Here is a 61,481-nt window from a genome sequence, read left to right as displayed (position 1 = left end):
TTTTTTCACATAATTCATAAATAAAAAATGCATAAAAATGAAATGAAATACATGGAGGGGAGGAACAAACCCCTGCTTGCGAACTAATCTGGCTCACGTAAAAAAAATTTACCCATGAATTTCGAAACAAAATATTATAATTTGAGAAATTATGCATTACCAAGTGAGGTCGAATAATGTGTTCGGAACAGAATCATGTTATGCATTATACATTTTTTTGCGATTACAACAGTGAAGAATATAAGTCAGTACGACATCATCATAGGCGTAAAATAATAGGAAATGTCGGGAGGAGTAACTGACATAAAATGTGCGGAAAGCCATTGTTGAAACCAAGATAATAATAGTGGTTGGGGAGGGGTGTTCAAAACCCAGTATTTGTGTAGAAATTTAAGAATCACGGAGATGGAACAAATTTAGAAAGGGGCCGTGACAGGTGGTTTGGAGGGCTGCAGAGGGCTGAGAAGAAAAATTAAGGTGTGAAGAAATAATGCTTTTATATTGACTATACACTTGCAGAATCCAACAAAACCAGGGCCGTCTTAGAGCATGGACCCACCCGGGCCTCACCTCCTACATTTTGCAGCAGGTTCCCTAGGATGGGGTTTTTCGCAGGCCCCCGGCTAGATTTTTCACAGACCCCTCCTCTATATTAAATTTAGTGGGAAAAACAAAAAACTATGGGAACCATATCAGGCCCCGGGCTGCAGCTCTGTCAGTCCCACTCTTGCGAGGGGTCATGCCCGGGGGTCTCATGTCCACAAGTGACTTCACCTTATGATATTTTGTATAGTACGATAAATTTTTAAAATAAGTAGGAAATATGTAGGCTGTTTATTTCCGGCTAAGTATAGGACTACTATAGCATCATTTTGCCTGAGGGGCCCATGATGTTGAGACGGTCCTGAATAGAACTCGGATTAGTGGGCAGCTCAGTAGATTCTAGGCCAGTGGTCTGGAGGCCAATCTTATTTGCAAAAATTTTCATTCAGTATAAATTCACTGAAAAAATCAATTCAATACGTATAAAGGATCTTGTTTCTAGGTGAGGGTCGAAGACTCATGGGAGCCACGAGAAAAAAAATATGCTTCAAAGGGGGCCACGGGCAAAAAAAGGAAAAAGAAACGCTGCTTTATATAATAACATGCACACAAAAAGTGCGTAACCAGTAAGAGTTCTTTTGTGTAGCTTATAGAGTGTAGAAAGAGAGCCGAAGAGCTTTCATGTCGCTATCTTTGTTCCCACATAAGTAGTTAAATATACTGTCAGGTATCTCATCACAATAGTTAACAAATCCATGGGATCCTTTCATTAGTCTAGACCAGCGGTTCTCAACCTTTTCTGACTCGCGGAGCCCTATTCAGTGAATAATTTCTCTGGCGGAGACCTGTTTAACTCGAAGAGCCCTTTTTAGTATATCATTTATATGGTGGTACCCTTTAGGCCTCTTTTTTGTTTGTTTATCGAATTTATTGATTTATTTTATTATTCTCAAGTGGCCACGGAGCCCCTGGGATGTGCACACGGAGCACCGGTTGAGAACCACTGCTCTAGAATACTTTAAGACATTCATTTTTAAAAATATTGTTGGTAGTTTGAAAATCGGAAGTGCCTTATGTGGTGATGACGAAGCTCATGTATAAAAAACTAAATTCTTCACTCAGCTTTGTTCCCTATAAACTGACCTGAAAGATCAAACTTCCAGTTCATTAATAACAAAGGACTTCCACACAAGAAGGCGACAAGTAAGATCGTAAAAAATGAATTTTTCCCACACTCTACTTTATAGTAATGTGCTGCCATCTAATGTCAAATTTAAAAGTAACTCATGTGGTGATGATGAAGTTTAAATTAAAAAAACTATATTCTTTATTCCGCTCAGTTCCTTATAAACGAAGCTCATAAACTGAACTGGAAATTCAAACTGAAAGTTCGGTTATTTTATCTGAGCATAAGGAGACGTCCAAAACGAAGAACCTGTTAATGAGCAGACGACAGACAAGACGTCGGTTTGTTCGGTTCCCTACAAGCTAAGCTGACAAACAGAACTGGAAGTTTGAACTGCCAGTTCAGTAATTTTTTCAGGACACAAGGAGACGCCCAAAACAAGTAACTTGGAGAGAAGCAGACGACAGAGATTCCGAGGCTTGCATCGAGCTTATATTACTGGAGGGAGCTTTCAGCCGCCGCGACTGCAGCGACATCAAATGTGAGGCGTGACTCGACGAAAACAAAGTTCCCGCCTGGCAATTTGCACATAGAAATGTACAGTTCGGTCTCTAAATATTAGGATTTAAAGATTAAAAAAAATGATAAAGAACTCATCTAAAGGTGAAAAAAGATTAAGTTATTTATTTCATTAATACTGGAATCATTTCTTTCATCAATTCTGGATTTTCATTCATTAATTCTGGAATTGTTTCCTTTATTAATTATTATTTCTTTTATTACTTCTGGAGTAATTGCTTTCATTAATTCTGGATTTTTTTCCTTCATTAATGCTGAAATTATTTCTTTCATTAATGCTGGAATTATTTCTTTCATTAATGCTGGAATTATTTCTTTCATTGATTCTGAAATTATATCTCATTAATTCTGAAATTATATCTCATTAATTCTGAAATTATATCTCATTAATTCTGAAATTATATCTCATTAATTCTGGAATTGTCTCTTTCATTAAATTTGGAATTGTCCCTTTCATTAAATTTGGAATTATCTCTTTTTCATTAATTTTGGAATGATCTCTTTTTCATTAATTTTGGAATTATCTCTTTCCTTCATTTTGGAAGTATCTTTCATAAATTTTATTATTCATTAATTCTTTCATCGATTTTGGAATTATCACTTTTATCACTGCTGAAATTATCACTTTTATCACTGCTGAAATTATCACTTTTATCAATGCTGAAATTATCACTTTTATCAATGCTGAAATTATCACTTTTATCAATGCTGAAATTATCACTTTTATCAATGCTGAAATTATCACTTTTATCAATGCTGAAATTATCTCTTACATTAACTCTGGAATATTTTCTTTAATTAACGATGATATTATCTCTTTCATTAATGATGAAATTATCTCTTTCATTAATGATGAAATTATCTCTTTCATTAATGATGAAATTATCTCTTTCATTAATGATGAAATTATCTCTTTCATTAATGATGAAATTATCTCTTTCATTAATGATGAAATTATCTCTTTCATTAATGATGAAATTATCTCTTTCATTAATTTTGGAATTATCTCATCGATGCTGAAATTATTTTTTCATGATCTCAGCACTGCCAAGGCGGAGACCGCTGATGATTCATACTCTCTCCAGTAATATAGGCTCGATGGAGGCTTGATTTATATACTGTTGGTGCTGCCATCTAATCTCGAAATTTCAGGAAACTCGTGCGATGATGAAGAGAGAGAGAGAGAGAGAGAGAGAGAGAGAGAGAGAGAGAGAGAGAGAGAGAGAGAGAGAGAGAGAGAGAGAGAGAGAGAGAGAGAGAGAGAGAGTTCTTTTTGTTATTTTTTGGCATAAAATTTTTTTTTTATGAGACGAAAATTTCGATAACAAAATTCGTACCTTTACAATAATCGATTTCATGCAGAAAAAAATAATTATTTCTTTCCACAAGAACATTCGGACAATACGGATGATCGAACAAATAGGTGAAAATACGGATTATGTGGTCTTCAGATAGGGTCACCAGATTCAAAACTGAAAAAAGAGGACGCCTGGTGCGAACCTTAGGCAGTGCCGTCGTAACGCATGTTTCCCCCACCCTGGGCCGTGCCCGAAGGGCTTGAAGAGAATAGGTGCCTCAGGAAAACGAGACGTAGTTGAATTTTTCAGATAGGGCTTCGAAAAAATCCCTTCGCTCGGGGGCCCATGATGCTCCTAAGACGATCCTGCCTGTCAGCCACACCCTTGTGAGGGTCATGGAATTTCAGTACTTGATTCCTTTACTTCCATTAATTTACATTAATTAAACAAAAACAGCAATAAAAAATTCGAAAAATGATCAAAGTTATCGAATTGCAACGTATATTTGATAAAGAGATGATGAAGCGCTTTAAAAGTATGACAAAATTTATGCCTGTTCAATACGGTTCGAGCCACAATACGGCAGGTGGACCCCGCTAATTATTATTAATAATTTATGAATTTTGTAAAATTAATTTAAATGGCCTCCCAATGGATCGTGTTCGATTACGATCGAGACCAGCGGTTCTCAATTTTTTTTGACTCGCGGAGCCCTTTTCGATACATAATTTTTACATCGGAGCTCTATTTGACTCGAGGAGCCTTTTCTGTATATAATTTTTATGGCGGAACTCCGTAGGCCTCTTTTTTTATTTATCTGTCAAATTTACATATTTATTTTCCTTGAGTCGCCGTCCCTCAGTCGGCATTAAGCCAGTGGTTCTCTAAAACTTTTTTTCACCTTCGACTCCCTTAGACTCTATCCTTTAGTGTCTATCCGCGACTTCTCAAAGCAGTCTGAGAATCACTTCAAAGCACTTAACAAGCACACATCGATAGCACCTAGCTTTTCGCGGCGCCCACTTTGAGAACCACTGCCTTAAGCAAATGATTCGTTTTTCTTTCAGTCACCTGAAAAATCAAAAATAAGTGGCGCACATTACTCTTCCTTCCTTGGTAAGTTGGTACGATTGTCAATTGCGTCAGCATAGTCTCCCCACGTTTTTTCTTTTATCGCCCTCGTCTCAGAGAGAAAACTTTCCTCACAGAGCGAAATTCACTATTCGAAAAAATAATTCTATACAAATCCATTTTTTCGACCCACAATGCTTTACGTCTCATCGGTGTGCGCCCACGAACGCAAACTAAATATAAAAGCCCTGCAAGTGAGACAAAATAAAATCCTTCGACAGCTAACAAAAGAACTTTGGTTCCTTCGTTACATCAACACATGAACGGACTCTCCCATATTTGGTCATACGTACAAGAATTGAACCTCAATCAATTTGACAGAATGGGCAACTCACAACACCAACATATAAGAGACGTTGGGGACTACGACATGATGAGATTTGGAAATTTCGAAAGCAATACATTTTTAATCAAACAAAAACAATTCTTTTAATCACCAACCCTCTAACACAGAGGTTTTCAGCCTTTTTTGACTTGCGGAGCCCTTCTCAGTATATAATTTTTATTGCGGAACCCTTTATGCCTCTTTTTTTCATGTATCAATCTAATTTACTGATTTATTTTATTTTCTTTGAGTCACCGCGGAGCACCAGTTGAGAAACGCTGCTCTAACAAAAATTGGGTGGCCAACAAAAACAGCTGTCTACATATAAAAAGCCCCAACTGAAGGTATGAAATGTTTGAAAAAAAATCCATTTAAAGAAATAATAACGAAAATAGAACTAACAAAAAAGTAACGAACTTGCTGACAACAGGAGAATAGCACTTCGCTCGTTGTCAGCGGATCATCGCCCTTCCTCAACAAAGGGCGCGGATGATCGGATCGCAGAGACAAATTTATTATTATTTAGTTTACAATACAACATTATTTAGTTTACAATACAACATTATTTAGTTTACAATACAACATTATTTAGTTTACAATACAACATTATTTAGTTTACAATACAACATTATTTAGTTTACAATACAACATTATTTAGTTTACAATACAACATTATTTAGTTTACAATACAACATTATTTAGTTTACAATACAACATTATTATCGATGGCTTTCACTCGATGCACCAAAAAAAGGAAAAGTTGTAATGTTGTCATCCGTGGGTGGCTCTCCCACCGAGACCAACAATTCAAGCACTCTTCCGCGTCAGAGGGCGCTGCAGAATGAGAAACAGTTCTCTCCTATTGTAAATATATGCTTAATCAAGATTACTTTGCTCAACATGTATATAAAAATTTTTATTGTGTCAACAACAATATTGCCCTACAAGGCCGACATCATTGAACCATGATTTCATAAATTTCGGGTCTAGGTCAATTTGTCGCGCTCAACTTGTCGCGGGACAATTCGTCGCATTCAATTTGTCGCAGCGTCAACTCGTCGCGGTACAAATTTGTCGCAGACTCATTTCGTCGTGGTACAAATTTGTTGCAGGTTCATTTCGTCGCGGTACAAATTTGTCGCAGGTTCATTTCGTAGCTGTATCGTCAATTTGTCGCGAAAAATGTGAATTGCTTTAAAATTCATATGTTTTTTGTGATCTTATAAATAGTGTAGTTGCTTTAGACGTAAAAATATGGAACTAATTTTTTTTTCTCATTTATTGGAAAAAAATGTTCCCCTTTCCCATCTCTATTTTAATTTTTAACAAATGAAGGAAAGTATTCATTGAAGTCATCGAGGGACGTTGGAACGTACACCAAGATAATGAATTAGGATCCAATAAATTTTTAAAATTTAATTTTCACCATATAAGTCGCATTTCTGTCGGGATTTACATTTCCCGCAGTGAGGGGCGTTGGGGAGCTCACCCAAATAATAAATTGGGATCAAATAAATTTTGAAAATTTAGTTTCCATCGTATAGGCCGCGCTTCCCGCTTTCTGCAGGGATTTCCATTTCTTGCAGCGAGGGGCGTTAGGGGGGGGGGGGTGCACATCGAGACAATAAATTGCTATCAATGTGGCGTCCCAGCACGATTTCCGTTATTCACTATTGAATGTATCCATGCAGAGAATATATCTTTACGGAATTTTTTATGACAATGTATCTAAGTTTTATGTGTAACAGCTGCGAAAAGTCTAAATTATCACACCGAAATAATATTCAAACACTCCGACCATAGGCGCCAGAAACTGGGGGCTGATGCCATTTGAGCCCCCCCCCCCACTCCAATAACTCATGAATATACAATGCAATGCACCATTTCGCCTCCTGAGTACGGGTTCGAGTCCCTTATAAACGGAATGAATGGCGATTTTCAGCCCCCCCCCCCCCACCAATGTTCCCTTCATGTCGGCACCTTTGACTGGCCAAGGATGCCAGAAGTTTTGGAACTTTTGGGTTCTTGTCTTGATCTTGAAGTATGAAATTTTGATTTCTGGATCATTTCTCTGGGTGCTCATACCCATTCCATAAAGTACCCTGGACACCAACAGCATAACAGCATCTCTGTCTCTGACACCACTGCAAATGTCAATCGATTTTTGATTTTTTTTTTTCAACTCTAAAGTATCAACTCTCGAGTGAAAAGAATGAAATCAGACTTTTAATTAGTCCATTGTATGTAACTTCATGTACATGACACTCATACGGCTCCAGTCAACAATTAGTAAAAATTTCTTCTTACAATACAAGTGAATTAACATTAACAGACAATGTTAGATTATATTCAGAGGAATATTTCCTGGGTGGGGAAAGGGTGCGCGGGCTTTATCCCAAGATGACAAGTTGAAGTGAAAGGGCGTGACCAAAATTAAGTAATTGGTGATCAAGAACATGAATTAGAAAGGAAGAAAAAAAGGGAGGCAAGGTTTAAATAGCCCGCAGGTGGGAAAACTACAGTATAAATCCGCCTCTGATTATAGACTACATATATTAGGATAATTTTAATTTTAAAAACGATTCGTATCGTACATATAAACACTCCACACAATATCTAAACCTTTATTTATTTTCAGTGCCCTTTTTTAGTAACATTTTGTTTAAACACTTATCTAACGTGAATATCGCAAAAAAAGCCTGATTAATAGAATAACAAGTGATGCTATTTGAAACTATCATTTTTTTTCTTTTTTTTAACGATACGTAGGAGAGGGTTTCAATTTATTGCAACTTAAATTGAATTCAAACAAGTTTATTTAAAAAGTAACTACATTATTTTTTGTCATCCTTATAATCTGTATCTCTATTTTATGATACAACAAAAAACTCAAATATAGAAAATTAATAATAGGCTAATTCATTCAATTGCATTAAAAGTTTTTCTAATTTCGGAACATGAATTATGGGGGGAAAACTTTCAAACACACACGCAAACCAACATATAATTTACACGTTCGGGTTTGCAATATTCCATGTTTTTGCCAACAGAAATATGTAGACCAAGCACACCAACCTTGTACCAAAAGCTTAGGCGCTAATGAAAACTATGTGAAAATGGTCAAACAAGCCAGCCAAAGATATGCGACTGATTATAAACATAAGATTAATGGTTATATCTATGCGACTAACCCATAGTCGTCTTCCTTATTGGTGATTACATGGTCTTTGTCGGTACTCATCCTGTGGGCGATAAGAAAACTTCATCGAATCGTCATTCATAAGCAGTGTACATTTCTACCCTTGATCTACGCCCAACTCCCTTCGCTGTGAGAAATAGAAATCCCAACAAAAGCGGGAAGTGCGACTTATACGGTGGAAATTAAATATTAATTTAATTCAATTATTAATTAATTAAATATTTTAGGTTCTTATGGAGATACTGTAATGGTAAATGTTGGTGACTCTCGGAGGGGGGGGGGGAAGAAACACTCGAACTCATGGGGCAGATAGAAATTTACCGTTAAAGATAGGCTCACTGTAATTTGGGGAATATCATACAAACCGAAATTTTTCCACATGATATTGAAATTTTATCACAGCGAAAATGAATTATTTAACATTTCAAGTGTTTTTATGACTGAATTTTCAAATAATTAAATTTTTATATGCGTGTACACTTTTGTTCATTTTTTATTTTATTTCACGTGTAAAACTAAAACCTACATACAAGCTCGCGTGGAACATGTACAGTGAAGAATCGACGGTTCGACGCGCACGAATTGATTCTGCGCTGTAATAAAACTATATAAATTGACCTCACGACGAATTGACACGGCGGCAAACTTGTACAGCTACGAATTGGAGCTGCGATGAATTTGTATCGCGACGAATTTGTACAGCTACGAATTGGAGCTGCGATGAATTTGTACCGCGACGAATTTGTATCGCGACGAATTTGTACAGCTACGAATTGGAGCTGCGATGAATTTGTACCGCGACGAATTTGTATCGCGACGAATTTGTACAGCTACGAATTGGAGCTGCGATGAATTTGTACCGCGACGAATTTGTATCGCGACGAATTTGTACAGCTACGAATTGGAGCTGCGATGAATTTGTACCGCGACGAATTTGTATCGCGACGAATTGACACTACGACAAATTTGTTTTGGGATGAACTGACACTGCGACAAATTTGTATTGCGACAAATTTGTACTGCGACAAATTTGTACTGCGACAAACTTGTACTGTAACAAACTTGTACCGCGACAAATTGAGGCGCGACGAGTTGAGCGCGACAAGTTGAGCGCGACGAATTGACCGGCTACGATAAATTTCTACTTCATTAAATATTTTTGAATATTTTTGAAGCAAGAGCGCGTAATTTTTTGTTACTTTTGATTTGTCACTGGCAAAATTTCACCCCCTCCCCCCTCCCTCGACATCATCTTCCCCCACTAACAATAACTAACCAAATTTTCCTCCTATCCCCCCACCTCCCACTTTTTCTTCTATTTCCTGAAAATGACCAAAAAAAAAACTTGTCGAAGCTCGCATTTGTGAGTAAATGATGGGAACTGTCTCAATTGTTTCTCTTTTCGACAGCTTTTTTTCTCTATTCTCTTCCAAGAGTTAACATTTTTAACAGAAGGTTGTGGAGCGTTTTATCTGCAAAATTATGTTAAAAAGTGACAGTACCAGACAGTTACCCGGATTTGACAAAATTTTTCTCTTTTACACAACCGCACTCACATAATACACACACACACAAATACTCACTTGCCTTTCTCCTCACACGTAGTCTCCACGAGGCTACAATTTGTAAGCCCACAGTTGACCCGTAAGGGCCAGTACCGGGAGGCAAAATTTCATTCTGGTTAGGTCTGAAACGTTTGGAACGTCCCACAGAAAATGTTTTCCATCGCAGTTTTTTTCAACCTTTCTGAAAACAAGGACCAGTAAAATGTCCGAAACAAATTTACGGACCAATTTTGCCCCGTATTACGAGACATCTTTGTAATTCTCTTTGTTTCGATTTTTTGTTATACATTTGTCCCGTTTTTGTCAACGATATTAATTTGAATTTTTAATATTTACTAAAGTCGTGGACACACACACACACAGTGTTTTCATTATATAAACTACAGTATATTTCGATAATTATGGAAAAAATTTGTAAATATTTATCTGCCATATTTGTCAGGTTTATACATAAAAGGCCAGTATTACACTATAAAAGTTTTGTAAAAGTGCTTTTATAAAACTTGAAAAATACAACCAATAAACTGATCGATTGCATTTGCTCGAATGTAGGCCCGTGCGTAAGACTGCACTGGTGAATAGGCAAATTATAATAAGGAAAATGATTTTGTGTCCCCTCCAAGAGGCGCACCATATCCAAGGTAAAAGAGGGAATACTTAAAAAAAGAAAAAAAAAATGAAAATGATCTCTGTCTACTCTACGAGGGGCGCCGAAATCGTGAAGAAAGGACAAAAAAAAGTTTATTGACTGCAAAAAAAATTAGGGAAAATTGTTTCTGTCCGCTTAGGAGGGGCACCAAATCCGAGGTGCAAGGGTGCAATTTTAAAGAACGACGCAAAAAATTTGGGGAAATGATTTCTCTGTCCGCTGTAAGGGGGAGGGGGAGACAAAACCGAGGTGGAAGAATGGAAAAAAAATTAAAGAAACAGAAAAAATGAAGGAAAACGATTCTGTCTGTTCTTAGGAAGGGCATCAAATCCGAAGTGAAAAGTCTAAAAAAATTATGGAAATGATTTTTTGAGGGGCGAAGAATCCGTGATGAGAGATAGGGCAAAATAAAGAAAATCTTATTATTCAAAGAAAAGTTAGGGAAAATGAATTCACTCCGCTCTAGGAGAAAGGCCACATCCGAGGTGAGAAAACGAGAAAAAAAATTTAAAGAAAATTATTTCTATCCTTTCGAGGAGGGGCGCCAAATCTGAAGTGGAAGAGCTAAAAAAAATAATTAATATTGATCAAAAGGGAGAAAAATTGGGGAAAATGATTTCTATCAGCTCAAGGAGGGTAAAAAATCCGAGGTGTATGGCAGGGCCGTATTGACAGCAATCCTGGGACCCCCATCCCAATCCAGGGACGCAATTAGAACTTTTTGAGCCGGGTCAAGCTCGCATTTCTGCGCCCCCGTGTAATGTAGAAGAAGCAGTTAAAATGGTGCATCCGCCTCCCCCACTAGTCCAGCGCCCGATCACCAGACCCACCTCCTCCCCCCCCCGCCTAGTTGCAGCCCGGCTCTATCGCGCTAAAAATTCCGCAAAACTTTTGCAAATTTTATTATATCATTCTCACGAGGCCTCTACACCTGAGATCCTCCGGGGATCGCCCCATGCATAAGACTGCACTGGTTAACAATTAAAATAACAATAATAATAAGGAAAATAATTCCGTCCCTCTCCAACAGGTGCACCCAGTCCAAGGTGAAAGAGCAAAAAAAGAAAAACGTAAAAAAAGAAAAATGTAACAAGCAAAAGGGGGGGGGGGAGGAGAAAGAGTGGCCAACGCGTTCTTAGTTCTTAGAGGGGAAGGTGTGTTGTTTCAGGAAGAAACCAAAGTCCTGAGTTCTAAAGGCTAAAAGTTAAAGATTTCTGGCAGTACCTATCGTTTCTCGATATCAGCTGCTCTCTGAATAGGCTCGCGGGGAGCCAGTATGAAGGAGAAAGACAAGGGAGTATTTGTATGTGTTTTGTGAAAGTGCATGTACGTTTGTCAGAGTCCGGTAAATTACTAAATCGAGAGCCCACTGTTAATTAAGTAATAATTAACTATTACAGGAATTACAAACTCAACATGTCCTTCTGAAAAGTTAGTATTATTACTTATTAATAATTTCGGCAGGAAAAGTGAACTGCGTCATGTCTTGAGTTCTAACAATTACAGAAGGCCTTTTAACAAGACACAGCTCATTTGAATTTCCACGGTTCATTTGTAGCCAATAGGAGCAGGCAACACAGGCGAAAAAAGAAGCGATTCACGGATCATTTCTGACTAATTACAAGAAACGTTTCAACGGGAAACGGTTTACTTTCATTTCTGCGGCTCTCGGCTTGTCACGGTTCGTTTGTAGCCAATAGGAGTCGGCAATATGAGCAGTCACTTTGCGATGGAAGTGTAAGAGCCGCGGTTCTTTTTTCAAGAACCGTGGCTCACTCACTCTTTGAAAAGAGCCGCTCTTCTAGACGGTTCATGAGCGCATCGTCCATCTCTACACAAAATGCTGAATTACTACTATAATTCGGATGTGTTTTTATGGTGAAACTTTTCAGTGTCATTTATAGCTGATGCGCGTATTAGTATTTGCGGCTCATCTCTGAAGTTTTCTCATCCCTGTAAGTAATTTAGCATTTTATTTCTCAAATTAACGTGAAACCTTTTTTTTTTTCCCTTCTAAGTAATTAAGTGATGCTTTTTCAAAAAGTAACTTCTAGTTTCCTCATCTAAGTTTCGGAATAGTATAGTATAAAAGAAAAAAAAAGTCACGATAAAAGCAAATCTAGAAGCATTTAAACCAAATGCGTTGTATTTCTAGCATTTTGATCATAGTTATAATTATTTATTCAAATTACAGTCAAACAGAAAATGAAATGTGAGCTTTTTGTGGGGAAAAAAGTGGATCCCTGTTATATATTCAAATTTCCTTTATTTAAGATTTTTAAACGCAGTTACAAAACATTTAGGGGCTAAGCAAGCTTGCGAGCCCAATGTATATATGTGTGTATAGCGTTTTTTGAAAAAACTATGAAACGATGAAAAAAATTTGTTAGCGGGAAAACACGCTTTTAACGGGAACTCTGGGAACAGCTATAGTATAACAAAGGTTTTGGCAGCTATCTCATGTGAAGATAAATCTGATATGGCTGTGCATGTACGGCCCTGTTCAGCACACACAAGCTTTAAGGAAAGAAGATTCATTGGTTTTGTAGCCTAGGGCACTCATCTGGCAAGTGGGATACAAATACTATTACTGAAAAAGAGACGCCATTTGAATAGCTCGTGTTACTAGTGCCATCTTGGCAATCTGGATTATACTGCATCTGTACCGAATTTTCTGTCCTGGATTATCTTAGCATCAGCCAGCAGTCGAAATCGTAGTAAAAGCAGAGCAACATCCTCAGCTACAATACATGTATAATCCGACGATTCCTTTAGCTCCTTTTTTTTCCTGATGATAAGCTGACAAGGCATTGCCATTTCCTCTCGCATCTTTTGTTCAAACAAAAGTGACAAACCATTGTAATGGCATATGCATGACTGAAACGCATTGCTAGGGAACCACGGTTACTAAAGTAAATATTCCAAAAGTGATTGTTGAGGCCCAGGAACTGTTGTTGCCCGACAGTTTTTTGCCCTTTTCGAGCATTTACTCAGCTCTGAGGAACTTTTTAACTTTTTTATTAGACTGGTAGTCTGTTGTTCAAGTTGGGTCCTGTGTGGTATATGCAAAATTTGTGACGATCTGTCTAAAATAGTATATTTGTGTAGAGAACACGCACCGACAGGCATGTGCACAGAAAATTAATTTTGTCTATATAGATTTTGGCGGGCCGTCTTTAGTTTCTATGATGGTGAAGATGCTTGGTGATCAGAAAGATTCAGTCTATGAGGGAACAAAATCTTTGTGCAATCAGAAATTTCTAATTTGGCCTCAACCTTGCTTATGGAATCTTGGCCAAGAACTCGTGAAAATTTGATTTACGAAACTTATGGTATCCTTATACTTGTTAACCCTCCATCGGACAAATTTGATTTGACTGGCACCTTGTGGCGATTTTTTCACCTTGCAGTGTTAGCGCTCACAGTAGCTGCCTCTTGTGATGTGCTCTATGCCAGTGTTTCTGGCATAGAGCCAGGCCCTCACATCATTCATACCGGGCTGCAAGTGATTAGCCGTTTTCTTTTTCCTCATTCAAATTTTCTGTTGGTTATGTGTTTGACTGGGCTTTCAACTCACAAAAATGAATGAAACCGGGCCGCGGGCTTGCAAAGGTTGAGTCCCCGAGACATTTGGAGGAAATTTTCCTGAGGAGCGATTTCCCTGGACAAATGCCTATGTTACCCATGAGGAAATCGGGGCCCTGTAAATATAATAAAATCTCTGGGCTCGTCATTGTTCAAATGAAGAGGCATTTAAGAAGCTGATATATATCAGCATTGCCAAAACACTAAGCATCAAAATGTGAGGTATCACATGAATGCCAAAGAAATTGTTGTCTGTAATTTTAAAATTTTGTTTTTTTCCCTTGTAGGATCAGATGTCTGAAATCATTACACTTGACGATTCTCCTCTGCCAAAACCTCCTCAGGAAGTTAATCCTCCAAAGAGAAAGTCACAAGAACTAAACGATGATAAATCCGATCAGATGACGAAAGCTAAATGTGGCGAAGATGTGGCGATATCACCAGCATTCATAGCAAAAGTTCGCAGATTGGAAAGAAATACTTCAAGCAATGTGATCGGTAGTTTCTATGCCTTGACTGCTAGCGCTCAGAATCTTTTGCCTGGAAAACCAATCTCTTTGAGCAAAGAGAAATTGGTATGTATAATGTGGAAAGGACAGATAATATGTGTTTATATTTTCATGATCGTTGAATATATTCTTTCAGATTTTTGAAAGGTGTGAATAAGTGTGACTAAAAGGTAACATTGTCATGCATCCACAATTATTTCTCACTGTAAATGCATTCGATTTGGGCATTACATACAGTAGGACTTCAAATATCCGAACTTCAGTTAATTGAAGTTTCAGGTTATCCACTGTAGTTTTCATTAATAGATTTCAAACAGGTACAGTAAAATGATGAGAAATGCCTGTTCTGCGACAAACTGGTTTCAGTCTTCAAATGATTTTTTATATTGTATAATTAAAATAAGGTGAAAGCCTTAGGAATTGTCATAAACACTAATGTTTGTTTATTTTTCAGAAAAATATGGTTGCAAAACAAGATGAAGGAGCTAGAGAAGATCCCGAGTCAGCCAAAAGTAAAAATAAGTTACACTATCTCACGAAATGAATTAACCCCTTAACTGCCAACAAAATCTTACACGATTCGCTCCCCAGTGCCATCCTTTTTTGATCGCAAAGAGTAAAAACTTGTTAATATGCCCATGGCAGTTAATGCACAGACTGTCAGGGACATATACATATGCTCTTGGCAGTTAAGGGGCTAATATGTATCACAGTCAATGCTTGTTATAACGACTGTACATTATAGCGACCATTAAATTAAGAATAAGGCTATTAGGATAAGTCCCAAATGTCTCCATATGGTGACTATTCTTTTCATTTTCCTTTCAATATACCGATTACCGATCTCCCATTATAACATCTGTTTTCTGTGGAATGATGGCAGTTGCTATAACGAGCGCCAACTGTATATAGTGCTGCAAGAATAGAGAAATGGACTAAAAAGAAAGTATGATAGGATGATTCTATCTTCTTTTTTTTATAGCTGCAGACGTCTTAAGAAACCATACTTATGAAACAAAAAAAGAGACATCTGCTACTTTCCACATTCAACTCGGAAGAGAAATTGTAGCATTTCTAGAACATAACATGCATACCTCAGACATAAACATGTTAAAGACACAAAACATACAAACTTGTACTATCATCCACCAGTTTGCTAGAAATTACTGAGATATGTGTATGTTAGGTGTAATAGTGTTAAATAGGAGTTTTTAGCAACTGCACACCGTCTTCACTGCTATGTTGGAATTCTTTAATGACAACTGATTTATTCCACGATAGCAAAATTATTCATTGGCAAACCCATAGTTTTTGGTATTTCCCCCACTGTCTTTGCAAAAGGTGTTCCAAATGCCATTCTTTTCCTTGGAGAACGGTGATTCTCTAGTTATATTAAAAATATTATTCATGAACCCCTTTCTGTAATATACTTTATTGCTAGACTGGTCAAATTAAAAAAAATTAAGTTGCTTGCCAAATTTTGTAAAAGCCAAGGATAATGGAAAAGTTATACTCTTTATCAGTAATGGCAGATATACTAATGTCATTTCTGATAAAGAAAGGTGACCTTTTGGATTATAATATAAACACAGGTTGGATGACGTTCATAAGCTCAAAAATATGGATTGAAAAAAATGTATGTTTCTTGAAAAACCTTATGAAGTCTTGTAGAGAAAACGAAGTCTACATGACTGACCACAGCAGAAGAAGAAGGGAAGAGAAAATGTCAGAACTAATCACTGAATAAAAAAATGTGAAATCAGTGAAATAAATTTTTTTAATTATTGGTTTTGTCATTTTATTTTCCTCAAGTGGTTAGTCATTTTGATTTTGCCCTCAAGCAAGTAACCTCTGCAATATATAAGGCTGTTGTGCATTTTAATTTATTCCCCCTTTTTTTATGTACTTTTCTGCTGTAGGAGGAACTTGATGAGGTTCCAAAACCTTCACGGGACATTCTCAGGAAATTGGATAAAAAATGAAAAAATAATCAAAAATAAATGTCAACCAAAAAATCCAAAAGAATTCTTGACTGAAAGGCTAAACTGAAAGGGGCTGCCTGCAGCTTCCTAAGAAATTAGTTGTGACCTGGCTATAACTCTGATTCAACATACATCATTTACAAGAGCTTAAAATGTCATTTAATTAATGTAGGTTAGACTTGTCCTCCAATTTCTTTCATCTGATAAATTTTTGTCTGTCTATCACTTCTCATTTCAGAGCAAGATGAGCGAAGCAAGAAAAAAGGAGAAAGGTCTGCAAGAGAATGTGATCTAGATAGGGAAGACAATAATAACAAGGATGAATTCTACTGTGAGGTAAAAACTAATTGCTGTCAGTGCTTGATTTTAATACATTTTTTACAAATTGCTCCTCTGGTTAAGAGCAATATGACATTTCTTTGAGTATAATTTTCCATTTATGAACTAATTGTTTTGTTTGTTCCGTCTGAGTTTGTAAAAAACAACTGTCAACTTTATCAGATAAGGTCAACTGGCAAAACAACTGAACCTAGCCACATATATAATGTTCTCATGGCAGATTGTTTTCTCACAAAATTCCTATATGACTTCAGCAGTTTGAGTTGTAAACATCACCACCATCCTCTAGTTCAACCTGGTGAATCCTGGATAGTCATGGAAGAATTTCTGTATGGCGTTAAATTGTGCCAGATTAGCCCACTTTTCATCAAAATGGCAATGGTAAAAATTGTATGGTCATATAAATTGTATATATCAGTGGTGGCATACCATTTTATCAGTTTCCTCATTCAAGGCTTCTAGGTATCCCATATTATAAATAGTGACAGAAAAAAATAGTAGGGGCTTATAATTTGTAGATCCAATGTATAGCAGTCTACACTGTATTTGCATTAGAAGATAGTCTTCATTTGCAGCTAAAAAAATTTTCTTTTTTTAAGCTGCAAATTCACAGTTTTTTTCGAAGAAAAAACTGTGCAATAATTTCTGCATATCATTAAATATTTTCCCTTATTTAGAATATTTTTGTGACAATTTGAGTACCCTGTGGCATACTGCGTGGGTGGCCACCCTAGCCAGGAGCTATCTGTAACAGTTTTACTGATTGCTTTGTTTTTAATCTTGGGCTCATCAGACATCTAATAGCCTGTGAAACTATGTAAATATTCTGGTATATACCTTCCCAATTCACTCAAGAGAGACACTTTCTAATTCCCTCTCAATAAATCATTAAAAACTATTAATCAGCATACTAAGTCCATCAATTCCTGATGAAAATGTGGAAGCAGTTAGAGGGTTTATTTATTCGCATTCCCCGTGAGAATTTGTTGATTGTCCCATGCCACCAAGCATTGACTGAGGAAACAGGTTTTACATACTGTGTGGACAAATTATTCTGCTCTCAGTAGTAAAGTGTGCTCCAGTTAGGGAGACTACTTCTGGATGCAAAAGAATTGAATAAAATTTAAATTTACTTTTAAATTTACTTCTTTTCACTCGGATGTGTATGCAGCCTATTTAATGTTTCTAGAAGCACCAAGTTATTTTGTGTATATAAGAATGGGCTTGACAAATGCCAGGTGGTCATGGTAACTAAAAAATTATTATTAATGCCTAATTTTTTTTGCAAGTGTATTATTACTATAATAGAGTCCAATGTAATTTTTGTTTAGGTTTTATTTATATTTGCTCTGACTTAGTTGACCTGGAAAAAGGAATTGCTTATAAAAAACGATGTGGAAGATATTTCAGTGTCAAAACCATGTAAAACATATAAATGTACCCTGCCGGCTGTCTAAAATTGTTTGCGCAGTGGTTTTCACTGAAACCATTGACTTTAGAAACATATTTTACAAATACAACGCCACAACAGGCAAACTGCCCAACGAGGTGGCTGACTTAAGAACATCATGGATCCCCGAGCCATTTTTTGGAGGCCCTACCTACTACTGCTACACCACACATGCACCCCGCCCACACCCCCCCCCCCCCCGCGCGGAACCCCCAACGAATCGGTACATGCGGGAATGTGCGTGTACGTGTAGTGAAACCTGACGTGAAGTTTTTTTTGTTTCTCTGTAATGCTTGTTATGAGTAGTGCTGCCATCTGCCACCAGTTTTTCTAACTATGAGTGAAGTGTTATGATTGAATGATTTATCGTTGTAGGACTGTTGCTCTCTGTGGCGAGACTTTTTAACGGGGAAATCGGCTCGCATTTGCGCCTTGAAGTTGGGAACCACAGAAAACCAACTTCAGCCGACCACCACTGTGGGGTTCGAACCCGGATCCTTGCATCGCGAGTCCGTGACTATAACCACAATTTCAATAACAAAAAATTTTCAAATGTGTGGGTCACTCGAAACATCTTAAATTTCCCAATGGACCATATACAGGGTATGCAGAAAGGCTGTAGAAACTTTAAAAATTTATAAAAACTGAAAAATAACCAAAATAAAAAACTGTGCATTGCTAGGTCACTAGAATTTTTTTAAGAAAGGAAAAAAAACACTCAGAAAACAGCCGATAGGTGGTGCTGATGTACACAAGTCAAAGAAAAGATACACAAATAATGAACAGAATGCCTCCAAATCATTTATTACAGCAGTATGTGTTCCACATGATCACCACCACAGGGGAGAACATATTGCAGGTGAGTCACAAATCCAGCCACGGCAGAGTGCAGCAGGTCCGGATGTATGCATGACACGTCTCTGCAAATCACATCTTTTAATTCTGACAGATTGGATGAACCAGATCGATACACCCGGGACCATACCGCTCACACCAGCACCACCTATCGGCTGTTTTTTGAATTTTTCCCCCATCTTAAATTCCTGTGACCTATCTATACTAACCCTGCAAACCTTTTTTATTTCGGTTATCTTTCCTGTTTTTATCAATTTTTAAATTTTCTACAGATTATTTGCTCACCCTGTACATAAAAAAGTAAATTAACTTTTCATGTAGACCAGGGGCTGTCCAGGTGCCATTGGGAACTAAAAAATTGTAGTGGTGTCTAAAATTTTCTTTGTGTACTTACTAAATTGCTGACTGAAAGCAGCACAAAATGTTTGGAATTCATAGTAGTATATCTGCCAACATAAAAAAAAGTCACTATTCTCAGGAAAAATCAAAAGAGACAGTATTTTTTGACATTTTTCTTTGGGTAAAAATTTTTTTAGTGCCTCATAGAAAAATATTCTGGCCCTAGATTTTTTTGCAATTGCCCAGCCCTGTGTGCTAGAACCTCCAGTTAGTGAAAAGTGAATGCGGCCTTGACTAGTCATTTACAAAAAAAATTCATATATTTAATGCAATATTAACAGAGATATTTGACTTCAAAATTTTCAATCTCCAATGATTGAGGATGTAGTCCACAAGTTACGAAACATAAATTAAATTCAAAGTTTTTTAAAATTCCGCAATTGTTAAAATAATTGTCTAGAAATATAATTATTATTTATTGTGAATAAAAAAGTGATTTTTTTTTGCAAATGACCTTTCAGAGTGGGATCTACACTTTAATAATTAGAAATTTTAGCACATGGGAACTGCATAAAAAGTTAATTTTTTTTGTATGTAAATGACTCCGGCAACAAATTTTCAGATTTTAAGCAGCGGCACGTCATTTGAAAACTTATTGTAATTGAAAGTATGTTTCTAAAGTCAACGGTTGCAGAGGTATCTTCTGCGCTAACAATTTGGGTCATCCTGTACATATATACACTCATTGCCATAAAAATTTGTGCACTAAGATCACATAATTGAAGCAAAAGAATCATTTGTTACAGGAAAAACTACAAATGAATGAGGGTTCTAGTACCCTGTTGGGCCACCTCTATCTTGAATACAGGATGCAATACGGACGGCCATTGAGGCATACAGATCCCGTATGGTGTCCTGCGTCATCTCATTTTGTAGTTGCTATAAGCACTATTCTAGTTCAATCAAATTCCTAGACTGGCCAACTTGCCATCCCCAGTGATCCCAGATGTGCTAGATTGGTGACAAATCTGGGGATCGAGCAGGCCAAGGAAGGGTGTTAATGTAGCTGAGGCACTCCTGTGACACCTTTGCTGTGTGTGGTCGAGCATTGTCCTGTTGATAAATGCCTCCTGTGCACCCTACCATGAGTGGTAACACGTGGCTGAAGGATGGTACGAATGTTCCACTGGGCTGTCATATATTAGAGGTGTCCAGGTGTCATATGCGACAGCATAACCATACTAACACATCAGCTGTGCGAGCAGTGTGCCACTATAGTGAAGGCAGGATTGAAGCGTTCGCCATGGGGCCTCCACACACATGTACATCATCACTGCCCAAATTGAACCTCGATTTGTCGCTGAAGAGGACTAGGTTTTATTTGATAGCGGTCCAATCCTGTTGAGCTCAACACCACTCCAAACGGAGGTGACAGTAAGTGGGTGTAGTATACGTAGTAATTGGCAGCACACATAATGGGCACCGCAATGCCAAATATTTTTCAGAACGGCGGCTTGCAACGGCACGGACAGGTGTGGCCTGTAGTGAAGCTGCTGCCTGTGTCAGAGTAGCGGACAATGATGCAGTTGGCGCTGTAGGTGCTTGTCGAATGACGTAACAGTCTTCTTGGATATTTGTCTGCTGAGGGTGTCCTGATCCTGACTCCAGTGCATGTGACCCCCTCTCTCATGCTCGGGTTCCAACACTTCCTCATAGTAAAGTCAGATCAGCGTAATAAAAGGGTACTTGACGAGCTGACCACCTGACTTCCATCATCCAGATCAGTCTCCCAACTTTTTGTTCCATCACCTCCCCTCTTCAGAAATTTTTTTCTCTCATCGCCCCTGAACTCAAACCCATGGGATCCTATGTTAAATCAGTAGGTTTTTTTGCCTCCTTAGACCATTCCATCGCCCACTTTGGGAAACACTGATCCAGATCAGTTTCACAAACTTTTTGGTTCCATCGTCCCCTTAATCAGATTTTTTTTTCCTCTCATCGCCTCTGGTGGCATTACACATTGCGCAATCATGCTGTGTATCCAATCATTTGCATATTTGCCAGACATGTATCTTCATGTCAAATTACGTTCTGACAATTACTTCTTGGTGCACAAATTTTTATGGCAATGAGTGTATATTGTTCATGATCAAGAGTATCAGGTATCTTTTAAATCACAACCTCAGTTATAACAATACTATTTCATAGCAGAGTTTAAGCTAGATAAAAAATTCCTTTCACAAAAAAGTGAAAATAGGGAGAAAAGCTTTAGCAAAATGCTGCAATGCTAATGTTATGATTGATGGTTGGATGTCTACTCATTCCGTACCTCCTGTACGCATTTTTGCAAAAGTGGCTACCCCTTCTTTTGCATTCTAAGATTTTCTTTTGCATTTTGCGAAAAATGCGACCGTAGCTTAAACCCTGTTTCATAGTCTCTTGATTATCAGCAAAACAATTTGACTGTACATTGGTAATTTGGTATGAGAAGTAGGAATGAATTTACCCAAAACTAAAATTGCAATCACTTCCTTTATTCCAGCTCTGCGATGCTCAGGCGAATTCCCAACTATCATATGAGACTCATATTCAAGGCAAAAAACATCAGAAGGTAAGGTTAAGCATAAATAATTTTAATATTTAATTCAGTGTTTCTTCCATAATAAAAAAATCTATCTCCTAACTACAGATTCTATCACAGTTGCAGTTCTGACATATCAAATAGATATCAAAGATAAGTGAGACATTCAAAACATTTTTTAGTGGAGGAAATTTTTCAGGGATGTATAGAAGTTTAACGATTGAACTCTGTTAGATTATTAACTCTTTAACTGTTGCTCAATTATCTGAGCGATCAATGGATGTGTTGCATAAATTAAATTTCTAGTAAAACAAATGTGACTTTATAATTTTTTTTTCTCTTCTTAAATTATGTATATACTGTAATTTGAGATAACTGTAATAAAGTTATCTATGAGTAATAAAGTTATCTACAGTATATTAATATTAAATTAATATTAATAGACTGTAATAAGAGGGAGATGATTCCTCAATATATACGTTATGAACTAATTTTTCCTCAATTAAAGAAATAATAAGACTGGCCAACTGAACATTGGCCTAGTTAATATTACAGGGAGTAAAATAATGGGACAGAAAAACAGTGATAGAATTTTTTTAAAGTTAAAGGAGGTTAGAAGATTGAATCCCAATTAAGATCTTAAATCAAAAAATTAAGATCAAATAGAAATTGATATTTAATGAAAGATTTGACGTAAAAGTATGTTTCTGTTGTCAGCAGTGAAGTAAAATATTTTAATGAAAATGTAACAAATATCTGAATATCATACCCATACATCAATACTCATATTTCAAATATTTTTTTTCTTGCTTTAGAAATTAGCAGCTTCTCTTGGTGAAAGAGGAAGAACATTTGAAGAGGTCAGTAAAGTTTTCTGTCGATTTATTGAACTTTTTTGCAAACATCTTACTCTTAAAACTTTGAAGCGTCAAAGTTCTTTAAGAAGAACTTTTGCTTCTTGCTTATGCTGATATTTAACTTGTAAATCACTATTCATTACCAAGTCATCTATCTCCATCCTGCTAATTTTCTTTTAGATTCTAAAATAAAAAGGAATTGAAGCTGTTTTTAGTTTCATAGAAGCATCAAAATTTGAGTACCATATTCACTCAAATTTTACAGTCCGTCTCAAAAGTTTAGATAATGCACTTAAAATAACAAGAAAAATACGGCAAACAAAATTAGCACCTTTTAATGGGTAATATCTAAAGCATTTTTAAATTTATAGATGTTTTAATTTTTTTTCTATGAAAGAATATTTAGAATATTTATATTATTGAAAATAAAATAAATGGCTGTCTCAAAAGAAAATTCAGAATTGCAAAAATTATACAGGCTTTCAAATAGCTTTTAAATAGACTTTTAATTTTTTTTTTAGCAACATCAAGCACACTATCCTCCATAGATCTAGTTAAATTCTGTAGGGTTTGAACATCAAAACTGTACGACGCTTTCTCGATAGAGCTCTTGAAGTCATCAATAGTCGAATACACTGTATTTCATTTGTAAACACATTTATTGTAAGTATGTCCATACATTCCTAATAGGATTCAAGTCAGGACTCATCGATGACCAATCTAAACCAACATATTTTCACAATTAAAAAAAGCTTTTTGTGTGTTAGCAGATCTTTGAATAGGCACATCATAATGTTGAAATGGCTCACGTTTGGTCCTCTCAAATTTTCCCAATCAGTGGCAAATTGCTCTCAAGGATCTCCTTTTAAGCATCAGAGTTTTGACGGCCAATTTCAAAAGTTAAGGAAGCTTCACCATTAGAAGCAAGTGCTGCCCATACTATTATCAAAGCTGTAGTTTACTGTCTGCTGAAAACATCTATCTGGAACATTTGAGTTCATTTTTTGCACCACTAAACATGATACCAAGCTATTTGTTATCATAAAACATGATTTTGTGCCGTCTTTCTTCTCCACCTCTCTTTGGTGCTTCCTTGTGACAGATGATTTCCTAAACACTCTTTTATGAATCAAATACAAGTTTCTCTTATCTAGGAACTGTATCTGTTTAAATTTTCACTCCAAGGATCTTTCATAATTTCATGCAAGGTAATTTTTTGCATTGAAGCCAATTTTCCAACGGTTTTGTTTTCACCTAAACTTGTACTGTGTTGCCTACCACAACCAGCTTTTGGCTTTTGGGACATATGTTGGGTCAATACACGTCAAACACTTCACTTCGACCTGCTTAAAGCCATAGCAATGTTTTTTACAGCCTTTCTTTTTGCTTTCAAATGAAATATTAGTAGAATTTCATCATACAAAGTATGCAATGACTTCGAAAATTTTTCTTAAATGAAAACCAATCTGTGATAGCTTTCCACTTTTATACTATCATGTCTCTGATATGCCATATATGCAATCTTTGAAGTTTGCATATGATTTTTTAAAACGTTTGAGATGGTTATTTTTCAAAATTTTGAGTTTAAAAAATTCATAACTTATTTTCCATCAACAAGGACTAAAGTTAAAAGCAGGTTTTTTTGCATTCTGATCACAAGCAAAAAAAAAAATTTGAAACAGTATCCATGGTGCAATTAAAAGTCGTAAGTTTTGAGACAGATTGTATATGCATTCTTACATCTAAAATTTAGCGAGTTTGTCTCAGGGTTGTAAAAAAACCAGCCCGAGCGGATTTTTCTAAAAAATCTGTGTTTTTTGGACAAAATGGGGAAAATTGAATTTCCTATTTCCATAACCTCAAAAAAAATCTCATTTAAACATGTATATACATCCTTTCTGTGCATCTTACATTATGTCTACATATATATTTTTGATGCACATTAAGCTATGCATTTGATTAATAAAATTGACCATACAACAAGGGAATAATTATGAAATACGAAAGTCTGGATAACTAGACTTTCATACTGGGGGCTAACGTCATAAGAACTATTAGCTAGGAGGCTGTCCATGCACAGTCCTGTTCAGCATTCATACATATGCTCTAAGTAAGGAAAATGTCTGTCCTCCGTAGTTCAATGGTTAGAACACTCGCCCGGACAGTGAAAGATTGGTGGTTCGATTCCCCACAGAGGAATGTGAATTTTCTTCCGAACTACATCGCCACTCAAGTTATCCAGGCTTTCGTACTTCGTATGAACAATAGAGAGTGACATAGTTTCTCTCTATAAAGGGAATAATTGTTCACACACAAACACACCCACTGCTGCATATTTGTATCTGTACCTCGAGTTGTATGCAGAACCACATAAAGAAAATTGTCTATGGTAAAATAAATGAGTTTGGATAATGAAAATTCTGAGGTAATCATGATGGTGCCTGAATTTTTTTTCTCCAAATTTTTCAAACCCTGCAGAAAATATATTCAAAAGTGTTCTGATCCGTCAAAAATAAAACCTTAAGCTATGTAACCAGAACCATAGTTTTTTTTTTAATCGAACCCAAACTTTCAGGAGCTAGTCACGTTCTTCTCTTTTTCTTGAATTTCTCACTGTTGAAGAATATCCCTGCTTCATTAAATTACATTCTGAAATATTTTTCAAAGAGCAGTAATAATTAAAAAATGATCTGGTTAAGAGGAGATAGCAGTCAGTCATTCTGAGTATTCATTACGATTCTGGGGGTATTTTCCACTTGTCCAAATTAGTCATTTTTGGGAACTTAAAACTACAGAATAACTTGAATTATCATTAAACACAGATATCAATAACATTATTGTGTATATTACTATCACTTTATACAAGACAACCTGTCATGTATAGCAACAGAGCTGCAGAATATCTTCATCTGGCTGATGATTTTAACAGGCCAATTTTCGGGGTTGGGCTTATATTATGAGCATAAGAAAAATCAAGCTATGGCTTATTTTCTGGTTAGGTCTTATTTTCATAGAAAAACTATACTTTTTTTTCTGTTTCACTTGAAGGTGTTCGTTACCAATGTTCAATTCAAGAATCCCACAAAGTTATTTTCTTTTCGTTATAAGCTGTATTTTATTTTCAGTTTATTTATTATTTCTTGATATTTCAGTTATGAAAGTCTGATGAACCTGTATAAAAAAAGAAAGTAATGTAAATATTTTTTTTCGAATGAAAATTCAGTTTACATACTTTGGTTTACTTCTTCACAGAGGCTTCAATTTATTTATACAAGGATTTGTGTGTGTGTGAAAAATTATTATGTATTATAAATAAGCAATAATTTCTTTGGATATGTTTATCACATATTAGGTATAATGCATATCTAAGTTCATGGTTACATTTTGCTTGTGGTTTCTTGTAAGATTTTAATATGTAAATCTTGTACCTAAATGCTTACATAAAAAAGTGTGTTTGTGATTCAAGAAATTATTTATCACATTTTTAGTCCCAAAAAAATCTTTCAACAATAATTTAAAATATACATATTCTAAACACTGCCCTATGCAGCAATTTTTGGAATACATAAAAATTAACCTTAAAATAAAATTTTAACCTGAAAGCAACACATTTTCTTCGAAAACAAACAATTTTCCCCTAGAAAAACATATTTTCCCTAAAAAAACCCAGCCCGAGGAGCAAATTTGACAACCCTGGTTTGTCTAGGTGCTTATATTTTGTACTTGTCTAGATTTGGTGGAATCATTGTAAGTTTTCACATTAAGGATTTTAATTTGCAACTTTTCTTCCATTGAATATAGGATCGTTTCTCTCTACAAAGATTAGATCCGGGTAAGTTTAATTAACTATTTATATATCCCAGATTTGTTAATATATTTTATACATTAATTCAAGCTGTTCTTGTTATGTTCCTACTGAAATAGTAAAGGGGAGTTAATAAGAAAATGATGTTACCATTGTCATTTTAAAATTTCAAATTGAAAGCAAAAGAATTTGGAATGTACAAGTATATTGGCATTATGTAATGTATTCCTTATTCTCCTTATTCCTGAATAAGCCAAACTCTGTTATAAAAAAATTCAAGGGACCAGAAGTTTGGTTTACAATAGCTCAGTTCCCACTCTTTTTCAGCTTGTGCCTCACCAAAGGGTTAATGAAATCCTGGTGTCCCCAGCCAGGGTTGTAACTAGAATGTGTTTTTTTTTATGTGTGGGTACTCCCCCCCCCCCTCCCCCCACAGAACCTCATAATCCCATAACAAAGTTTTTTTAATGTGTAAAAACCATTATTTTTTACTTCGGATGTTAAAATTTTGCAACCCGGGTGCTCTGCTCCCCCCCAGTTCTGATTGTTTCCCCTGCTACTTATGTTTCTTTTATTCAAAAAAGTGAACCCTTGTTCACATTGACTGAGCCAAAAAGATTTACTTTGTCAAAAGTGGTTCTTAACCAGGGGTCCTTAGAGATTTCTGTTTGAGCTTGGATGGGAAAGCAATTAACTCATTGTTTTTACATTGCTGTGTACAGAATATTATTTTGTAGAAAGGTCTGTGAACTTTATTTTTCTTAATTTTACTGGTGGGGGGCGGTCCATGGACTTCATTTTACTGGCACAAATTGTCTGTGGAACAAAACATTTCGAACTTGTGGTTCCCACATTCTGCAGCAGAGCCACTAGGCTTGGATCATTGGCGGACTCCTGACAAAACTTTTTAAGGATCCCTCTATAGAGAATATATAGTGTAGAAAACAAAACATCATTAGCATTTTCTTAGGGCCCTGTCAACCCCACCTTTGTCAGGACCATGGTTAAACCCTTTCCAAAGAAAACACTGAAAGAAAAAAATGAAAGATGCCCTCAAGAAATTGCTTAAAAAGCATGAATTTGAACAGAAAAAACTGGTGAGAGTTCTGAAAAGTTCCACAAGCTTTTATAGAAAACCTCATTCTCAAATTGCCCCCATGTTGGGAATCACTGTTATATCTGATATGATGAGAGAAACAAGCATCTCTTATCGCCTCAGAGCATTCATTGCTCTACAATAGGTCAACCGTTGTGATTTTCTATATAATTCTTGACGTCCATTGGTCCATATGCTGGACTTAGTGAGGTGCCGCTTATTTTTTATCAATGTATCATGGTGGTGTCCTTGATGTTCCAAGATATCGTGATAGCAATAGATAAATTTGATGTTGATCAATGAATATAGCATCATCGCAGTTATACTTGATCAGAAATCACAGATAATCTGTGGTAAACATTATTTCATCTGTAAAGCATAATTTGGGGATAATCTGGAATCATTGCCAGATGAGTCAAAATCAACACAATTCTTTATACCCGAGTAAATCACACTTAATTTGTCTCATCTACAGGTGAACTTGCTTAGATTTCTTTTCACTGGCTACTTCTGTTAATGCCAATGTGGTCAGAGATCATATTTCCTAGTATTATCAATCATTGAAGCCCTTGTCTGCCTGAAGTCATCATCATTCCTACTGCGTAGACTCGCACTCTCAGTATGTATGCAGTTTAGGTTGTTATCTAGGAACAATATAATCCGCTGCATCCGAGCAAAGTTAATAGGGCTCTTCAAAACTCTTCTTTTGAAATATAGTCAACCGTTATTGAGAGAGGATAGCACCAAAATGAAGTTTTGTCATTATTGAACAAGATTTTAGGTAATGCCATAAAGATCCAATGTCACCACAAGCACACTTGGCCTTATCTGATTTCTTGAAATGTTATAAAGGGCGTCCATAATAGAAAAAACCCTATTTTAAAGTAGCCTATAGGCAAAACCAGGGATATGAAATGAAAGCAAGAAACGCTTGCTTTCATTTCATATTCCATTCTATTTGTGAGCAAGTAATACTTTTGAGATAGGTGACGTGCAAAAATATGACGTGCTCACAATTTTTTGACACATTCCGAAGTTTTGCACATGTCGGTAGGATCACCTCTGAACAAAGCTATCCATCCTCAATCCTGAAAAAAGGGTTAAAAAAGAGTTAGAAGAAAAATTTTTCACTTTTTTAAATGCATTTGTGCTAATTATAATTTTGTGGATATACGTGGAAACAAAGCGAATCAGTTGATGAAAACTTCAACAAGCTATGGCAAAAAAAGTGTTCTCAAAGAAATCCCTTGGGGTGTTGCAAATTGTAGTTTAAAAACTGTGTTGTGTGTAAAAAAATGTTTATTTGTAGATTGAGATAAAATGTGTGGAACTAACTAATGAGAACATGCATATTGAATATTTTTTAGTTCATTATATGTTCTTGTTTGCTTGTTAAGGTCCACTTTTCCAACGCAAAGAAAAATTAGGGGTCACTCCAAAAATTCAAACTAAAGTTGATGATGTAGATATCCCGGTCATTGGTATGTATGAAATCAGTCATTTATTTTTTTATTGATATTATGTCATTTTATTTATATTATTTGATATTGGAAGTATAAAAAAGAGAGAGGGAGAGAGACACACACACACCAAAAAAATAAAATTTCCACATATTTTACTTGCTTGAACCATGTAGTCATTGAGAACTATGAGTATTGTAATAATTTCAGCATTAGAGATGAATGCCTCACACAAAATAAAACACTAGACACATTGCTTTGCATGACATACTTATCTAAAACAAGTTTACAAGAAAATTTTCACTTGTTCAAACTAATGTTTGATTGTTGTACACATTGATGAGACCATTATGTGCCATTCAAAATGTGTGTAGTTTGTTCTATCTTCTGGACAACGGGTGTCCAAATAGTATACCATGATCAGCAACCAAGGGTGCCGCAAGGACATATCCCATCAATTAGATTTACTAATTTATAGATAATTAAAACATATACTTATTTTCTATATCAATAGTCATACCCTGACTTATATTAGTAATTTGTTTTAAGACTAACAATGTTAGATGAAAAAGACAGGTTTAAGTAAAAATTTCCATTGACAATCACCCTCTGTCCTTAGGAGGAGAAGGGAGATAAATGTGTATGTTTCTTTCTCCCTCCTTATATATTTGTGTTTTCAATGAAACTTCTTCGGGTGAACATTTCTATTCTAAGAATGCACTGTTGAAAGCCTTCAAAATTTGCTCAAAGTGCATCCATTTTAAGAAGAAAAAAAAATTTTTTTTGGATGGGACGACATAAATGTAAGTTGACATAAGTCCGATATATAGCTGTAGATAAATTGTTTAGAAATTTAAATTACAGGTATCCCTCGCTTTGCGCAGTTTCACTGTAACATGGTTTTGAAAAGATGATTTTAGAAATGAACTGCAAAATTTGGTGTGTAATTTGATTTTAGTCCTGAAAATGGGCTTGCAAATTAGAAGTATGATATAATTACAATGACAAAATCCGTGGGACTTGTTGATGTAGACGTGACATATATGGAAGAAATGCTCAAATCTATCTCACCAAAACTCACTAATGAGCATATTTTTTGGAAACACATTGACAATGTCATCAGAATTTTAATCAGAAAACGATCTTTATGAATCTATAATTGTCATATTTGCAAAGGATATTCAGAATTCTCTAATTTTGCTCTTAAAGTTTATATAAAGAGACAAAGAATGCTACTTATCAACTAAGTCTCGACTGCTTTCATCAAAAAGATTATCAGCCAATCATACATTACTCTTCAGGAAAACAAAAAAACATCCACATTCACTGGAATTAATTGGAAGTAGTGAAGACAGAAGTGAAACTTAATTAAATTTATTCATATAGCCTATATTGACAAAGTTTATAAGTTTTAGTAATTTATTCTAGAAAAAAATTATTTTGCTGCTGGAAGTTGAGGTTATTTTTATTTTCGTATCCCTCTGAAGAAATCCCCAATCCTATCTTACTCATGTTTAATTCTACTCGCTTTACATGATTTTGTCTTACGTGGTCCATTTTGTGGAACCAATTAATCGCTTGAAGTGAAAAACACCTGTACTGTTAGTCAACCAATTTAACAACACTGCAGCTGTTAGGAAGTCTTTGTTTTGACTTCAGGTACCATGGGAAAAAATGTTGATACACAAAGGATACCTTGAATAAAAAAACACTATTCTGGACCATGACTGCACAACCCCAAAGAACATAGTTTTGGCATAATGACACAAGCTGTATCTTTAAAATTAGCAATGTTTTTCTAACCAAAATATACCCCAGTTATTTGGTGTGCCATATCAAGTCAAGTACCATGGTTTTTTTTGCCAAAGAAATTGAATTTTTGTATCTTAACTTTACTAGCCGAATTTTAGTTACATTTTCAGTTGACCCAGATTGAGATTAATTAGATATGACTAACCCCTTCATTTGTTACATTAAAGAAATTCATTAATTTGGTTGACTGTACTTGTTGTTGAGATTGTATAAATTGTAAAGTGTGTATAAAATAACCAGAGGAATGGCATAAAAGAATTACTGGTTTTATTCCTTTCCTTAGGTTTGAATTATGTTGCTGAAATACGGCGATTGGATCCAATGATGGAGTTAACATACTATTGTGAATTGTGTCAAAGCACATGCCAGCCAGTTACAATCATTAACCATGTTGTTGGATACAAGCACAGGCTCTACTACTTGAAGGAAAACTATCAAACAATGTATGAAAAAGTGAAGAACATGAACGTCAAAAAGAGCGAGCTTTCAAAAATTCTAGAAGAATATGCGCATGGAATTGAGAAGAGAGAGGGCAGAGGAAAGATGAAAGTTGAAGAAGAAATTGAAGAAAGGTTTTCTCCAGAACGTTAGTGGTTTTTTCCCCCCATCTTGTTTTTGACCAAATATTTATATCAAAATTGTGGTCTTCAGACTTCTCATCCCTTTTGACTTTTAATCATACAAAATTTAAATATCACCGTTTGATAGAATTAACCAGTCATCTGGGCACATAATTTCTCTTTTTATCCTTTTCTAAAAGTTTGAAGCTAATAAAATATGCAATTGACACACATATTATCAACCCCTCATCTTTCCTTTGAAAATGGAAGCTAAATTGGGTGGTCGTTATATTGAAAAGTATACATATGGATATTTTTTATATGAAAGCATTTGGACTTAACCTACCAGTCATTGTAATGGAACAGTCCCTATAACGTGAGGTCATTATAATGAGCGTCAACTGTATGTTCCTTATTAAAATGAAATCAGATTTATTCATTTTCACACATACGGAGAGTGATTTTCATATTAAATTATGGGAAAAATATATTTACTATCCATAGACTAATGATGCCTGTACAGATGATCGTAAACTTAAATGATAAAGATTGAAAAAAATATATAAAATGAACAGAAGCATTAAAAAAAAGACGCACAACACAAAAAAAGGCAAAATTCTTAACTGAATACATTGAAAGTGACTCAACGCATCATGCTTTTAACTGTGTTTTTAAATCATCAAAAATGACAAAAAATTATAAAAACTCAAATAATTAGACTGATAAGACCAGATGTGTCCCGCCTTACATCTTTTGCAGATTTCAAGGCGTTCCCAAGGGATGGATGCAACATTTAGTTAACCGAAAATTTGAATCAGACTTTTATATACAACGAATATGATGTAAATATTTGCACATGTGAGCATCCTCGCATGCTAACAAGCATCTCTTATCGCCTCAAAGCATTCAAAAGTGCAAGTATTCAAAGTGAAATGCCCTCTGGTGGGAACATGTGAATTTTTTTCCCCCTGAAACAAATTCCCATCACTTCACGAAGTCCTGGACAAAATTTCACACTTTTCTGATGACTGGTTTTGCCTGTAGGCTACTTTAAAATAGGGTGTTCTGATTATGGACACCCTGTATATATGTCGGCAATGGGCTGTGTTCAATTATCATGATCACTCTCTCTAGATCAAATGTTACCATTCCAACGGATGCATTTCTGTACTTAGAAATAAGTAGACAGAAAATCAGCACAACTTCCTATGCCATTATAATAGCCAGATGACTGTTTAAAAGTATTTGTCAAGAATTTATATATTTTTCATTTTTCATTGGAAGGCTTAAAAGAAAAAATATTTCTTTGGTCTATATATCACCATGCCTGCATTTTTCAAAAGCATAATTTTTGGGATTGGCAAAATTGGCAAAGAAAATTATATATTATCCTATGGCATTCAAATATCAATTGATTGAATTGCTTCTCAACTGTTTAGAACGGTTCTTAGTATTTTCTAGCATATGCATTTGCAGGATACAAGGATATGCACACATACAATATAACCTCATTAGAAATGGACCCCATTATCACAGACGTTGCTTATAACAGACAGTTAAAAGAAATATAATAATAAGAAAGGGTGTGTTCACATTTCTGAGTTCTACATTTCAAAGCAAGCAATTGAACATATAGTATCGTGTTGTTTTGCGTAAACGTGGATGCACTGCATGGCTCATACCACTCAACCAGCCAGAAAAATTTAGATCATTGCAGTGTATACGCACATATATTTTTTTAATTCAACCTATGCTGAAAGCTGTTTTCTATTTGCTAAACATTTCTTGCCACTGTGGTGGTCGAGTGGTCATAGTGACTGACTCGCATCGCGGGGACTCGGGTTCGAGCCCCACCGTCGCCACAGTGGTGGTCGGCTGAAGTTGGTTTTCTGTGGTTCCCAACTTTGAGGCGCAAATGCGAGCCGATCTCCCCTTTAAAATGTCGCGCCACAGAGAGCAACAGTCCTACAAACAGTACAAATATTCAGTCACTACACATCACTCACTTCACTTCTGAGATATAGATGGCAGCACTGAAAAATCATACACAACACTAGATACGCACTCAGACTGTTAGGTACACACACTTACACTTCCGGCACAACTCACTAGGTAGTAAATTGCCTATGGCAATAGACCTGAGTTGTGCTCAGCTTGAAAAAAAAAAAAAAACATTTCTTGTAGCTAACTACTGTACTTTCTTTGATATAGGACAAATTTATATATACTCTGTTGTATTACATCCCTATCAGAATTATTTGCTATAAACCAGACTTTCATTGAAACTGACAACCTTTATCCCCCATTAGTCTGATATAATGAGATACTACTATATTTTGATGTGCGTGTGGTTTTTCTTTTTTGCATACTGTGGGGCATATGTGCTGCTTGTTCTGAGAAATCAAGGCAATTTGCAAAATCTTGCCTGTGATCCTTCATTTTTAATAAATGCTTGCCATTGTAATAGAATACTGAAAAGATATATCTTCAAACCAAGGAAAATTACCAACCCTGTATACAAAATGTTTTAAAACACATTTTCATTATTTTTTGCAAGCTTGTTTGTTTGACAGCTTGATTATCATGATGGGAGATCAATACATTTCAAGATTTTCTAAGTCCTATATACAAGCTGAAATCGCTGTGATTTTTCTTATTCAGTTACTAAATGTTAATGTTTCATATATTTAATACGTGTGACAGACTCGAAAAATCAATTTTTTTTCGATCAATTTTTCATACGTGTTGATGCTCCTAGAAAAAAACTTATTTAATTTCATTAGCAATAAAGGAGCAAGATTGTGAGCTACCATGTTTGCCAGTGTATAAGAAAATTGGCCTGAAAAAACAAGGTATATACATAGGTGCCAATGCTTCCGATTTTTCAGCCTTATTAAAATTGTCCAGTGTTTGAATGGAAAATCCCTAAAGAAAACATCTCTTCCAATCCTTGCAATTTCAGGTTGACCCCGTTTCCTTGGGAAAAATATGGGGAATCAGGATTTTTCAAGTACGAAAAATTGGTAATTATCACCAAATATGATGCCAAAAGCAAGCAAAGTGGCTAATTATAGCTAAAAAAATCGGGGCAGCAAAAAAAGCATCCGGGGAAAACTGGCTTTATATATGGTCACCCATTAAAATTTCTAAAGTCCCAAGTCCATGGTTTTTCCCATTTATTTGTTTGATATGTTTTCGTTGATGTCATCACGGGATAAGCTACAGATTTTTCGTCTGAATTGTCACCTGTGTATAGGTCAATATATTGAGCTTGCAAAACATGTGGAGGAAAAAAAAATTGAGGTTAGCAGCTTATCTGCTGGCAAATATGGTAAATCCAGTCATAATTACTTTTTGATATTTCTGAAAATATGTTTGTTTATAACTGAATATAAATTTATTTATTATAGCATACAGAAGAAGCAGGCGAGATGAGCCTTCTGGAAATTTTTTTTATCATTCTAGACAAGTTGATTTTCCTGGGAATTTTTCTTATCATTCCAGGTGAGAATTTTCAATTTCTTTGATAATAAAGTTTATTATTCCAATTAGAGCAGTGATTTTTTTTTTTTTAAATATTGTTTTGAATGAGTTGAGTTTTTGCCTTTTTTTTTCAGGGTTTGAATCCTTTTTTTTTTCCTTTGGGGTTCCAATTATTTTTACTTTCTTAACTTTCTCAATCTTTGTCACTGCAGCCATGCAAACCCTTTTCTGGGGTTCTTGAAACAGTTATTTAATGCTTGGAAATGCATTCATCATTTGCTATTGTGGCAGATATCATCAGTGGAAAGTGTTCTGATTGCTTATAAAATAGAAACATTCCATCCTTTTGCGTGTTATTGGAAATATTCCAATTGCAGTCAAATGTTAACTCTTCATGTTCGTGGTTTTTGACTGCAATTGGAATATTTCCAATAACACGCAAAAGGATGGAATGTTTCTATTTTATAAGCAATCAGAACACTTTCCACTGATGATATCTGCCACAATAGCAAATGATGAATGCATTTCCAAGCATTAAATAACTGTTTCAAGAACCCCAGAAAAGGGTTTGCATGGCTGCAGTGACAAAGATTGAGAAAGTTTGTGCATGTTGCATACTCTTAAATATTATTTCATTATATATCTCACATATATATATATATATATATATGTGTGTGTGTGTGTGTGCACGCGTGCATGCATGCACGCACGCACGCACTAAATAAAATGAGAAGATGAAAAATGAGAAAATAAAATGGAACAATGAGGATGTCTTTCTCAAAAGGGCCCCCCCCCCCCCACATTGTTCCAAACCGCAAGAATGTTTCTAATGATGGTAGGCCAAGAATAGGCATAAATTTACCATCAATTCCCCAGACATTTTTGCAAAAAACAAGCTTTGGAAGTCAAAAAGCAAATATGAGAAAATACAAAAATTAAGAAAACCAGAAAAACATGGAAAATACATGAGTAGCACAATATTAAATAGACACCCCCACAAAAGTGTTTAAAAGTTGAAAAATAGAAAATAAAAATGTTTTGATTGAAATGAAATATTTTTCTATTTTTCAACTTTTAAACACACTTTTGTGGAGGTGTCTATTTAGTATTCTGCTACTCATGTATTTTTCGTGTTTTTCTGGTTTTTTTTCTACCATCATTAGGAACATTTTTGCTGTTTGGAACAATGTGGGAGTTCCCCCTTGAGAAAGACCTGCTCACTGTTCCATTTTATTTTTGCATTTTTCATCTCTTCTCATTTTATAATTTCTAGTTATGTGTATACTTGTATAGTGCCTTTGGCGCTATACTCTGGCTTTTGAATTGTTTCAAATACATTTGGTTTTTAATCCAGTATCTTTTAGAATGTATATTATAAATATTTAACTGAATTTTAACTGACTAAAATATTTAAAAATATTTAATTTATATATATATATATATATATATATAAATCACTAATATTCTAAGTGAGTTTGTCTTTGCAAGGTTTGACAGTATAAATACTTTGTAATCCATGGTATGGAAAATGCTAAATTGAATCAGATTGAAAAAGATGCTATTTTTTCAGCATACAAAATATAAGGGACACTTTCTGATTATTAGTGCTGAGACAAACTTCAGAAAGAAAAGTTGTTTGTCTCCACCTGGAATTGAACGTCAGCACATGGTGATGCTGTGCATGTTTATAAGGGAAAGGCAGTCCTTGGGTAAATACGATGCTGCACTTGCCTGGACTGCAAGAGGACCCAAGTATGATTTCCGGTGAAGGCAAACAACTTCTATTCCCAAGTTTATCTTGGCACTGATATCCAGAAAGTCCCTTTGATAAATCATTCAATGGACTGTTTTGTTAAATCAAGAAAATCATATAAGTTGGTTCAAAATAATAACCAGGGCTTTCACTCATCCTACTCTTTTGTGAAATCACCTACTTTTGTCTTACTTTCTAACCAAATCATATCAATAAAATTTGTGTAATTGATTTTAATTGAGGAGGGAATCATTGATATATCACCAGATATTATAAATGTTGTAGATTGCAATTAATGATTCTGCCAAAGCAGAAATTGTATCCTTTTTAAGGTTATCTGGTGGGAGATGTATGTGGACCATTTGGCTTATTACTTTTTCATTTGATTAATTTGTGGGTTCAACAAGTAGGAGTAGTCATTAAAAACTATTGTCTGAAAAAAATAATTTTATATTTACTACTTCATGGTCTCTTGGGCAGTGACTAACATTAATCTTCAAAATTATAGTCCACATTTTATGCATAGGTGAAACAGTTTGCATTACAAAGCAGTTGGATACATTGTTATTAGGGCATTATTTTTAGAGCATGAACAACATTTGCAATGCTCAGGAAAGAGCTAGAAATGAAAGTGCTTCATTTATCAAAAACAATTATACTGGCATTGAACCATTGAGCTTATATTAGTGGAGAGAGTATGACAGCTGTCTTCGCCTTGGCAGTGTTGAGAACGGTGTCCCCCAACATCTTTCGTCTGAAGATCATGTGACTCGGCGAAAACACAAACGATCCGTCATTATTTTCTTATGGCATCCACAGAAATTTAAAACAATAAATGAAAGAAATAATTTCAGCATCGATTAGATAATTTCAAAATTAATGAAAGAGAATTTCAGAATTAAGGAAAGATAATCCCAAAATTAATGAAAGAGATAATTCCAGAATTAATGAAAGAAATAATTCCAGCATTAATAAAAGAAATAATTTCAGAATTGATGAAAGAAGTTGTTTCAGAATTGATGAAAGAAATTGTTTCAGAATTGATGAAAGAAATTGTTTCAGAATTGATGAAAGAAATTGTTTCAGAATTGATGAAAGAAATTGTTTCAGAATTGATGAAAGAAATTGTTTCAGAATTGATGAAAGAAATTATTCAAGCATTAATGAAGAAATTATTCAAGTATTAATGAAGAAATGATTCCAGTATTAATGAAATAAATAATTTAATCTTTTTTCATCTTTAGATGAGTTCTCTATCCTTTTTTTTAATCTTTAAAACCCAATACTCGGAGACCGAACTGTACATTTCTATGGGCAAATTGCCAGGCACAAACTTTGTTTTCACAGAGTCACGTGATTTCCTTGCATTTGATGCTGCTGCCGTCGCGGTGGCTGGATGCGCCCTCCAGTAATATAAGCTCAATACATGGAACAGTAAAATGTAAACAAATCCCTTTAAAAAAAGAATGGACAACACAATAAAACCATCTGGTTCACCTTGACTTATTTACATTGGACTTTGTAATTTACACATTTTTCACTGTGCTTGAAGTGGTCTTGAAAATTGTTATTCTTAAAAAAATTACATGTCTTCATAGTTTGTTGTGTGCTTTGTCAAAGAGATTAGACAGACTGGAATGTGTGCAATATATATTGTGAGATTAGACAGAAAAGAATTATCTGTGGTTGCTAGTACACTGTTTTCACCAAAAATTGTTTTTGTTACCAAGTCATTTCTGATATTTAGCCTTTGGCTTGAGTCAATCTTACAGGATACTGAAACAGTGCTATGAAAAAAAAAAAATAATAATAAAATAAAAAATTAAAAAAAAACAATTTAAAGATTTTTTTATTTTATTATGCTATGATTATGTTGTCTAAGGGAAGTGTCCTCCTCTGTCCCAGTTTTAAGCCCTACTTTTTCTTTTTTCTAATTTTTTTGAGTGGGAGATCCTGAATAACATATGTGCAATAGGAAATAAAAAAATGAATAAAATAATGGTACTACTGTAAACTCTGATTCACAAATGATCAAAGCTGTATGAGAAAAGTAAATTTTTTTATTTCCATGTTTTTTTTCAAAAACATAATCGTCTATTAGCGATTAAATTTTACAAAAATACATTTGTGTGATGACTTGCTTCAAATAATTAATAGTTAAAATTTTTTTTTCTCTTTCAAGGGACACGAAAAAGCATGATTACCCTGTTTCAATAGGACAACTGTTTGAACGAGTAGACTTTCTTCGCTCTTCTACTAGAATGGAGATGCTGAAGGAACTAGTAATTATTCATTATTGTACTTATGTTTTAAAAATGGATTGCATATTATGTGACAGTTTAAGTGTAATGGAATTTTGGCTTCAATCACCAGTTTGTTTTCTGAGTGGCGTGGTGGTAAGATGCTCGGCTACCATCACAAAGGTTGCCATCATGGTCCCGGGTTCAAACCCGGGGAAGAAGATAGATGTTTTCCCTAATGAGCTCGAGATGATCATCGATAGATGCTTGCTGCCTTCATATCCAACCCATTAATGACAGTAAATATGGCCAGAGTTGGTGTTTTGTAAAGTAGCTTTTCTTTTCACATTGTCTGCCAGATTGCCAATAGAACATGCAGCTTTTTTATAGTTGATGTAGAGAGCAGGCATACTTTATACTTAATATTTGCATAATGTGAAAACTTATTCCTTTGTCATTTTCACTTCAAAATATGAAAGACAGATGGCAGCATCAGTAAAACATGAGTTTATATCGGGGGGGGGGGGGTTCTCCGACTTTCTCTACCCATGGCACCCCTTCCCCTAATGAACTTTTATCTGCAGTTTCCAGTCCTTACAAACTCCTTTAAAAAGTCATAACTTTTCATTTCCCTCTGGAAAAGGGGCCCCCTTATAACTCCTTACTTTTTGCAGCCACTCCTGAAAAAGTCCTTTTTTCTCTGAAGGGATGATCTTTCTTAGAATAGGCATTCCCCATTGTGATGAATAGCATTGCCTAGAAAAATAAGAGGAAGCTTTCCCTGAATATAAAGAGGGAGAAAAGAGGAAAAAAAAAATTTTGTAATAGGAAATGTGAATCGGGATGTTATTGGAACATCCAGTGGTTGTGCATACCGGCCAACCATTATGATTTTGTCGTAGTTAGCTTTTAGCAAATTAATACGATTATATGCTTTTGCTTCTAAAAATATTATTTTTTACTGAATCAAAAATATTGATGTTTTCCTGCCTATGTCGCAAACTGGTCAGTGTTTCTCAGCAGAACCAGTAGCCGAAAATTCCCCCACGCCCAGTGGTGAGAAAAAGTTGAACACAGCTGGCAGTTTTTTACTGGTGTGGCAAAACGATGTCTTCAGCCCCCCCCCCCCCTATATTACGCATTATACTGATTGGCACCTTAGTCCTGTACCATCCGTTTGATGGATCGATATTTTTCCAAAATTTGCATGCCATCCTAACCCTTTATGCTTTCATGAATTATACAGCATTTTATTTTTTTTAATCCAGGCCGAATTTTCTAAATGAACTTGTGCCAAAAATTGAGATCATAATTCACACATTTTCAATAGATTTACAATAATAGACAATTATTTTCCGATACTTGAGTATCGGCAGTTTTTTCATGTCTGAAATTTATAAAATTACTTTTTTGGTTACCTTGGATTTTCGGAGGATTTTCTAAAGCAAGATAAAAGCAAAATTTATTGCAAACTCGGTACAATACTTCCGATTACCCACAAAGCAGAATATGCCGAAGTCCGGGAGAATTTTAAGAAAAATGTAGTTATAGTAGTTATGTGTAGAAAAACACTATTATAGTAACTGCAGAACATTTCCAGTCATTCGAGGGCTCATATCAGAACAATGCAAAACATTCTGCTTTGGGGCCGATTTCTTTAAATCATTTTAATACTACTACCGCAACTCTCACTCTATTCCATAGCTGCCAAGTCTCCCGAATTTTAGCTTCATCGCTCGACCTCTCGAAAAGTTCTTAAATCTCCCGAATTTTTACGAAAATCACAAAAACCCCTAATTGTCCCTAAAAATTCCCTACTTCATTAAAAAAATCCCCACTTATGAAAACAATCCCTAAGGAATTTCTTGTGGGGCATGAAGCCTCTTTTTTTCCCCTTTCGAAATCACGTCACACGTCGTAAATGGGGAAATTCCCTTTTTAAGGAAGTTTTACAAACCCTCTGATGGTAACAAGAAAGTTGTTTGTCTTATCGTGCAGGGAAATGGCTTAGCAGCCAATAGTCCTGTGATAATAATTGATTATAGTGACACGCATATGGTCAAAATTTCTTTTGTTGAAGTTACGTACGTGCGATATAACAAAGCATGAATACTGATAAGCAAAAACATATTTAATCAATTTTAAAGATACTTATACCCCGATGAATTTCCTTTCATCAAACGTTCCAGAAGAGGGCCGACTTTTCCTTTTTGTACAAGTTGTGTTACAGACATAAACATCGGTCATGGTGGAAAGAGTGACATCACTCATGTGAAATGAAAAAAAAGACAAGCAAGTGTCACAAAAAGTCAGTGTTCTTCAAAAATTGACTGTGTTTTTCTTCATCTTCCAATGATTTTGGGGTCATTCGCGCAGAATGTTTGTTCACAGCGTTTCTGATTGAACACAATATTTATTTTTACATCATTGAAGTTTTGGCTTCCAATTTCACTACTTTTTTGCGTAGGAATTTTATTCCCAAGGGTTTAACTTCTATGTGTGTAAAATCCCTATTTTAATTTGACTTCAGTGTTTGAGTAGGGATTTTATTCCCTATGCTTTAACTTTTATGTTTGGAAAATCCCTATTGTATTTATTAGGGAGTGGTTTTAGCATAAAATATGGGTTTGCGCGAAAATCTCCCGAATTTTCATTTTCAAAAGTTGGCAGCTATGCTATTCTTTCTTGCTACACTTCTCAATACCTAATCCTGATCATTATGCTCTGTTACTGTTCGAATTTGTGTTCTCAAACAGTCGCTTGTTACTCATGCATACAGTCACGACATATCTCTTCCTTTTCAGCAGCTGAAATTCCTACCCATCATACTTTTAATTCTGAAAGTTGAAATCTTGGAACCATTGAAATAGAAATTAAAAAAAGACATTTAAATGAAAATCAATCCGCATGCAGGCTTCTTTTGTTTTTAGTCTAGTGATGCAATTTTTTTTGGGGGGGGGGGGGGGGCATGACTCCTTGAAAACTCCTTATTTTTCATTTTGAAAAGTTATATATTAAGTTTATGGTTATATACATATGCAGGGTGTCTGTAAAACAGCACTCCCAACTTTAAAATTAAATATCTTAAAATTGGTGAATGATTTTTTTTTTGAGTGTTTATTAGACAGCCTGTAACATTTGAATTTCAAAGGTTTAACAAAATTATTAGGTTATATTTCAAAGATGGATGGGGCTTTATAGTCTTTCAATTTTCATTAGTCATCAAAAACTTGTGGATGGAGATACTGGGGAGGGAGCAGCATCAATGAAGGAGCCGACTGATCTAATGCACCTCCCCCCCCCCTCCAGTCTTTCAAGTCTTATCTCCGCCTATGCACAGATTGATTTAATCGCTACAAGTATAAAAACTCAGAATCATTAAAATTCACTAAAATGCCCATCATTAATGCCAATCACATTTCTCAGTGGAAAAATGAAATTTTGTGACACATTTTGAAAGGGGTCAGCTGGAATGATTGCACATGCTTTAGTGAATAAGTATTCCTGTTGTTCTTCTGGTTGGTGTATTTGGGTTTGTGGCTACAGACAGTGTCCTTCAAGTGGCTTCAAAGGAAGAAATCACTTGGATTCAAATGGGCCTAAGTGTTGGCTTTTTTAAAAAGAAAATTTTTTAAATGCAGAACTTGCTATGCAAATCTGAATTTTGTCAGCACAGCATCATCTATCAATGATATTTTCAACCAATCTCAGAAAAACTGATAAAATTTTGGGGGGCTGCCTAACAAACTTGCAAAAAAAGTAAAAAAAAAATTCAAAGTTGGGATGCCCTTTCCTGGACAACCCTGTATGAATAATATAGTAATAGTCACAAAACCATTAAAATATTTATCTTACCATCTTTCTTTACACCTTGCATACTTTTCATTGTGAAAATTCTAGAGGCAATTTGGCAGTTTTAAGAGGTTATTTCTAATGTGGCACACAAAACATTGTTCTTATTTTATGCTCCTAGGTTGACATAGATCCACAGGAACTGAGGTACTCAATGGATGCCAGTAGATTAGAAACAGTGATCAGGAATTTCAAGAATGCTGTGGATAAATTTCAAAACAAACAAAGAAATTCTGGTGATATACCTGTCTGGGATACCAGTGAGAATTCTAGCTTGAGAGGGAGGTTGGATCTTGGAATGATCAATATTGATCGCTCATCAGCTCTATATAATGGTCACAATGAAGGAAATGATGCGTATCAGAGTATTTCCAATACTGCTCATGGTTCTGTAAGTATTTTTACTATCTTTCTTTCGGACATGGGTTACTTGATTCATATTTTCTGATATCTTAGCTTTAGTTTTTACACATCACCATTCCGAACTACAGTAGAACCTTGAAAATCCAAGCCCTGAAAATCTGTTTCCAGATAATCCGAGGCACGGAAAATTTTTGAATATTTTTCTTGAGACGCTCTTTTCTCGGTTTTTTCCCCTCCAAGAACTCAAAAAAATTTCCCCCCAGTAGTGCTGTGTAGTACATATGTATTGTACAGTAATTTCAGTTTGAAAGGAACTAGGTAGCACCCAGCCCTATAATGGGTATAATTGGTGTAATAAAATATTAGACTCCCTTGAATGGACATAGACCATTTTTATGTGGGGGGGGGGAAAGAGTGGCAGAGGAAGAGACATATTTGACGATTTTCTTCATAATGGTGGACAATGGCATTGTCCTTTATTGCTCAGGTAAAATCATTGGAAAGGCAGTTAAAAGCTATCAGTGTCTCAGCGCCATTCACCATCAATTCCATTCCCATAGCAAACTGTGCTTTGCAGCTAAGAAATTAAGCTGGTGCTTAAATATCTTTTTATTTGTCAAGTCCTGCCATATTGTAAATTGTTTTTTAATAAGCTTGATTTCTTAAAAAAATTAATTTGGTACACAAAAGCCGGAGCATTTTGAACAATTGATGCCTACAGCAAATTTTGTACTGTACCACATCATGTATTTGTCTTTAAAGCAAAATTACTTTTATTCTGATTTAGAATACGCTATAATCAGGGCTCCCACTCATCCTACTTTTTGGTAAAATGTCCTACTTTCTAGTTTTTGTCCTACTTCTTTACCAAATCCTATCGACAAAATTTGTGTAATTGATTTTAATTGAGCAGGAAATTATTGATATATTGCCAAATATTACAAATGTCGGAGAATGCAATTAATGATTCTGCCAAAGCAGAAATTGTATCATTTTTAAGGTAATTTGGAGAGGGGGGGGGGGTGTATGTGGACCATTTGATTAATTTTTCATTTGCTTAGTTTGAGGGTTCAAGAAGTATAGTAGTCATTAAAAACTTCTGTCTGGATGGAAAAATAATTTTGTATTTATTACTTCATGGTCTTGGACAGTAACTTTCATCATTCAAAATTATGGTGCAAATAGGTGAAACAACAGTTTGCATTTCAAAGCAGTTGAATACATAGGCCTATTCTAGGTTTGGTGATTCTGATGCTACCCAATAGCATTCAGTTGTGTTCTGTATTTTTAAGGCATGAAGAGGCATAAACAATATTTATAATGCTCAGCAAAGAGCTAGAAATGGAAGTGCTTCATTTGTCAAAAATGATTACATTGGCATTGAACAGTAAAATGTGAACAAAACGGTAAAATTTAAAAAATGATGAACAGTAAAACTATCTGGTTCACCTTGCCTTATTTACAGATCTTGTAATTTACACATTTTGCATTGTGCTTTTGAAAGTGGTCTCGAAGGTGCATCATTCTTAAAAAACTTACGTCTTCAAAATTTTCTGTGTCTTGTCGAAGAGAGTTGACAAGCTCTTCACTTTGGAAGACTCCAAAAAAGAATGAAATATATATGAGAGAGAACAAAGAATTATCTGTGGTTGCTAGTGCACTGTTTTGGCCAAAAATTGGTTTTGTAACCAAGTCGTTTGTCATTTTGTTTTGGATTTACTGAAATAGTGCTAGGGGAAAAAAAATTAATTCAAAATTAAATTTTTTTTTTTTTTTTAAATTATTGAATTTTTAGGGATTTTTTTCATTATGCTATGATTGATTATGTTGTCTCAGGGGGTTACCCTCCCCCATCCTACTTTTTCTCATTTTTTGAGTGGGAGCCCTGGCTATAATTAGTCATGTTAATTTATTTTTTATGCATGAATTCTGTCAACAGCATCTGTTGCAGTAGTTCAGTGTTCACTACATAATTTTTTTATGTCCCAGTGGTTTAAGAGTGTGAACAGTTAATTAGCAAAGCATTGCATTATAAAAATTTCAGGTTAACATATATATAAAAGTAATAAGTGAAGAAAGGCTGTGAAGAAAACACTGGTAAAAAATGCATTTTTGAATGATGAATTTTGAATGATGCATCACCTTTTAAAATTTGGGGGAAAAAATAGGTTATGAAGATTTATGAAGATATGCTGGCTCAAATCATTTTCTCTTCATGATGTGATTGGTCGGACTGCTTAACAAGTTGAAAAAAATACATATATATTTAGGCACCAGCCAAATTTTCTAGGATCTAAGCATAATTTTTTTTTCAAGAAATAATAGGTCAACTCACAAGACCTAGTGCTCACAAACATGGGGGTTTTTTCTTGTTGCAGATATATGAATACAACGCCACAACAGGCAAAATGCCCAACGAGGTGGCTGATAAAAAGATGCCCATAAAAATATGGATGTCATATATTTCAAAAATACAGCAACCCAATTAAATAAAAATGCAATTAACACAAATTATAAACAATATATACACATGACAAAATATTATACAATGCCCATAATGTATTTATGGTTGTCTTATTCTGAGTATGGATAGCTTCTCGATTTACCACAACATGTTTATCGTATTTCTTTTTAAATGTGTTAATCATGTTAGAATTTACTACCCCTGGGGGTAAGGTATTCTTTTATTAGGGAAAAATTCCCTGCGACATCATAACCTCACATTGTCCCTTACCAATCGATACCGGTGTCCCCTTGTAAAAGCAGTCAATTGATAGTGTACTGATAATTCATGGTCCATCCTATCCAACCTGTTGAAAATTTTGAACACTTTGATCTTATCTCCTCGACACCTGCGTTCATCCAATGCAAACATATTCAAAAAATGAAGTCTCTCTTCATAACTCAAGCCCTGTGTGCCAATAAGGACACGTGTAGCTCTTCTCTGCACCCCTTCAACCAAGTCTATGTCCCTCTGTAGGTATGGTCTCCAAAACCTTACAGCATACTCCAGTCCAGGACGAACTAAGCCTCGAAAAAGCGGAAGAATGACTTTAGGAGAACGCGAAGAGACCTTTTTGAAAATGAGACCAAGCATTCTATTCGCTTTTTTGACCACCGCTGAACAATGTTCAGAAAACCTGAGTCGCCCTTGATTTGGGAATTCCCAAATCGGTGACCCTAGTTGCATCCGGGATAGTGACACCATTCAACTCGTAAGAGAACCGTGGGTTGTTCAAACCAAAATAAGCGACCTTGCACTTATCAACGCTAAACGTCATGCTCCATTCAATTGCTGATGCTGCAATCCTGTTTAAGTTGGTCTGGAGCAACTCCCTATCGCTTTCATTCCCGATTACCCCCATTAGCTTTACATCATCTGCGAATTTGCTAGTAGTCCCATCGATACCCTGATCGAGTTTATCGATAAAAAGTTAAAAAAGTATGGTAAGACGTGACTTTGTTTACGTATCATTTATCAGGGACATGACCTTGGTTGCTGAAATTCCTGTATAATCGTTATTGTATTCCATTAACAGCCGTGTGGTAAACATAAGTTTTTTGGTCAGCAGCTTTGTATTTTGAAGTTTTTAAATTGTTTCCTCTGATTAAATATGTCTTCAAAAAGTAAATATAATATTATCAATCACTGATAGCATCCACGAAAGGAAACACTTATGTTTTATTAACAGTATGAAAACGTGATTTCTCTATTCTGCACGAAAAGAAACTGACATGGAATTATATTCTGCTCAGGGGCAATGTAGAACCTGCCTGGAGGGAGGGGGGAAATAATGGAACTTAATTAAAAAAAATATTTTTTTTTGATCGAGTCTTATGAGTGCCGGGGGGGGGGGGGGGTATCCCCCTTGGGAGAATCTTCGGATTTCTGGATTCCAAAATTTGGCACGTCTGAACACCCATAATCCATCTGGCCTGAAGGTTAAAAAGGAATATCTGCAGAGGATAAAAACAACCCATACAGGATCTGAACGGGTTGTTTTTTTCCCCTCACTTAGCTAAACAACTTTATTTTTCCAGTTTTCTGAGACTTGGTGATTTTTCCGTGTTAATAGACATGTTGACATAAATTCTGAAAATTTTGTATTGCCCTCAGTCTAATGTCATGATTGTACGTGTAAAAGTTCATCAGCCATGGAGAAGTTTAGGATAGTTTTTTAGTCAAGATGTCAAGTCTTAGTTGATTGGTAATGATTAGAATCAGAACAGAGAATTTTCTACAGTGATTGATCAAATGTGTTTTTGTTCTAGCTCATGATTATGATGTGATGAAATGGATAAATTGATCGTAATTATTTTTTTCTTTCTCCAGAGGATGAGATCTCAATCAGACAGAACTCGACGAGATGTGTATCAGTCTTCCACGAGAAGTGGTTTGTACGGTGCTCATCTTTGAGGCTTTAAAATTTTTAAAAGAACTGGAGAGAGATGGTGCATCAGATATTAAAGTTTATCTTCAAGTTGGTTCTTAGGGGAATTCTTACGAAAACTGTGAGACAGGTTTTCTTATTTTCTCCCTTGAAATAAAAAAATTTTTTAGAAACTCCATTTGTTGATCCTCCAGTATGATTAATGCCATTTATTTCCATTATTTGTTGTACAGCTGTCATTTGGATACTTGTTGTTTTGTCAGTTGTTGATACTGTGATCATTTAATAAATTTTTTGACAGGCAAACATTTGTTTTTCCTCTATCTTTGAATAGTTTATTTTCTGTGTCCATGTGAGACAGCTATTTATTTTCCTAGCAATCCAATGATTAACATGTTAAGCACCAAGGAATTTTTGGGTTGGTTAGGATCTATTTTAAACATCGCCCAACCTGCAGAAAAGTAGGATTTTTTCCTGAATTATGACAATTATAATGTATCATGAGCTTCTTTTTGTTGTCCCTTGAGCATTGTTATATAATAGGTGTGTCTATATTATATTTAACTTCACATACTATAACATATTTTAAAATTGTGCTTAGCAGGTCAGATAAAATTTTAAAATGGGCCATATTGGCCCAGATTTTGTGCACCTACGAGTTGAATAAATGTGAGATAAGCCAGGTAGAAAAGTTTTATAAATTATTTTTCATTCATGTAAGGTTAAAAAATTCATAACTAAATACAGAACATCTTAAAAGTATCATTTATTGCCAACTTTTTTCTTCTAACTTTAAGGCACTATACAAATATATGAGTTGTAAAACAAGTCAAAGAGATTCATCTTAAAAGTTATTTAAGTAGTTGATCAAGTCCTTTGGCAACAGCATATTTTTCTCCCAAAATTTTGAATTAACAGGCACGTGTTTTCGAATGACAATTCTGCAAACTGATTTTAGTGACAATGGAGTATCTGGAATGTAAAAACAATCAAATTACCTATATATTTGTAGGTATATATATTTATACCTATATATTTCTTTCTCTTCACAGACTCAACCCCTGGTCTGTTATATGCCGAATGAGTGCTCTATCTCTAAGCCAGAGGTCTTCAACCTTCCTTGAGCTGCAAGCACTACTCAATAATCAAACGGAGATGACCTTTATGGCAACTTTGATATCTGTATAATTTCAATCCTTGGATAGCATTTTCACAGGGTGTTAAATTCATTAAGTGCTCGCGAACACAAAATTAGACACTGGCATTGAGCTACAGGTTGAAGATGACTGCTCTAAGTTGTGAAAGGGGGAGTCCAGGGTTTCAGTCCGTTAGGAGAAAGATGGAGTTTCCTTCTCCTAAATATCAATCTCTTCACACAGCCAGTTTTCCATATATATTGTATTAACAAAGGAGAGGACTTCTTTCGTCTACAAATATTTTGTTCATCTGATTGGAATTGTCCAGGAATTAGGATTGACAAAGCTTTAAACTTATCCTAATTGTTTGTAAACCTGTTCTTTAAAATTAACATCTATAATGAAGTTTAACATAAAACAATTCACTTACGGCTGTATTAATGCAGTTTAAAGGACTAGCGATCGACATGAATTGGTTGAAATCCTGAATTTAACCAATCCGTTTCTATCTTCAATCCTTTCACCTGCGATTGCAGTTTAAACTGCGTTCGTGAATACGGCTGTTAATCTTTCATTCATTAAATACTTTTGAAATCTAACCTTTAAGCAGTCAAATATAAATAAATATACAGGGTGCTCTGTTAATGGACTGACAAACTCAGGGTTGTTGCTTTGCATCAAGAGGAACAAAAATTACAATGGAACATGGTGTCGAAAATCGTGGATAACGCAAATCGATGTTACATACCCAAGAAGGTGGATTGGACGTGCAGGGCCCGTTGCTTAGCCTCTACGTTCGCGGATCTCAATCTGTGTGACTTTTTCCTATGGGCTCACAAACCACTCATGCCCATGGACACACTGGAGGCCCTCGTACCACGGATTGTTGTCGCATCAAAAGCATACCTGGTATCTTTGAGCGCATCTGGGAATCATTTTTGTTCATTTTCATTCACTTTTTCAAGACCAGTGTTTCCCAAAGTGGGCAATGGAATGGTCGGGGGGGGGGGGGAATGAAAGCTATGGACTTAAGTGAATCCATAGGATCTGATGTTGAGTTGGGGGGCAATGAGAGAGAAAAAAATTACTGAATTCTGAATTTTTTCAGTGGCCGCCACTTCCAACAACTCTTGTAATAATTAATCAAATCTTCCTGTAGTTATTATTGCACTTTCTATCATTCCAGCGTGACGAAACCTGCATGCTTTTTTTTGCAATTTTCACCCTCTCAGCGTGGTTTGCGACACCATGTTCCATTGTGATTTCTAGTTTTAATACCTCGATATGATTACTTATATCATAGAAAAAGTGTTTGGGCTGCTTTATTTCTAGCTGTAATGCCCGGGTTTTCTTCAATGAGACTTTGGATCATGCGATATCTCCCTCTTTCTTTGAGGGACATACTAACCAATATGACGATTCATGAAAGAAACAAATCTAGATTTAAAGAAACATAGAAATGAATATATATATGTTTCTTTTCTAAGGGCGCTAAGTATTTCGATCCCCCCCCCCCCCTTTGAACTTCAAGTTATCCATCTGCCTATTCCAGCTGTTGAATTTCTTCGATGTACTTTATGGGCCAATGCTTAATTTTAAAACATCCTAAACTATATGAATTTATGCAGTTGAATAATTAATTGATAATATGCGGAGACATTAATTTTCATGCTTGAGAAGATGTGAATAAAAAGTTGAAATCAATGTTATTGCATGGATATCCAACGCAAAAGTATGTCCGGGGCTAATTACTTCCTATTTAATCTCCTGGGCTTCGTATATCTCAAAGCGAACTCGATATTTCAAAAATCTAGAATTCAATAAAATTTTTAAAATTATTGATGTGGCGGAAAACCCCACCAAATTTCCGCATTTCTACAGTAAAATCTGCAATTTTAGCACCGATTTCTATGGGGATCATCCTTTGCCTGACCCTCAAAGTGATGCTGATAATGATTATGGCATCTATTCAAAAAGTCTGATTACTGGGAGGATTAAAGAAGTGACAAACCTGTGTAAAGGCATATACACGTCTGAAACGCATTGCTAGGGAACCAAAGTAAATGTTCTGAAAGTGATTGTTGAGGCCTAAAAACCATTGTTGCCTATTTGGGGCATTTGCCCTGTTCTGACGAAATTTTAAAGTAGCCTATCGTTCAAGTCGGATCCCATAATTTTGCGACGATCAATCTAAAATTGTAGATTTATATAGAGAACACACACACAGAAAATCAATTTTATATGTATAGATTCAAGTACTGTAAACATCTTGACTGGAATTTCTTCATTTAAGTCGGCTTCTAAATTCAGTGAAGACAAAGTGACTAGCAAGGAAAAAGACCACAGGTCCAATGCTTTTTGACACACTGCAGGCATCATCTTCGGAAGATATAACCATTATCAAGCTGACTGGAGATCCCACTTGGGTGCATTGGCGTGCACAAAGAGTTGGTTTGGCGGTTGACCCCCTCCCTTTCCCCACCCAGCCGAGATTATGGTGTATTTTTGCAATAAAAAATTCAGAAGGAAAATTACACCACACAAGTCAGATGCTGTAGTTTAAATGAAGCTGAGTGCCTACATGTGAGTTAGAAGCAATGTTCTGAAGTAAAGTTATATGATTGGTGTATGTATTTAAATTTTCTTGGAATGGAACCCCACACCTGATTGATGGTGGTGATTTCTTATTTTTAAAGGCCTGAATATAGTTTCTATCATTCGAAAAAAATATAAGAAAGCCAGGGAAGTCACACAAAAATATTGTTTTATTGAATTACCAGGAAAATAATATATTTGATAACAAATTCCAATATAACACAAAACAAGCATAAAAACAGAAATTCTGCAGAGGAAGGTGCATGTACGATTAAGTAGCAGTGGTATATCCCCAGTCAGCGTGATATTTGTTACACAGTGTGTATGTCGTTTAATATGATCACATTGGGACTCTGGGTTTCTGTGTGCGATGACTATATCCGAAAAAGTCCCAGTTGTAAGTACATTAAGCAAACGGGACAACTCCATTTTTCTTACGACAGATACGGAAAACTGGCTGAGTGAGGAGATATCGATGTTTCAGGAAAGGAAAATTCATCTCTACCCTCACTGGGACTTGAACCCTGGTCTCTCGTTTGCTGGACGAGTGCTCTCCCAAATAAGCTATGAAGACTGTTAGTAGAGCACTCGTCCGGCAAACGAGAGACTGTGGTTCGAGTCCCTGTGAGGGCAGAGATGAATTTTCCTTTCCTGAAACATCGATATCTCCTCACTCAGCCAGTTTTCCGTATCTGTCATATTAACAAGAGAGAGTGACGTCTTTTGTCATCCATTTTTCTTTCCCACAGAACAGGATTCAAAATGTTAAATCATTCATTTTTTTCAATGTTCTCAAACAGTTTTTCCCATTCAGGTTAAAAGTTGTTTCAAAAATTATGAAGAGTTAGAATGGAATGGGTCTAATGTGTATCATGAATTACAAAACTTTTTATAATGTGCGGTGTGTTCCATTGATTCCCTTGTGAAAGTATTCCAGCCGAGGAACTGCAAATGTGGTTGGTGGAAAGAAACTGACCATGAATTGAAGAAAGGGACTATTTTTTACCTTACACATGCCTTTAACTACAGGAAAGAAACTACAAAAGAAATGCCAAATGTACATAAATCATAGCAGTTAAAATGGCCCCATTGTGAACTGGGTGCGGGAAATTTCATTAAGGGGGGAGAATTTCTGTAAACGAGGGAGAAAAGCTTTTTACTTACGCATAATTTCTTCTAGTCTCAAAGTTAATGCTTCATCTGTGATGCGCTTTTGGTAGTTCTTTTTGCACACACACCGACGATGTGATCCCCCAGACTCGTAGTACATTGTTAGAAAAAACTCCTTGTCACTCGAACAAAAGATCTGGCAAAGTATGCAGAGAAACATATTGTCGCTGTCTTGTTCAAATGTACCGCCATATCTGAGCAGCATCTTGAAAATTTCATACTGTAAAGGGAAATTAATTTGAACGTAATGTATAATTAAATTATGAAATATGCTTTAGTATATGGAAAAATTCTTTTAAGCATTAATTATGATGAAAAGAATTTTGTGCATTAGAAAAAGTACGTAATTGAAAATAAAAAAATGAATGGTTAAAATATTAAAATCGGAAGAAAACCTACTTCTCTCCTTAAAAAAAAGATGGCATTTTGGGGGGGGGGGGGTCATAGTCACATTAGTAAAGCTGGTAGATAGAGAAGGGTTCAATGTTGTAGACATAAAAAAAATTTGTAAATTAATTTGGAAATCGACAGGGGAGGGATTAATCGAGCTGACTGCTCCTGAAACCGAGGCCGTACTCCATGAAAATGAACAAGGTTTAAAAATGGGAAGTGAGAAGGTCATTATGAGCAACATAGCGCAAGAGCTCCATAAATCTAAATTGGCAATGGATTGTTTCTATGATATTGGAAGGGAGGAAAGCCTTATTACAATACTCTTTCTTTCGAACCCAACTCGGCATAGGTTCTATTGACTTTAGCTAATTTTAACCATTGTCCCAAGTTATTAGACTAACAAATTAACTGTAATGAAGAAGAAATAGTTAAGGCATCATAATATTCTTTCACAAAATGTCGCAGGGAACCACCGCGGATGCCCCCTACTTCTCCCACACAAAGCAGACATAGATGAGATGTCTAAAAATAAGTTTATTGTTTGTGTTAATTGCAGATTTCCTGTTTCACGGTTACCCCGCCAGAACATAACCTCCACGAATACAGAGGAACGACTGTATTTGTAATTGTTACTGTCCATGGGCAGAGGCATGGAAGACACTCCCAGCAGCCACACAGTGAACTGCTGCCACTTCGACTGAGGACACATCATAATCTATATTATTATTCTGTTGAGACACAAGTAGAGCATCGATATGGTCGAACGGTTTTTGCGGCAGGAAAATATTTAAGCATGAGCATTAAGATTGCCTACATACGTGCACCAAACAATGCCTCCTGAGCTTCATTTGCTTATGCATGACAAATTATAGTCGGATACTTTTTGGAACAAACCTTGTACTATGGGTATCTAGAGCTACTCAGAACTCATTGTAAAGGTGGATTCCTGACTTCCATAACATTTTCATCAATGCATGCAAATAACTATCAAAGCACTTGCCTGACTTGTGCCAAAGTTACTAAGAAACATGGAAGTGAAAAGTGGAGTAGTTCTGTTCAGTGGATTGCCATCAGGGGAACTACCAGCTTCGAGAAGTAACTGCACACATTCCAAGCTTCCTTGCAGAACAGCTTGGTATAATGGCGTTTGGCCTTTTCTATCGGGGATATTAACATCAGCATCATGAGCAATCAGGAACTTAACAGCTGATAAACGTGTCTCTAAAGAAGAAAAAAAACCCATCAACATGGGCAAGAAACACAGTGGCGTATTTACGGGGAGGATACAGTCCAGGGTAGGAAATTTGAGGAATGAGTAGCCAAAAAAATTAGTAGAATGAGGAATTTGCAAGCACATTACTGAGCAAAAGAGTGATTTAAAGCATGTGAATGACCGAGAGTGATCTAGTGCACATGCAAGCATGTCAATGACCAAAACAATGACTTAGAGCACATGTAAATGCGTAAAGATCAAATGAGTGGCTTATAAAGTAAGGAACCATATCAGTGAGTTACCTACTGTGTGTGCAAGCATGTGAGTGATCAAAACAGTGTCTCGGCATGTGAGTGACCGAAACTGTGTGCAAGCATGTGAATGAGACACACAGATGTATTGCAGGGGGAAAGGGAAGCCAAGCATATTATAGCACAGGGTGGCGAATTTGAGGAAAGAGTAGTCAAGAAAATTGGACTAGATTGGAAGAAGAGTGGTAAAACCATAAATGCGCCACTGAAGTACAGTGAAACCTGTGTATAGCGATAAACCTGCCTATACCGACTTTGGTTCTGGCGGAATTTCTATTTACTTAATGTATATGAAACCCACCTACAGGACAATCACTTTTTTTAGACGCACCTGTCTATAACAATACTTTTACCTTCAGGGCCATTCAAGTATTACGTAAGCAGATTTTCAGCCATTTTTGACCCCCCCCCCCCCCCGTCAGCAAAATTTCGGAACAGCTTTGGTATAAGGGACACGCCAAATTGACGATTTTTTTCCGGCGATAAGTTGCCATTGTTGCCGCGCTCTGGTTCATTGTTGTTCTGCTGGGTTGTCGTTGTTCCAGAATGTTCGAAGAATTCTGCCAGTCGGTGGCGCTAGCTGTTGTTTTTCCGTGTTCTTAGCGTCCTCCAAAAAGGTTTTACTGCCATTTTCAAACTGGTTTTCTCTTTTTCCATTTTATTTTCTCTCTTTTTTTCTCCTAAATGACGTCACCTTATAGCCGTGGTGTTTTGAAAAACCGTTGGGATCAAAACATTTTCTCTTCCTTATGTATATATGATGTAGTGTGTGTATCGGATTAATTATTTTGGATATCTTTTCCCTCAGGTTGTACCTTTAATATTTTCCAATATTTATTCTTTTCTACATGCAGGATGCCCCTGCATCCTTTTTATTTTATTTACTTATTTTATACCGTTGATTATTTATAAGAACCCGGATTCCCGGAAAGAGAGTCCAGGTTTTAATTTATAATACATAGAATATATTTATTTATACAGCATGCAGGACCGTTGTTTATTTATAAGAACCTGGGGAGCAGCTTATTAAACCCTTTCATTTAAACTTTATTTTTATTATTTACATCGGTTCAGGTTTTATTTAAACCCTGATTCATTTATTTTTATCCAATTTTATTTTTTAAACAATCCAGAGCTTATTTTTGTTTATACCATTTGTTTTGACTGTTTTCTATGCTGGCGATTTTTTTTCTGGTGCCTTTTTCTCGGGCCGTCAGAAAAAAAAGTCACCAAAAATCGCCAACCTGTCCCTTATACCAAAGCTGTTCCAAAATTTCGTCAGCAGCTTAGAATATTTCATATCTTCAAAAAGGGGTGGTTGAACACGTAAGAATAACCTTCGTAACTTGTAACCTTCGAACCCCCCCCCCTCTCCCCTTGTCATTAAAAGTCAGCAAATCCAAAACCCCTCCCCCCCCCTCAATGCTAACGTAATACTTGAATGACCCCTTCTGTTGACACTCTTGCATAGCAAGTGGATAACTAGTGGATGGCATTAATCATCCACGATTATAACTGAATGCTATAAGAATATATTTATATATGTATCACTTGCGCAGAGAGAGTCGACACTTCCAGATGTTCGGATGTGTTCTTAATTGGCTACAATGTAAATAATTATTAGTGAGTTTAATAACAGTAAATTTAATAAATTCTTTTAATTCAATATGTGCAGCATAGTGAATTCTTTCACTATAATATCTTTAGAAAGCTGGTAGTACATTTATATGAAATTGTTAATTACCATTCTCATGAAAATACACAAAACAATTATCAAAAATAACTATATTGACCTCTAACTGCCAGCCTAAGAGGTGTCACACCGAGAGGTTTAACTCGTCTATTTATGTTATAAGAATACATATTGGGGTCATTTGTATGATACTGGCGAAGCTGTTCAACATTCCCTTCAATAGCAGCGATATGCAGTCTAGGGTCACCATTGGCGTCATCGAGGAGATGTCCTATATCACTTGCATACATTTATGAATGGAAAAGATGGCAATGAATTACTTATTATTTATAAATGAGAATTTCAGGGGAAAGGTGATATTTATAATTTCTCTAACCACTATTTGTTTACATTCACAGCGGTTTCTTTACTATGTTTAGCCTTTGTAGTGCTTAGTTCTAGAGGTGCCAGATATTTAAAAAAATTTTCAGTGGAAGTCATCTTCAAAAGTATCCAAAAATGATCCCAAAATATTTGAACTTCATATGGTTAGCTATTTACTGATAAAATTTGAAACAGGACAGGCAGTTATTGCCATCTATCCAGCAATTTCAGAACTTTATGGATCACAAGCAAAAGAAAAATAGGAACTCGTGCTGCAATCTATTATTCAGAGAACGAACGAAAAACTTTCAACTAGTACTATTTTTGAACCATAGATGACAGGATATTTGGCAGGAAAACCGCCACAGTCTGGCAATTTCTACAACAGCTTCCTTCTGAACCACTGAGCTAGTGATGGGCGATCCGCTCATGAACCGTCTAGAAGAGCGGCTCTTTTCAAAGAGTGAGTGAGCCGCGGTTCTTAAAAAAAGAACCGCGGCTCTTACACTTCCATCGCATACAAGAAACTACCAAGAACAAGCAGGCTTTTGAAAACGTTGTGAAAAGAACCGTGGCGGCTGACGGCTCATATTGCCGACTCCTGTTGGCTACAAACGAACCGTGACAAGCCGAGAGCCGCAGAAATGAAAGTGAACCGTTTCCCGTTGAAACGTTTCTTGTAATTGGTCAGAAATGACCCGTGAATCGCTTCTTTTTTCGTTTGTGTTGCCTGCTCCTATTGGCTGCAAATGAACCGTGAAGAGCCGTGAGCCGCAGAAATGAAAGTGAACCGTTGCCCGTTAAAACGCCTCCTGTAATTGGTCGAAAATGAGCCGTGAATCGCTTCTTTTTTCACTTGTGTTGCCTGCTCCTATTGGCTACAAATGAACCGTGGAAATTCAAATGAGCTGTATCTTGTTAAAAGGCCTTCTGTGATTGTTAGAACTGGTTTCTTCCCATGTCCCACACCTTCCCCTCTAAGAAGTAAGAACGCGTTGGCCACTCTTTCTCCCCCTCCCCTTTTGCTTGTTACATATATTTTTATTTTTTTACGTTTTTCTTTTTTTGCTCTTTCACCTCGGACTGGGTGCACCTGTTGGAGAGGGGACGGAATTATTTTCCTTATTATTATTGTTATTTCAATTGTTAACCAGTGCAGTCTTATGAGGCGATCCCCGGAGGATCTCAGATGTAGAGGCCTCGTGAGAATGAGATAATAAAATTTTCAAAAGTTTTGTGGAATTTTTAGCCCGATAGAGCCGGGCCGCAACTAGGCGAGGGGGGGGGGGAGTAGGTGGGTCTGGTGCCCGGGCGCTGGAGTAGTGAGGGAGTCGGATGCACCCTTTTAACTGCTCCTTCTACATTACACGGGGGCGCAGAAATGCAAGCTTGACCCGGCTCAAAAAGTTCTAATTGCGACCTTGGATTGGGGGGGGGGGGTCCCAGGATTGCTGTCAATACGGCCCTGCTGTTCACCTCGGATTTGTTACCCTTCTTGAGCTGATAGAAATCATTTTACCCAATTTTTCTTCCTTTTGATCGATATTAATTTTTTTTAGCTCTTCCACCTCGGATTTGGCGCCCCTCCTCGAAAGGATAGAAATAATTTTCTTTAAATTTCTCTTTCTTTGGTAATTTAAAATTCTTTTTCTCGCCTTCTCACCTCGGAGAGATGTGGACTTTCTCCTAGAGAGGAGTGAATCCATTTTCCCTAACTTTTCTTTGAATAATAAGATTTTCTTTATTTTGCTCTATCTCTCATCACGGATTTTTCGCCCCTCAAAAAATCATTTCCCTAATTTTTTTCGACTTTTTCACTTCGGATTTGATGCCTTTCCTAAGAACAGACAGAAATCGTTTTCCTTCATTTTTTGTGGTTCTTTAATTTTTTTTCCATTCTTCCACCTCGGTTTTGTCTCCCCCCCCCCCTCCCCTTACAGCGGACAGAAATCATTTCCCCAAATTTTTTGCGTCGTTCTTTAAAATTGCACCCTTGCATCTCGGATTTTGTGCCCCTCCTAAGTGGACAGAAAGAATTTTCGCTAATTTTTTTTGCAGTCAATAAACTTTTTTTTGCTCTTTCTTCACGATTTCGGCGCCCCTCCTAGAGTGGACAGAGATCATTTTCTTCTTTTTTGTTTTTTTTTAAATATTCCCTCTTTCACCTTGGATATGGTGCGCCTTTTGGAGGGGACACGAAATATTTTTCCTTATTATTATTTGCCTATTCACCAGTGCAGTCTTACGCACGGGCCTACCCGGGACGTCCCCGAGGGGGGGGGGGGGTGTTCGTGAGGTCCCTCAGAGGAAGTCTCATGAAAATTAGATGTTACATTTTTTAATAGTAGGCATAGGCAAGAGGTAGGCCTAAATTTTTAGTCAGATGGAGAAGGGCCGCAACAAAGGGGAGGGGGAGTAGGCGGGTGCGGTACCCGGGTGCTAGATTAGTGGGGAAGCCGAATCCACCTTTTAACTGCTCCTTCCACATTACACGGAGGCACAGAAATGTAAGCTTGTCCCGGCTCAAAAGGTATCTAGTTACTGCTCTGCATTGGGGTGGGAGTACCAAGATGCTCTCAAAACGGCCCTGCTCTTCACCTCGGATTTATTGCCCCTCTTAGAGAGCTGACAGAAATCGTTTTCCCTAATTTTTCTCTTGATCAATATAAATATTTTTTCGCTCTCTCACCTCTGATTTGGCGTCCTCTTAGAGCGGCGCCTCCTGTGGTCGTACGGTTGTGCAACCCAGCGGCCCTTGCATAATTTTTAATTGAAATTTTAATCGTGATTTTTAATTGAAATTTTAATCGTGGTTTTTTTTAATTGAAATTTCACAGGCATATATATATATAATTTGTATTATAATTTCATACTCATAATTTTTTTAGTCACAATTCCACACATAATTTTCATTGAAATTTCTGTCGTCTTCAAGTTTCATGCATAATTATACTTATATTTCACTCACAATTTTTAAAATTACAGTTTTACACAATATCCCATTTCACCCCTGCAATATCTCACATATTTGTTTTTTTCTATTGAAATTTCCCTCATAACTTGAATTTTACTCCATTTTACAAGTCGTCAAATCATTCAGAATTTGTTTTTACAGTGATCCCGCTTATAACGTTTTTCAAAAAATTGTCATGAGGAAACGTTGTAAGTGAAGAAACGCTTTAAACAGGAAAAATCTTCACGAGAATTACTTAATGTTGATATCACGAAAATAAGTCGTACGAAGCGGTAGAAAATTGTAAGTTGGAATGTTATAAGCGGGATCGACTGCATTTTTTTATTCAGGAATTTTTCCGCAGATTCATTCTATGTTTTTATATTCTTATTTTTGTGGGCATTTTTGACCAGTTTCTCCATGAGTGGGTGATATCCCCTTCCCATGAAATGACGGGGGGTGGGGGGGGGGTATGAAACGTATTAGTGGGGCGTTCATAGCTACGAATACAATATAGCAGTATTTCTCAACCTCTGGTCCGCGACGATGGCATAAGTGGTCAGCATGGACACTCCATAAAATTATTCACCCTTTGAAATAGACGTTAATAATTACAATACGGCTTCAAATAAAATTATACCTTTGTACCGAGGTTCCCCACATCATCGAGGGGGAATGCAACAAAATTGCAATCATGAACACGAGATATCACTACATTTAGTCGAAAGTCGCAATTCATTGCTTCAAGTGTAATTTGCTAATTACTGCTAAAATTGCTGAATGGTGTGGAAATAAAGGGCTACTGCAAATCACATTAATCAAAAATGTATTTCACGAAAAAAATATTCAAATATGACCTGATGATCATATTTCATTGAGAAAAATAAAATTCGGTATAAACTGGCATCTTAAATAATAATCTGTACAAAACGGGACATCATCAATTGCCATCAGAAACATTGTCCGAAGTAGGCATAATCATCGATCGTAATTAAAATTCCAAAAAAATTGCTACAAAAAATTAAACCTGATTTATGTCGGCATTACAATATAAACGTTTTGTAAAAGTGCTTGTATAAAACTGGAAAAATACAACGAATAAGCTGATCGATTACATTCGAGCAAATGCAATCGATCAGTTTATTGGTCGCATTTTTCAAGTTTTATACAAGCACTTTGACAAAACTTTTATAGTGTAATACTGGCCTTTTATGTATAAACCTGACAAATATGCCAGATAAATATTTACAAGTTTTTTCCATAATTATCGTAATGTAGTGTAATATAATGAAAACACTGTGTGTGTGTAATACGGGACACAATTGGTCCGTAAATTTGTTTCGGACATTTTACTGGTCCTTGTTTTCAGGAAGGTTGAAAAAAACTGCGATGGAGAATATTTTCTGTGGGATCGGTCCAAACGTTTCAGACCTAACCAGAATGAAATTTTGCCTCCTGGTACTGGCCCTTACGGGTCAACTGTGGGCTTACAAATTGTAGCCTCGTGGAGACTACGTGTGAGGAGAAAGGCAAGTGAGTATTTGTGTGTGTGTGTGTGTATTATGTGAGTGCGTGCGCGCGCGCGTGTGTGTGTGTGTGTGTGTGTGTGTGTGTGTGTGTGTGTGTGTGTGTGTGTGTATTATGTGAGTGCGGTTGTGTAAAAGAGAAAAATTTTGTCAAATCCGGGTAACTGTCTGGTACTGTCACTTTTTAACACAATTTTGCAGATAAAACGCTCCACAACCTTCTATTAAAAATGTTTACACTTGGAAGAGAATAGAGAAAAAAAGGTGTCGAAAAGACAATTGGAGAAAGTTTCCATCATGTACTCACTAATGCGAGCTTCGACAATTTTTTTTTTCTGGTCATTTTCAGGAAATAGAAGAAAAAGTGGGAGGTGGGTGAATATATAGGAGGAAAATTTGGT

General features: G+C 35.9%; 2 protein-coding genes across 3 annotated transcripts; one reads left to right on the top strand and one right to left on the bottom strand.

The window, feature by feature from the left end:
* Nucleotides 1-12,031: 12,031 nt before the first annotated feature.
* Nucleotides 12,032-48,033, top strand: LOC149074868 (uncharacterized). The gene is made up of 13 exons (XM_089245798.1): nt 12,032-12,370; nt 14,288-14,575; nt 14,964-15,021; nt 16,730-16,827; nt 22,017-22,085; nt 22,871-22,915; nt 26,714-26,744; nt 29,211-29,294; nt 31,369-31,671; nt 35,056-35,149; nt 39,064-39,163; nt 43,095-43,364; nt 47,670-48,033. The coding sequence occupies exons 2-13, from the start codon at nt 14,294-14,296 to the stop codon at nt 47,751-47,753; spliced, it is 1,518 nt and encodes a 505-aa protein (XP_089101924.1). The 5' UTR covers nt 12,032-12,370; nt 14,288-14,293; the 3' UTR covers nt 47,754-48,033.
* Nucleotides 48,034-48,478: 445 nt separating this feature from the next.
* Nucleotides 48,479-57,012, bottom strand: LOC149074867 (transient receptor potential cation channel subfamily A member 1-like). Of its 2 annotated transcripts, none has more exons than XM_089245800.1 (4): nt 56,779-57,012; nt 54,022-54,242; nt 52,623-52,848; nt 48,479-48,699 (listed from the first exon to the last, which is right to left on the bottom strand). In XM_089245800.1, the coding sequence occupies exons 1-4, from the start codon at nt 56,813-56,815 to the stop codon at nt 48,572-48,574; spliced, it is 612 nt and encodes a 203-aa protein (XP_089101926.1). In that variant the 5' UTR covers nt 56,816-57,012; the 3' UTR covers nt 48,479-48,571. The 2 variants fall into 2 exon arrangements, with proteins under 2 accessions (XP_089101926.1, XP_089101925.1); XM_089245799.1 differs by lacking the exon at nt 56,779-57,012 and adding an exon at nt 56,339-56,772.
* Nucleotides 57,013-61,481: the final 4,469 nt, after the last annotated feature.

This window comes from Pholcus phalangioides, unplaced genomic scaffold (genome assembly GCF_987345545.1).
Source record: "Pholcus phalangioides strain wild (caught in Gottingen) unplaced genomic scaffold, Ppha-v1.0 ptg000016l_1, whole genome shotgun sequence".
In the NCBI taxonomy this organism is placed as follows: domain Eukaryota; kingdom Metazoa; phylum Arthropoda; class Arachnida; order Araneae; family Pholcidae; genus Pholcus; species Pholcus phalangioides.
The sequence above is the reverse complement of the archived record's forward strand: the minus strand, read 5'-3'. Positions and strand labels throughout refer to the sequence as shown.

Coding starts and splice junctions, on each gene's coding strand:
- LOC149074868 (XM_089245798.1), top strand. CDS start 14,294: ATGTCTGAAATCATTACACTTGACGATTCTCCTCTGCCAAAACCTCCT. Junction 31,672..35,055: donor AGAAAGGTTTTCTCCAGAAC/GTTAGTGGTTTT, acceptor TATTTATTATAG/CATACAGAAGAAGCAGGCGA. Junction 43,365..47,669: donor CCAATACTGCTCATGGTTCT/GTAAGTATTTTT, acceptor TTCTTTCTCCAG/AGGATGAGATCTCAATCAGA.
- LOC149074867 (XM_089245799.1), bottom strand. CDS start 56,528: ATGTATGCAAGTGATATAGGACATCTCCTCGATGACGCCAATGGTGAC. Junction 54,243..56,338: donor TCTTAGGCTGGCAGTTAGAG/GTCAATATAGTT, acceptor TTTCTTCTTTAG/AGACACGTTTATCAGCTGTT. Junction 48,700..52,622: donor GAGACTAGAAGAAATTATGC/GTAAGTAAAAAG, acceptor TTTACATTCCAG/ATACTCCATTGTCACTAAAA.